General features: G+C 36.2%; 2 protein-coding genes across 2 annotated transcripts; one reads left to right on the forward strand and one right to left on the reverse strand.

The window, feature by feature from the left end:
- Positions 1–667: 667 nt before the first annotated feature.
- LOC128982504 (uncharacterized) lies at positions 668–10,987 on the reverse strand (the record flags this gene model as incomplete). The annotated part of the gene is made up of 6 exons (XM_054401464.1): positions 10,754–10,987; positions 8,560–8,770; positions 2,828–4,133; positions 1,985–2,083; positions 1,360–1,455; positions 668–858 (listed from the first exon to the last, which is right to left on the reverse strand). Coding segments are annotated over exons 1-6 (1,918 nt in total), but the record flags the coding sequence as incomplete, so codon positions are not given.
- A 21,995-nt stretch (positions 10,988–32,982) lies between these two features.
- On the forward strand, positions 32,983–34,050 carry LOC128982505 (uncharacterized). The gene has a single exon (XM_054401465.1). The coding sequence runs from the start codon at positions 32,983–32,985 to the stop codon at positions 34,048–34,050; it is 1,068 nt and encodes a 355-aa protein (XP_054257440.1).
- The last annotated feature ends 38,039 nt before the right edge of the window (positions 34,051–72,089 follow it).

Genomic DNA, 72,089 nt, shown 5'->3' on the forward strand with positions numbered 1-72,089 from the left:
ACATCAACAATCAAAAGTGAAGCTTAATGAAGCGCCATCACTAGGGGGTCGGCATAACTAGAGGGACGGTTCACCACCAAGGTGGGTTTCCGAAAACAACGACATTCACACCACACCTAAGTTCAACATAGGCAATCGCACTTGAAGCTTAATGAAGCGCCATCACTAGGGGGTCGGCATACTTACATGGACGGTTAACAGATACGGTCGCAAGAAAAACTACAAATGTACATACAGTGTCACGGAATGCATTTACTCGCAACGGGTAAATGCCGTAGTGGCTCTAAACCACTCTATTTCACTCCGCAGCGACGTTTTGCACCAAAACGCAAAAGATGAACTTGACGTAGCAGCGTAAATAGGGTGTCGGCTCGTTTCAACCCCAACTATTACATTTTCATTACATTACACCATGAAAAACAATTACACAATCAACGAAAAATTCAAATGTCATATAGTTGTCTGTAAAATGCCATGCTGGCATGAATATTGTTATCTTTACGCCGCAGTGGTATTTTTTTTTTACTTTTTCTATATTCCACCACGGTTAATGCGGAACATAATTGGCAATGGTTTTATCATTATTTGACAATACAAATAGCATTTAAAATGCCATTAGGGCATTTTGTTTCTTTTCTAAACAATGTTACTGGAGAAATAAACTCACCCATCACTGGTTGACGCTGCAGAGCCTGCACGAGTGGTTGCTCTCGTACGACGCGTCTGGGGATGCTGCACTGATGGCTGAGGAGAGTGGGGGGGGAAGCCTGTGGGGAAGGCTGGGGCGAAGGCTGCGGTGAGGTCATCGGCAAAGGCTGCGGAGATGGAAACCCGTGAAACGGGGATGAGGTGTCCGATCTGCAGATAGTTACATTCATTAGCAATGAGTTTTGTACGATATGGCCATATCTGTTAGCCATGTATGCTGTGGGATTAAGCAAGAGACTTATAAATAATTCCAAGTATGTGTTGCTCACAACATACAATATGTAGACGGTTAGGTTAGGTGTGTTGTTACCAAACATATTTGTGAATTCTGTGACATATGTGATTAATATATATTGTTGTATGATATGGCAATATATGTAAGCCATGTATGCTATGGGATTGAACATGCGCACAATTATTACAAGTGTGCGTTGCACACAAAATAAAATATATAGACGGTTAGGTCAGTTGTGTTGTTAGCTAACATTGGGTTGAATTCTGTGAGATGTGTGATCAATGGTTATCATTGTATTATGTGGCCGTATTTGTAGGCAACGTTTGTTGTGGGATTACACATGGTCAAGTATGTATAATGTACGGGAGCTTTGCTACTACTTGTTGTATATTAGTTATATGCTAAACTACTCTTACCGGTTTCCAGGATCCGGAGAGTTCAGCACATGCCGCGGACATTGATCCGCAGACACTTCGCACCTTCCAACGCCCTGGACTGGAGTTGAAGTTGCCCTGGACAAGAAAGTGTAATATTAGAAAAGTATTGAAATGAAAGGGACCATAAGTGGACATGAAATTTAAAGTGTATTACATTAGATGTAGAATAAAGTTATTGGGAAACAGTAATATTTATTACTTGTGTCAGGATGTTGCATTTTATTATTCAAATTCAAGCTCGAATTTTTTCGGGAAAATTGTTGGGTGTAAGGGGTGTAACCAAAAAGCCGTTGTGGCGTTTTTTAAGACTTATTAACAGCACTAACAACTCTGTTATTAATTGCATTATTAACAAAACTCAAATGGGGGTGTGTGTATGTCCTTCCGTTAATGAGCTAAATGGAACTTATCAAAACTATTTAACATTTAACATCTCTCATGACCCGTTAATAAAACAGAACAGATTTTTTATAGAATTTATAACAAAATTTTTAAAAACAGTACAGTCTGTCCTTCGCATAAAGATATATATTTCATATTTAAATTACATTTCCTTAATGGTTCGAATTCAATGGAAACAAAGGTTATGATAACAATCCCTTACCGGCGTGGGGTTGGAGCAGCCTCGCTGTTGATAGAAGTGTGTAGGGTTGTTGCCAGCACCTCGTCTTGTGGCGGGGAAGCCATCCTGGCATAATGGAATCTGTAAAGAGACATATTCATCATACAGGTGGTTTTACTGACATAAAAGCTACTGTTGATTAGGTTATATTGATTATTAATACCCTACTTTATGAATAGCATTGCACACAACATACGAAATATATAGACAGTGAGGTTAGAGCTGTTGCGGTTAGGTTAGGTTGAACTATGTGACAGATGTCAGCAGTAAATGGTAATTCCTGTTGTATAATGGGATACATGTTCGGGTTACACATTGGAATAGCGTCTCTCACTAATGAAACTCCCCCGCCGGACGAGATGTAGACGAATTGGACTGTGGTCGTCTGGGAGCACCAGTCATGTCAACATACATACAACATAATACAACAATCCACGGGTTAGGTTAGGTTTTCTTTGTAGGTTTGGTGTTCTTTTAAATGTTGTGTGGGTTTGATATGTTTGTAAGTAAGTTTGGGTGTTGGGTTTTGTTTTGGTTTTCAATCTTATTCTTTTTGGTTACTATTTGTTTTATCTAATATTAATCAGTTTTTGTGTGTCGTTTCTGGTGTGGTTTGTTTTTTAATTATAGTGTTACAAATTCAGGCAGGCTCTTGTTCTTCCCTCTGCATAGGGCTCTCTGTATCAGAGTAATTCATTCTTGACAACCACCCTACAAGCCTAATTCATTACAACATGTTCTAAATGGTGGGCCTACAGTAATCTATAAGTTATATTGTTGTAGTAGGGTTGTATTGGCAACAATAAATTTTTGATGTAAGCCTACCTTTGTATGTTGACGACTAGGCGGCACACAAAGGACTCCACCTCCAGAACTGCCTCGGCCGGGTTGGGACGGTAACTGTCATCCACTAGTCTGCCGTTGGCGATGAGGAATGTCGACATCTCCAGAATGAGTAGCTGGCGGAGGTCCTCTGGCAGATTCAGGTTCCTCAGACCGTTCCTCGCTCCAGCGGCTGCTTGTAGGTACTGAGGTAGCCACGTGCTTGGCAAGGCCACTGGATGGTTGGGGGGTGGTGGGCCGTAAGATGTTGAGGGCAGGGAGTGGTCAGGTAGGGAGGAACGGGGAGGCTGAGGGGGAGTGACAGGTTTACTATTTGCTGGAGGGGTGCGTTGGGGGGGTGGGCTGTGCTGTGTGGGGGGCGGGCTGTGGTGTGTGGGGGGCGGGCTGAAGTTTTGGCGGGGTAGGGGTCGAGGTTCGGGAGTCGGTCGAGGTGGGGGAGAGGGGGGATCTGAGGTGTCTGAATCTGTGTCATCGGTGTTCTCTAGTCCTAGCCTTGTGTTTGGTTGCGGGTAATGAGACAAAATGACGGTGTTGGGGGTGTCAGGTGAGGGCAGCACCATCACTTTGGGGATAGCAAATTTCTCGAGCCACTCAAGTATTAGCGGAAGTGGCACCTGCAGATTATGCCTACTGAAGGACCGCGGCCTGATGTTAGCTCTCACAAAGGCATAGGAGTTGAAGAGGGCCCCATCTATTTCCTCAATCAGTGACACTTCAGCACCAGTGTAGCTATAGGGACGAAGCCGGTTGTGGGTGGAGTTCCCACGGATGTGGAGGGGGGATAGAAGGTCATTGTTATAGCGTGAGTGGGTCGTACGGAGAAATATTTGAGCTAAGTCACGATTGAAGTTCAAGCCAAGGTTGTAGGTGAATGAGAGGAAAAAGTGCAACAATTGTGTGTCAAATAGGTTAATGGGGAACGGGATTCCATAAACGTATTCCACGTCTTCGGGGTGCGTTCTGATGTAAATTGTGAGAAGGCGGAGGGCGGATGTGTTGCCAAGGCCAGTAATGCAAGCTTGAAATCTGTCCTTCCAAAGTTTACGCACAGGGTTCTCGTACGGGCAGCGGGGGTTGGGACAGCTGCCGTGGGCAAGGTGGGTGCAGCGACAGGGTTCAGGGTCGCTGGGACGAGTTACCAGTGCAAGTACCCCGCCCAGGGTACGAGACGCAGTCATCGAGTTTACTGCAACCCCGATGTGTGTGTATGTGGTCCGCCTTCCCATAATGAACGCTTGGATCAGCGGATGCGTAGCAATATAATCCGTTAGCAGATTCATACGATGACCTGTATTTTGGGAAAAACAATTGTGTTAGAAATTTGTATGTTTATCGTTTATTGTATGTTTTTTTAAATTATAAACTTGTGATGGTTAAACTTGTTAGTGGTTGGTGGGTGCAATTAGTTGTTGTTGTGTTATGAATTTACTACTGGCTGGTGAAACCCTGGGTATAGGTGGTTATGAAATTTGATTGGATTAGGAGTGGCAAGGTGTAGTTGGGATAGATTGGGACAGGGCGTAGATTGATAGGTGCTAAGATGGGCTCGGTGGCATTTGGGTCTTGGGGGGGAGTCCTGACAACACTGGAGGACCGGGAGTACCTAGTGGAAGTGGAGATGGGGGAAAATACTGGACTAATAGGGCAGTAACGACGGGAGTGGCGGGACGAGCGTTGGGGCGTGGTGAAGCTGTAGTGGTGGGAGTGACGGGTGGGCGTGGCATGGGTGTGTGACAGTGAATGGCGGGAAATATTGGAATCGTAGGGGGCGTGGAATAAGTTTCGTCGGGATATTGTGTTACGGGTGTAGTAAACTGGATGTAGGGAGAGTGGGTCTGAAGTTGGCGGGTGATCGGATACAGTATTTTGTGAAGGGCTAGTGAATGTGGAATGGTTTGTATAGATCGTTTGGGAGTAGGTTTGTGAGCCGGTAAGAGATAGGGTTGAATTGGTGAGGCTAGTTGATGGTGAAGGTGGTCGTCGTTGGTTACGGTTCAACGGTGAGCGGGCGGAAAGGCCGTCTAGACGCTGGGACGGTGCATGCGAGTGTGTTGAGATGCGGGGCTGAGAATGTCTCGCAGATGATGGCCGTGCCAACTTTGAGTGTCCACTCAGTGACGCCCTGCCGGAATGCGAACTGCGCTGGGAAGATTGGCGGGGTTGAGAGTGTGATGCAGTATTGGACAGTCTTCTCTGCGAGGGTTCATTCAATGACGCCCTGCCCGATAGACGGTGACTTCGTACAGATATCGATCTTTGAGACGACCTCACGGTACAGACTGAGCGGGACGGAGAACCTGTTGTAGACGAGGTTGTTCTTGTCTGCGAGTGTTGGCTCAATGAAGTCCTGCGATGATGTCTGCTCGAATTGGAGCTTTGGGACGACCTCACAGACCTCACAGCATTGACTGAGCGGGACGGAGATCCTGTTGCAGATGAGGTTATTCCTGGATGCGAGTGTTGGGTCAATGAAGTCCTGCTATGATGACTGCTGGATTTGGAGTTGTCTGTGTCTCCCGACAGCACCTCGATGCCGGAGTCTGTTTCGGGGGGTTCTCCGACAAGTGTTATACGAGTCTCTAATGGTACGTGTCTGAAAAAATACATGTTGTATTCGAAGTACTGGTGGTCAATCGTGGCTATGGGCCTGACGTCATTGATCGAAGAGGGATAGGCAACATCAACGCCCAACTCATTGTTGTATTCCGCAATCAATTCTTGAATAGGCTTGTCGGCCACTATCGACCTCACCCTGGTTTGGAATGTTTCTGGATAGTCTTCAATCGGACAGTTCGAGCAAATGATGATGGGTGACGTCCATCGTACGGATATTGCATATCCACGGCATTTCTGATCGATGCTAACAGTGTTGCCACTGAGAAGAGGGTTCAACATCATTTGATTTTTTCTGTGGAAATCAGGGGTGAATTCATCGAACACTATCAACTTGTGGATGGATGGATCCAAATCGCTCATGAAAAAGTCTGAGCTGTTGCTCGGTACAAACATTCTATGTTGCTGGTCTTCTATTGACAGGGTTCCATACGCAAACGCGGTTTTTCCCATATTGGCTGGTCCGCTCAGATAAAGGTGACGTTTCTTCCGTACATCAGTCTTGGTGTCATTTACGAACAATCTGATGTGGTTAACAGATTCGGCCACCCATCCGTGACTTACTTGGTGGTTCAGCTTATACCCACCAAATTCAGGGAGGCTCTTGTTCTTCACTTCAACATAAGAGTCAGTGTAGTATTTAAGGCTGTGCTTGTTATTGAAAGCAAGAGATGATAACAAAGACGGTCTGGACTGGCGGGCCAACAGGATGAAGGTGCGAGCATATTCGCTCAACTCAGAAGTGTTGCAACTGTAAAGGCAACTGTAGTCTTCTTTGCTACAATAACGGATTAGGGCCTCACGTACCCTCACGCTGGACAGATGCATGGAAGATATGAACAATTTGCCTTTAGCTTGTCCTAGGATGAAGTCCCTGAGAGATACGAAACTGACGTTTTTTGAGGTTTTGACATATGTCTGCAAATGGATTAAGCTGTTGCTGTTGGGACAGGTGTTGTGTTCGAGACCAATAACGTACTCGTCCAGTTTGAATTCTCCGCTGAAGAAATCGAGGTACGTCTTACGTATTTCAGGCGGGGCAAACCATTCTTTACGGAAAGAAACACGGACAGAGAAACGGGAGCTCTTACGGGATTTTTTTGGGACAAAGCATTCTATGCCATCAATTAGTGTGACACGCTCTGGGACTTCGTCTATGCCGGAAGAAATTTCACCCTTCGATTTTGCCGTTATGGTCTTTGGACGGGTATTGACTCGTTTTCGTTTCTTCGTAACCGGCAAACGTTGCGATTCATCAAGGCCTGAGTCAGATGTGTTCAGGGTGACCGATGTGGCGGCAGCACAACTGTTGCTTGAATGGGATGGATCATCAACTATTTCGGATGTGTCTAGGGTTGATATATCTGTAACGACGAAATTACAGTGTAACGGTTTTATAATATAAGTTTTTTTTTTGGGTTTTTTTTTTGGAGTTGGATAATTGAGGATTGTGTTAGGAGAGGTATTGGTTTTTCAATTGTTAAAATTTGTCCTTATATGCATGCTAGTGGAGTATGGTGTTGGGTTAGGTTAGGTTGGGTTAGGTTAGGTTTTTTAAGTTTAGGGTGGTGTTGGGTTAGGTTAAGTTATGTTAGGGCTGGTAACAGTTTCACATAAAAATAACGAAGATGTTGCAAGGGCAAATTTGAGCACCATGAAAGTTCTCTTACATTTGGTACTGTGCGAGATGGAATGAAAATTCCACAAGTAGGCTATTAAACATTGGTGTAATAATTCATGTTCTCATTGTAGGCCTGTATATATGATTAATTGATTAATTGTTGATAACAACAACAAGTAACAGATTATTGCAAACACTTCAATAAATTATAACTAAATTGCCGAGGAGAGGGCCACAACCAGTAGGATGGTGAATATTATATTACATAAATGGAAGCAATACTAAATACCGTAAAAATAATGATTTGTTTAGAGAACCGTAAATGCAGTTTGTTAAAATGTCAGTAGTCTATAGTAGCTGTTAATTGACACAGGCCTGGAATATTTCAAAGTGATTTAACAGACATAAACACACTGGAGTTTTTATTGAGTACAACACTGTTTCGCAAGTTGCCTTACATTCACCTACATACCCACATTAGATACAATTAGCGGGGGTGAACCTAGTGCAATCATAACTTAATTGATGAATGGGAGGAATGTGCAGTTGGATAACAAGCGTTAACATTAATAGTGCATTGTTAGCAAAGCGAGAGGGATTACAAATGTGGATATTATTTAATAAACACAACATTAGACTTACATGATTTTTTGGCTTGGTAGTTGGCGGAGGGAACAGTTTTTTCTTGGTTATTGTTGGTCGACTTTCAGCAGATCCCTAAACCATTATTTACCATTGAATAACCCATATACTGTACAGTTATTAGAAAGTAAAGATTGTTAGGCTGAAGATTTTTCATACCTTGTGGTATTTTTTTGTAGTTTGATAAGTTCATAGTTCTTGAAATTACTAATTATTAGAAGTGAAATGTAAAAAGTTGTTTTTCAAATGACTTTATTTATTCATAAATTTTCGATAACATAATTTGTAGCTAGAAATAATTAGGATAATATACGTTAAGGCATTGATATTGTACTAATTTTATTTAATTTAATATAGTATATTTATTATGCACATATTTAAGGAAACTAGGCTATTTTTGGTTTATTTCATAATTATTTATTTTATACTCACTGTTCATCTATAGCACCCTGGTCCCAGATTGACTGAGAGATGGATGTTGTCGATGCGGTGGGCTTATCATCAAGTTTAGGTTTTTTCAACGGGGGAGCGGGGGACAGAGAAAGTTGGGCTATAGCCTGGTCACTGTACAGATAAATGTGATCTGAGTCGCAGTAACTGACCTGATGGAAAATGGAACCACGCCTACTTTTGCAAACTAACGTGACTGGTGTGGGCAGACGTTCTGAGTCGCAGGTACATGATTTGGAGGTAGTACCATAGAAATTAGGTTGGCTAGGCCAGAGATGTACAGCGGTTTTGTCGCAATACACAACCCTATAACTGGAGTTCCCTCTCACACGGGCGCAAACGATTGAAATGGAGCTATGAACGAGTTGGCAATTGCAATGGGACTCACGGTCTTGACGCAGGACATCCTGGATAGCTTGTTCTGACGCCTCAGCGACCTCGGCAAGCTGCCTGTCATCTATGAAGTCTGCCACAGGTTGGACTACAGCAGGAGCTGGTGGGGGACGAAACTGTGAAGGTGGTGCTACGACAGCAGCGTTGGCACTGCGGGCGGAAGGTTGCACCGCAGGCAAAACGGACTCTGATGAAGAAGAATCATCCTGAAATTGAAAAGTGTTCGGGTTACACAGTGGAATAGCGTCTCTCACTAATAAAACTCCCCCGCCAGAACGAGATGTGGACGAAGTGGACTGTGGTCGTCTGGGAGCACCAGTCATGTCAACATACATCCTCCTAATTAGATCGTATGAAAAATAGTCATTGGTTTGGTTTGCATATTCCCAACATCTGCCGAATTCGAATATTTGACTTGGAGTACAATGGCAATTGCTCAATAACTCTTTGGCAACATGTAGCTGTACACCGTTTACGATAAAGAATGTGGCTACTACGGTTTGACTTTGATGGTTAATGTTGAAAAGGTTTTCATAACGGAGTGCGTTAGCAATATGCTGGGGCCAAAATTCATAGGGTGCGGGGAGGTGATCTTCAATGAATTCAATAACTTGTTGATCAAGTGTTTTTTTAACCTGAAAACATACATTACTACTAATATGAATATTTAAATAGGTAGGCTGCTGCTCTAGTATGTGTGCAACAGGTAATGCATGATTTATCTATTTCTTTGTGAGTAGATAGGGTATACAGGCCTATGTATTCCACAGGCAAACTACAATACGATAGGCTAAGAGCAAAGGATATGTAACATAACCTAAATTTATTAGGCTAGGCGTACAAGTAATCACAATATATCTGTTGTCATAACTGCTGACCTACATCGATGCCATATATAGCACAGGGAAATACGTGGACAACATATAAATTATACAACTCATTAGCCTGCACTTCAACGGAACGATAGTCATACTTGTTCACTTGTCATACGATAGTGACTGTAGATTAATAAATGTCATAGCAATCAATGTAATAGGTTAATTTTTATTTTAAACTGGACCTATCAATATAGGCTATAGGGGTACAGTTTGATAACTGGGCTACGATAATATCGATTGAAACTATCAATTCGATTAGTAAACCTTCATGCGATTTTTTCACCATCAGCAAGTTCGGTTGGTTAGGTTAGGTTAAGATAGTTTAATTTGATAGTAAATATATTTTAAATTATCGATTATTTATCAATATTTTCAATTCGATAGTTTCAATTGATATCAGCATAGCCCAGTTAAGAAACTGTACCCGGCTATAGGTGTATATTGTGGCGATGTATGGCTTATTCTATGTTGAGTATAGGCCTAGTCAACATTCCATTATTTTTTATTATTCAATGGTTGTTTAGTTGATTGATTACGATTATATAAATTTGTTGGATAACGTGTAAAAATGGTTATATGGTTAAAAATCTTTAACCTAGGTCAAAATGTATGCGAGCATAGTCATGCTGTTGATTGTATTGTATGTAAAATGGTGCTATATAACTGTAATATTGCTGTAACTGATTGGGCTTCAACCTAATGCTAATTAGCCTACATAATTTGGTTGGCATTTACCCACAATGTTGTGTTCGTTAGAGCGGGTGTTCAACACACTAGCCTATATCTAAACTGTAACCTGCGCCCTGGGTATACGGGCTAAAGTTATTAACACAATGGGGTACGGTTATGCGAAATGTTATTGATTTCATGTATAGAAACAGACTGTAATTGCAAATGATGGCTGTATTTCTTGTAGGTAATGGAATAAAATGGCATGGCCTTTTGATAACGGAATGTAGTGTTCAAGTACAGTTATTCTATATACATGCAGGCCTGTGCAAATTCTTTATCGTTATATTTTAGACATCAACTACTGTTATTAGATATATATAGTTGTAGGTTCATTTTATTTGTTTTACATCTGAACAGAAAACTGGTCAACCATGTGGTTTGGCCAGGCAATGGGTCTTTTTAAAGTGTATAAGTACTCTACTATGATAAATCACTGGTGAAAATATACACTGTTTATTAGGCAATGGACTGATTTGGTTGTAAATTTGTACTAAATATTTCTTTACACCGTTTTTAAAGATTGAAAACAAGTTTTTGCAATGCAATAGACTAGGCCTAGGGTGACATTGTTGTACTTACATTTGAAGTTGACATATTTATTTCTTCGCACTGGGACTAGCTAATTTAATAATTTACTTTAATAATTGGGTTAAAATTTAGGTGTTGAGGGCCGAATTATACATTTTTTGGAAAATTGAAAAATACAGTTAAAAAACGGTCGGACAAACGCCGAACACGACTGCAATGGTAGCTAGCTAGATCCCAAGAGAAAGAAATAGGCGCGAATCACATCCCTTTATAATTTCGCAAGACAAAGACACAGGGTTGAGGAATAAAAAGTCATTGGAATAAATAATTATATATTAGCATGTTATTAGCATAAGTTGGGAATTGATTATTATTAAAATAATGAAAGTTATATTGTATATAGGGGTAAAATTCATTGCAATTGGTTTAGATGAATATAGTTTAATGTAATAAAATGAGTATTATTAATAAAGATTTGTTGACATACAATTGACTATTAATTTCATCTTCATATATATACATATAGTTGTCATTACAATTATTGTTTCCATACATCAATTAAGTCACATATGAAATTGGTTTGATGAAATGATAACAACAATATAAGAAAGAGTTGTACGCAGGGAGATATTGTAAAGGGGATGGCACGCGCCTAACAAAGGTGGCAGCTAATTGAGGGGTGGCACCCTGCTGGACACCTGTCAAACACTACATTAGTTGTGGGCACGGACAAAAAGGACCACCCGTGGCTCAGGGGGAAAAAATTTTTCAATAACACCTTTTGAACTGGATTGATAAAGCGGGTTTGATAACACCAACAATACTACAGTAGTGGGGGCTATCACCTTGACAGGCGATGGTGTCCGAAATAAGCCGAACACGGCCGAACAACACCAATGCATCGGTGTGAAACTGCATTGTTGTCTATTAATTAAATTATAATTATTTACACTTGCAACGTACTAATGTGTGTTGTTAGGGAATTTTTCTTTAACAGTTCAATTAATGATGAATTCATTTTCATGGTAGTAACCAATAGACGGTATTTAGTATACGATTAATAATTAAGAGAAATGCCACGGTGGCCGTTGGTTACTTGTTGATTTGCGTGGGTGGCTTTGGATATGTTAACAACGACACCGCAAGGTAGGGAATACCGCAAGGGAACATTTTTGAATTACTGCCAGGCATTTATTAGAAGTTTTGACTGTTCTTCCAAAGTAACCTTAAGTATTAACAAGGTTAGAAAGAAAATGCCACAGTGGCACGGTTTAAACTCACAGAAGGACAGGGTGGCATTAAATATAAAAAGCGTATAATACAGAAAAATACGTGTGCGGCAGTGTGAGAAGGTGTTGTTAGGTGTTATTGGTTGTAGTTTGAGTGGAAAATGCCAGTTTGGAAGGTTGCAATACGGATTTTTCAGTTTTATGAAACTTTTGCTTTGATTTGGGGAAAAAATGCAGGTAAGGTATTGATATCTACCTACGGTAGGTGCCCTAAGACAAAAATTTGGTAATTTTTGTAAAAATCGATGTTAAATCCTCAAAAAGCATTTCTTAAGGAAATTTATTAGTTGTAGAAGGTTTTGTAACACTTTTCGAGGCTATTGGGTGTGAAGGGGTGCAGAAATTAGAATATGCCACGATGGCACTTCACCGTCCATGGGGGCCAAGGTGGCCTTTTTCCAAAAATACTTATAAAACAGCTTCTTTCAAGTAATTTTCATAAACATACAGCAGTTTTGACTGTTCTTCCAAAGTTCCTAATGGTATTAACACGGTTAGTAAGAAATGCCACAGTGGCCCGGTTTAAACTCACATAAGGCCAGGGTGGCATTTAACATAAAAAGCGTATAATACAGCAAAATACGTGTGCGGCAGTGTGAGAAGGTGTTGTTAGGTGTTATTGGTTGTAGTTTGAGTGGAAAACGCCAGTTTGGAAGGTTGCAATACGGATTTTTCAGTTTTATAAACTTTTGCTTTGATTTGGGGAAAAAATGCAGGTAAGGTATTGATATCTACCTACGGTAGGTGCCCTAAGACAAAAAATTGGTAATTTTTGTAAAAATCGATGTTAAATCCTCAAAAAGCATTTCTTAAGGAAATTTATTAGTTGTAGAAGGTTTTGTAACACTTTTCGAGGCTATTGGGTGTGAAGGGGTGCAGAAATTAGAATATGCCACGAAGGCACTTCACCCTCCATGGGGGCCAAGGTGGCCTTTTTCCAAAAATACTTATAAAACAGCTTCTTTCAAGTAATTTTCATAAACATACAGCAGTTTTGACTGTACTTCCAAAGTTCCTAATGGTATTAACACGGTTAGTAGATAATGCCACAGTGGCCCGGTTTAAACCCACATAAGGCCAGGGTGGCATTAAACATAAAAAGCGTATAATACAGCAAAATACGTGTGCGGCAGTGTGAGAAGGTGTTGTTAGGTGCTATTGGTTGTAGTTTGAGTGGAAAATGCCAGTTTGAAAGGTTGCAATACGGATTTTTCAGTTTTATAAACTTTTTGCTCGCATTTGGGAAAAAAATGCAGGTAAGGTATTAATATCTACCTACGGTAGGTGCCCTGAGACTGAAATTTGGTAATTTTTTTAAGAATCGATGTTAAATCCTCTAAAACCATCTCTTAAGGAAATTAATTAGTTGTAGAAGGTTTTGTAACACTTTTCGACGCTATTGGGTGTGAAGGGGTGCAGAAATTAGAATATGCCACGATGGCACTTCAACGTCCATGGGGGCCAAGGTGGCCTTTTTCCAAAAATACTTACAAAACAGCTTCTTTCAAGTAATTTTCATAAACATACAGCAGTTTTGACTGTTCTTCCAAAGTTCCTAATGGTATTAACACGGTTAGTAAGAAATGCCACAGTGGCCCGGTTTAAACTCACATAAGGCCAGGGTGGCATTTAACATAAAAAGCGTATAATACAGCAAAATACGTGTGCGGCAGTGTGAGATGGTGTTGTTAGGTGCTATTGGTTGTAGTTTGAGTGGAAAATGCCAGTTTGAAAGGTTGCAATACGGAGTTTTCAGTTTTAGAAAACTTTTTGCTCGGATTTGGGGAAAAAATGCAGGTAAGGTATTAATATCTACCTACGGTAGGTGCCCTGAGACTAAAATTTGGTAATTTTTTTAAGAATCGATGTTAAATCCTCAAAAAGCATTTCTTAAGGAAATTAATTAGTTGTAGAAGGTTTTGTAACACTTTTCGACGCTATTGGGTGTGATGGGGTGAAGAAATTAGAACATGCCACGATGGCACTTCACACTCCATGGGGGCCAAGGTGGGATTTTTCCGTAAATACTTATAAAACAGCTTCTTTCAAGTAATTTTCATAAACATACAGCAGTTTTGACTGTTCTTCCAAAGTTCCTAATGGTATTAACACGGTTAGTAGATAATGCCACAGTGGCACGGTTTAAAATCACAGAAGGCCAGGGTGGCATTAAACATAAAAAGCGTATAATACAGCAAAATACGTGTGCGGCAGTGTGAGAAGGTGTTGTTAGGTGTCATTGGTTGTAGTTTGAGTGGAAAACGCCAGTTAGGAAGGTTGCAATACGGGTTTTTCAGTTTTAGAAAACTTTTTGCTCGGATTTGGGGAAAAAATGCAGGTAAGGTATTGATATCTATCTACGGTAGGTGCCCTGAGACCAAAATTTGGTAATTTTTGTTTAAATCGTCAAAAAGCATTTCTTAAGGAAATTTATTAGTTGTAGAAGGTTTTATAACACTTTTCGAGGCTATTGGGTGTGAAGGGGTGCAGAAATTAGAATATGCCACGATGGCACTTCACCGTCCATGGGGGCCAAGGTGGCCTTTTTCCAAAAATACTTATAAAACAGCTTCTTTCAAGTAATTTTCATAAACATACAGCAGTTTTGACTGTTCTTCCAAAGTTCCTAATGGTATTAACACGGTTAGTAAGAAATGCCACAGTGGCCCGGTTTAAACTCACATAAGGCCAGGGTGGCATTTAACATAAAAAGCGTATAATACAGCAAAATACGTGTGCGGCAGTGTGAGAAGGTGTTGTTAGGTGTTATTGGTTGTAGTTTGAGTGGAAAACGCCAGTTTGGAAGATTGCAATACGGATTTTTCAGTTTTAGAAAACTTTTTGCTTGGATTTGGGGAAAAAATGCAGGTAAGGTATTGATATCTACCTACGGTAGGTGCCCTAAGACAAAAAATTGGTAATTTTTGTAAAAATCGATGTTACATCCTCAAAAAGCATTTCTTAAGGAAATTTATTAGTTGTAGAAGGTTTTGTAACACTTTTCGAGGCTATTGGGTGTGAAGGGGTGCAGAAATTAGAATATGCCACGATGGCACTTCACCGTCCATGGGGGCCAAGGTGGCCTTTTTTCCAAAAATACTTATAAAACAGCTTCTTTCAAGTAATTTTCATAAACATACAGCAGTTTTGACTGTTCTTCCAAAGTTCCTAATGGTATTAACACGGTTAGTAGATAATGCCACAGTGGCCCGGTTTAAACCCACATAAGGCCAGGGTGGCATTAAACATAAAAAGCGTATAATACAGCAAAATACGTGTGCGGCAGTGTGAGAAGGTGTTGTTAGGTGCTATTGGTTGTAGTTTGAGTGGAAAATGCCAGTTTGAAAGGTTGCAATACGGATTTTTCAGTTTTATAAACTTTTTGCTCGCATTTGGGAAAAAAATGCAGGTAAGGTATTAATATCTACCTACGGTAGGTGCCCTGAGACTAAAATTTGGTAATTTTTTTAAGAATCGATGTTAAATCCTCTAAAACCATTTCTTAAGGAAATTAATTAGTTGTAGAAGGTTTTGTAACACTTTTCGACGCTATTGGGTGTGAAGGGGTGCAGAAATTAGAATATGCCACGATGGCACTTCACCGTCCATGAGGGCCAAGGTGGCCTTTTTCCAAAAATACTTACAAAACAGCTTCTTTCAAGTAATTTTCATAAACATACAGCAGTTTTGACTGTTCTTCCAAAGTTCCTAATGGTATTAACACGGTTAGTAAGAAATGCCACAGTGGCCCGGTTTAAACTCACATAAGGCCAGGGTGGCATTTAACATAAAAAGCGTATAATACAGCAAAATACGTGTGCGGCAGTGTGAGATGGTGTTGTTAGGTGCTATTGGTTGTAGTTTGAGTGGAAAATGCCAGTTTGAAAGGTTGCAATACGGATTTTTCAGTTTTAGAAAACTGTTTGCTCGGATTTGGGGAAAAAATGCCGGTAATGTATTGATATCTACCTACGGTAGGTGCCCTTATACTAAAATTTGGTAACTTTTGTTAAAATCGATGTTAAATCGTCAAAAAGCATTTCTTAAGGAAATTTATTAGTTGTAGAAGGTTTTGTAACACTTTTCGAGGCTATTGGGTGTGAAGGGGTGCAGAAATGAGAAAATGCCACGATGGCACTTCACCCTCCATGGGGGCCAAGGTGGCATTTTTCCAAAAATACTTATAAAACAGCTTCTTTCAAGTAATTTTCATAAACATACAGCAGTTTTGACTGTTCTTCGAAATTAACCCTAGGTATTAATACGGTTAGTAAGAAATGCCAAAATGGCACGGTTTAAACCGTCCCTCTAAGTATACCGAACCCCTAGTGATTGCGCTTCATTAAGCTTCTTGTGCGATTGTCGATGTTGAACGTTGGTGTGAGAAGGTGTTGTTAGTAGTAGTAGTGGTTTAAATAACGTGTTGTGTTTTCTGTAAATATCTATGTTAAATATTCAAAACGGTCTAGTTCAATAAACGGGGAAGTTCTAAGACATTTACCAACACTTTTCGAACGTCATTGGTTTGAAGGAGTGGAAATGCCACGGTGGCATCAAGTAAACTCAGAGACGGCCAGGGTGGCCTTTTACAAAATGCAATATACACCATCCAAAACGGTATGTGGGGGGGGGGCATGTAGAAAAACGTAATACTATAAATACATCACGTTGCGGAAGGGGAGTTTCATTAGTGAGAGAATCAATTGCATTGTGTTACGCTACACTTGGACTTGGACGCAAACACTTCTAAAAAAGGTTGAGAAGGTCGCGCTATGGTCGGCGAAACTGAGGCGCACCAAGAACTTTGGGCCGAATGTTAGAGGACGAAGCCAACAGAGTGGAGATGTGATATTTAATTTCCTGGTTGGCAAGTATAAGTTCTGTATAGGGTAGTAGTTTGGAAAGTGCATGGGTAGGATCGTCGGAAGGATGGATACGGGACGAGATCCCGAGTATGCGAAAGTAGCGCTCCGGTCGCCGAAACTAAGGCGCACCGTGAACTTTGGGGCGATTGTTAGAGCATGAAGCCAACAGATTGGAACGGTTATATTTCATTTCCTGGTTGGCAAGTATACGTCCTGTATAGGGTGGAAGTATGGAAAGTGCAGGGGTAGTGAGTGGACGTGTACGCGGTCGCGGGGTAACCCAGTTATTCGACATGTTGGGCCCGGTGGGCTTGACAACTAACCGAAGCTAACAGGTTTGCGCACTTTTTACTGACACACGCCAACAGAAGAACAAGATGATATTTAGTTTGAAATTAGGTAATGGTGTGATGTGTATACTGTAAAAATTTGGAACATGCAAGGCTGTATGGATGTGCGTAGGAAAGTCCGATGGGAACCGTAGAAATCGTAGGCGTGGGCGTTACGAGTAGCGTATTGCTACAGATACTGCAAGGGACGACAACGAACGGCGCCAACAGCGAATTGGCGTGAAATTTATATTTCTTACAGACAACTACATGAGGAATGAAACAAGCCTAATTATACATATGCACGATCGGCGGAAGGGTGGGTACGGGACAAGATCCCGAGTATGAGAAAGTAGCGCTCCGGTCGACGAAACTAAGGGGCACCGTGAACTTTGGGCCGATTGTTAGAGGACGAAGCCAACAGAGTGGAAATGTGATATTTAATTTCCTGGTTGGCAAGTATAAGTTCTGTATAGGGTAGTAGTTTGGAAAGTGCAGGGGTAGGATCGTCGGAAGGATGGATACGGGACGAGAACCTGAGTTTGCGAAAGTAGCGCTGCGGTCGCCGAAACTGAGGCGCACCGAGAACTTTCGGGCGAATGATAGAGGCTGAAGCCAACAGAGTGGAAAGGTGATATACAATTTCCTGGTTGGCTAGTATACGTTCTGTATAGGGTGGAAGTATGGAAAGTGCAGGGGTAGTGAGTGGACGTGTACGCGGTCGCGGGGTAACCCAGTTTTTCGACATGTTGGGCCCGGTGGCCTTGACAAATAACCGAAACTAACAGGTTTGCGCGCTTTTTACTGACACACGCCAACAGAAGAACAAGATGATATTTTGTTTGAAATTAGGTAATGGTGTGATCTGTATACTGTATAAATTTGGAACATGCAGGGCTGTATGGATGTGCGTAGGAAATTCCGATGGGGACCGTAGTAATCGTAGGCGTGGGCGTTACGAGTACCGTATTGCTACAGATACTGCACGGGACGATCACGACCGGCGCCAACAGCGAATTGGTGTGAAATTTATATTTCTCACAGACAACTACATGAGAAATGAAACAAGCCTAATTATACATATGCACGATAGGCGGAAGGGTGGGTACGGGACGTGACCTGAGTATGCGAAAGTAGCGCTCCGGTCGCCGAAACTGAGGCGCACCGAGAACTTTGGGGCGATTGTTAGAGCATGAAGCCAACAGATTGGAACGGTTATATTTCATATCCTGGTTGGCAAGTATACGTTCTGTATATGATAGAAGTATGGAAAGTGCAGGGGTGGTGAGTGGACGTGTACGCGGTCGCAAAGTAACCGAGTCTTTCGACATGTTGGGCCCGGTGGGCTTGACAAATAACAGAAGGTAACAGGTTTGCGCACTTTTTACTGACACACGCCAACAGAAGAACAAGATGATATTTAGTTTGAAATTAGGTAATGGTGTGATGTGTATACTGTAAAAATTTGGAACATGCAGGGCTGTATGGATGTGCGTAGGAAAGTCCGATGGTGACCGTAGAAATCGTAGGCGTGGGCGTTACGAGTAGCGTATTGCTACAGATACTGCAAGGGACGACAACGAACGGCGCCAACATCGAATTGGCGTGAAATTTATATTTCTTACAGACAACTACATGAGGAATGAAACAAGCCTAATTATACATATGCACGATCGGCGGAAGGGTGGGTACTGGGCCAGGATCCCGAGTATGCGAAAGTAGCGCTCCGGTCGACGAAACTAAGGGGCACCGTGAACTTTGGGCCGATTGTTAGAGGACGAAGCCAACAGAGTGGAAATGTGACATTTAATTTCCTGGTTGGCAAGTATAAGTTCTGTATAGGGTAGTAGTTTGGAAAGTGCAGGGGTAGGATCGTCGGAAGGATGGATACGGGACGAGAACCTGAGTTTGCGAAAGTAGCGCTGCGGTGGCCGAAACTGAGGCGCACCGAGAACTTTCGGGCGAATGATAGAGGCTGAAGCCAACAGAGTGGAAAGGTGATATACAATTTCCTGGTTGGCAAGTATACGTTCTGTATAGGGTGGAAGTATGGAAAGTGCAGGGGTAGTGAGTGGACGTGTACGCGGTCGCGGGGTAACCCAGTTATTCGACATGTTGGGCCCGGTGGGCTTGACAACTAACCGAAGCTAACAGATTAGCGCACTTTTTACTGACACACGCCAAAAGAAGAACAAGATGATATTTAGTTTGAAATTAGGTAATGGTGTGATCTGTATACTGTAAAAATTTGGAACATGCAGGGCTGTATGGATGTGCGTAGGAAAGTCCAATGGTGACCGTAGAAATCGTAGGCGTGGGCGTTACGAGTAGCGTATTGCTACAGATACTGCAAGGGACGACAACCAACGGCGCCAACAGCTAATTGGCGTGAAATTTATATTTCTTACAGACAACTACATGAGGAATGAAACAAGCCTAATTATACATATGCACGATCGGCGGAAGGGTGGGTACGGGACAAGATCCCGAGTATGAGAAAGTAGCGCTCCGGTCGACGAAACTAAGGGGCACCGTGAACTTTGGGCCGATTGTTAGAGGACGAAGCCAACAGAGTGGAAATGTGATATTTAATTTCCTGGTTGGCAAGTATAAGTTCTGTATAGGGTAGTAGTTTGGAAAGTGCAGGGGTAGGATCGTCGGAAGGATGGATACGGGACGAGAACCTGAGTTTGCGAAAGTAGCGCTGCGGTGGCCGAAACTGAGGCGCACCGAGAACTTTCGGGCGAATGATAGAGGCTGAAGCCAACAGAGTGGAAAGGTGATATACAATTTCCTGGTTGGCAAGTATACGTTCTGTATAGGGTGGAAGTATGGAAAGTGCAGGGGTAGTGAGTGGACGTGTACGCGGTCGCGGGGTAACCCAGTTATTCGACATGTTGGGCCCGGTGGGCTTGACAACTAACCGAAGCTAACAGATTAGCGCACTTTTTACTGACACACGCCAAAAGAAGAACAAGATGATATTTAGTTTGAAATTAGGTAATGGTGTGATCTGTATACTGCAAAAATTTGGAACATGCAGGGCTGTATGGATGTGCGTAGGAAAGTCCGATGGTGACCGTAGAAATCGTAGGCGTGGGCGTTACGAGTAGCGTATTGCTACAGATACTGCAAGGGACGACAACCAACGGCGCCAACAGCTAATTGGCGTGAAATTTATATTTCTTACAGACAACTACATGAGGAATGAAACAAGCCTAATTATACATATGCACGATCGGCGGAAGGGTGGGTACGGGACAAGATCCCGAGTATGAGAAAGTAGCGCTCCGGTCGACGAAACTAAGGGGCACCGTGAACTTTGGGCCGATTGTTAGAGGACGAAGCCAACAGAGTGGAAATGTGATATTTAATTTCCTGGTTGGCAAGTATAAGTTCTGTATAGGGTAGTAGTTTGGAAAGTGCAGGGGTAGGATCGTCGGAAGGATGGATACGGGACGAGAACCTGAGTTTGCGAAAGTAGCGCTGCGGTGGCCGAAACTGAGGCGCACCGAGAACTTTCGGCCGAATGATAGAGGCTGAAGCCAACAGACTGGAAAGGTGATATACAATTTCCTGGTTGGCAAGTATACGTTCTGTATAGGGTGGAAGTATGGAAAGTGCAGGGGTAGTGAGTGGACGTGTACGCGGTCGCGGGGTAACCCAGTTATTCGACATGTTGGGCCCGGTGGGCTTGACAACTAACCGAAGCTAACAGGTTTGCGCACTTTTTACTGACACACGCCAAAAGAAGAACAAGATGATATTTAGTTTGAAATTAGGTAATGGTGTGATCTGTATACTGTAAAAATTTGGAACATGCAGGGCTGTATGGATGTGCGTAGGAAAGTCCGATGGTGACCGTAGAAATCGTAGGCGTGGGCGTTACGAGTAGCGTATTGCTACAGATACTGCAAGGGACGACCACGACCGGCGCCAACATCGAATTGGCGTGAAATTTATATTTCTTACAGACAACTACATGAGAAATGAAACAAGCCTAATTATACATATGCACGATCGGCGGAAGGGTGGGTACTGGGCCAGGATCCCGAGTATGCGAAAGTAACGCTCCGGTCGACGAAACTAAGGCGCACCGTGAACTTTGGGCCGATCGTTAGAGCATGAAGCCAACAGATTGGAACGGTTATATTTCATTTCCTGGTTGGCAAGTATACGTCCTGTATAGGGTGGAAGTATGGAAAGTGCAGGGGTGGTGAGTGGACGTGTACGCGGTCGCAAAGTAACCGAGTCTTTCGACATGTTGGGCCCATGAAACGGCCATGGCGGCATAACGTAAAAGCCCATCGTGGCAGAAGCCACAATGGCATAATAACAAAAGGCCATCGTGGCATAAGCCACACTGGCATTTCAAAACCGGCCATCGTGGCAAAGCCACCATGGCAAAATAAGAAAAGGCCATAGTGGCATAAGCCACCATGGCATTTCAGAAACGGCCATCGTGTCATAAAGTAAAATGCTATGGTGGCATAAGCCACGACGGCATTTCAGAAACGGCCATTGTGGCAAAAGCTAAAAGGCCATGGTCTACTTGTCAACTATGATATTTAGTTTGAAATTAGGTAATGGTGTGATCTGTATACTGCAAAAATTTGGAACATGCAGGGCTGTATGGATGTGCGTAGGAAAGTCCGATGGTGACCGTAGAAATCGTAGGCGTGGGCGTTACGAGTAGCGTATTGCTACAGATACTGAAAGGGACGACAACCAACGGCGCCAACAGCTAATTGGCGTGAAATTTATATTTCTTACAGACAACTACATGAGGAATGAAACAAGCCTAATTATACATATGCACGATCGGCGGAAGGGTGGGTACGGGACAAGATCCCGAGTATGAGAAAGTAGCGCTCCGGTCGACGAAACTAAGGGGCACCGTGAACTTTGGGCCGATTGTTAGAGGACGAAGCCAACAGAGTGGAAATGTGATATTTAATTTCCTGGTTGGCAAGTATAAGTTCTGTATAGGGTAGTAGTTTGGAAAGTGCAGGGGTAGGATCGTCGGAAGGATGGATACGGGACGAGAACCTGAGTTTGCGAAAGTAGCGCTGCGGTGGCCGAAACTGAGGCGCACCGAGAACTTTCGGCCGAATGATAGAGGCTGAAGCCAACAGACTGGAAAGGTGATATACAATTTCCTGGTTGGCAAGTATACGTTCTGTATAGGGTGGAAGTATGGAAAGTGCAGGGGTAGTGAGTGGACGTGTACGCGGTCGCGGGGTAACCCAGTTATTCGACATGTTGGGCCCGGTGGGCTTGACAACTAACCGAAGCTAACAGGTTTGCGCACTTTTTACTGACACACGCCAAAAGAAGAACAAGATGATATTTAGTTTGAAATTAGGTAATGGTGTGATCTGTATACTGTAAAAATTTGGAACATGCAGGGCTGTATGGATGTGCGTAGGAAAGTCCGATGGTGACCGTAGAAATCGTAGGCGTGGGCGTTACGAGTAGCGTATTGCTACAGATACTGCAAGGGACGACCACGACCGGCGCCAACATCGAATTGGCGTGAAATTTATATTTCTTACAGACAACTACATGAGGAATAAAACAAGCCTAATTATACATATGCACGATCGGCGGAAGGGTGGGTACTGGGCCAGGATCCCGAGTATGCGAAAGTAGCGCTCCGGTCGACGAAACTAAGGCGCACCGTGAACTTTGGGCCGATCGTTAGAGCATGAAGCCAACAGATTGGAACGGTTATATTTCATTTCCTGGTTGGCAAGTATACGTCCTGTATAGGGTGGAAGTATGGAAAGTGCAGGGGTGGTGAGTGGACGTGTACGCGGTCGCAAAGTAACCGAGTCTTTCGACATGTTGGGCCCATGAAACGGCCATGGCGGCATAACGTAAAAGCCCATCGTGGCAGAAGCCACAATGGCATAATAACAAAAGGCCATCGTGGCATAAGCCACCCTGGCATTTCAAAACCGGCCATCGTGGCAAAGCCACCATGGCAAAATAAGAAAAGGCCATAGTGGCATAAGCCACCATGGCATTTCAGAAACGGCCATCGTGTCATAAAGTAAAATGCTATGGTGGCATAAGCCACGACGGCATTTCAGAAACGGCCATTGTGGCAAAAGCTAAAAGGCCATGGTCTACTTGTCAACTATGATATTTAGTTTGAAATTAGGTAATGGTGTGATCTGTATACTGCAAAATATCATCATTCATATCATTCATTCATATAATCATTCATATTGAATAATTGGATACCCACACTGCACCATCATTGTTTAGATGGATTACCAGTAACTACAGATATTTTGCTTTAGCCATGCATAAGAACGTCTTTCTGACAAAATTCTTGTAATCTACTAAACACACAAGAACTGCATAAGCCTGACAATGATATAAGACATTGTCAACAGCTGTTGTCGTGTCTTGTCTTTGTTTTTTCCTTAAGTAGGTAGTGTTTATGACAGGCGGGCTTGTAACAATACATAGCGTCTTTGAGATGGTGAAATGTTGTACGGTACTACATTATGGATTTAATTCGTTTGTTGTGATTAAACATTATGTTTTAATGTCGTTTAACAAATTACTTTTGGTCCCACTGATTTTAAACACTGGTGGGAGGACAGGTTAATAGTGTTTAGGTTTTACTTGTTATTAAATTAATTTGCACACAATGGACATAATTGATACAAATACTATAAGTGAGAATATTTACTCAAGCCATTAACCAAAAGATAATGAGCATAAATAAAAAATAATTTGTTTATTTGATTTTGTTATGCATTTTAATTAATTTATTTATGATTACAGCTTTATTACAACGGTTGACATTTCGGTTTAATATACATGAATTGTATGATTTAGTACAAATTTGAATTTTCATTGGGAAAATTTACAATTGATGATCAGAATGTTTGAGTCATTGTTGTATCCAATGAAATGTCTTGGTTGTTTTAACCAAGGGTAAGAAAACAAGTTTTTAAAATGCAGAAGAGAATTATCCGAATTATTTTCGGACTTAAATGAAAAAAAATCCTGTAATAGTATTTTAAAAATCACAAAGTTCTTAATTTTCCCAGTATATACATATATAGTTTGATTTTGTATATAAGACAAAATTCGTCAAATTTTCAAATACCTCTGCTAATCACAATAATAACAAAATACAAAAGATTAGCCTTATAAACCCTAGACATAGCACTTCAACCATTGAACATTCTTCATATTACTCTGGTATAATAGCCAGATTATAATAGCTATTATTCATAATTGTATAATATCCTGTCTGGCACCATGAAGGGTTTGACAGATTTTAAAAGATTTAAAACGAGTTTATTCAAATTTTTGTCAGATAAAAGCTGCTACAAGATTAAGGACTTCTTCAATTAGCTATTAGTATGTCTAATTAATAGTTAGTTGTAATGGTTGTACCGTAAGTAGTTGTTGGCGAAAAAGCGTATACATATAGATTATAGCTCTTAACTAATTAGTGTTGTAAATATGCCAAATGTATAGTAATGTTTATTCTTGATTTGACACAATTCATGTATACAAATTTACTGTTTCAATAAAGGATTTTTTTATTTGATTTTGATTTTATTTAAATTTTAAATCTCAGATTGTCATTTTTGCTGTTCAATCTGTATTTTATTTGAAATTAATAGTCTCGTCCTCAGATATCGTTTGCATAATGACCCATACTAATTTTGATAGATTATTTTATCAAACCTAATTAACCCCTAAAAATGTGTGCAAATTGACTACTGAAAAAATCTAGTTAGGATCTGAATCTTGTGTCCTACCTAAACCGAATGTATAACGAAATTCATGCTATAGTGACACATATATTATGGACAGGATGGTATTTATTATAGCCTGAGAACCACGGAATGTAAAATCTTCTATGTTGCATAAAACCAGAGTTAGTTAACGCTAGAAGGGTGTGGTGGTTGTGGTTGGGGCGTAAACACATCGATTATCTCAGTAAAACTGCAATAACATGGACGCTTTTCTCTAGATCCTGTTTTGGAGATTTTATGACACCCCTAAAGATAATAACCTTTGTAGGTAAAAGATTCTTTTGCTTCATTAACTAAAAATACTATATCTATGTTTTTTATGATTTTGCTCAAACCACCAAGTGATCATAAAAAGTTTACATATTTAGCCAATTTTTTTAATAATGTGTTTTTAGTAATAAACCCTTATCATATTAGTATTAAAAATATTCTGACAAATGGTAAATCAGGAATTGGATTCATATTCATGTCTTGGCTTTAGCATTTGCTTCTATTTCCTTGTAAAGTTTCTATTACCTTGTAAAAATTAAATTATAATAGTTAAATGTGTTTTAAGTAATATTTCTGTATTAAATTAAAGTTGATTTGTTTAAAGATATTGCAAAAGATCGTAAAACGCGTTTCAAAAGCTATAGTCCGTCAAATTGGAGTTAAGCATTTGAATAGAAATCATCTTAATTAAATTAATTAGATACTAAAATAAAAAGGTTATTATTTTTTGTAATATTTATTTTTTTTTTATCTGAATAGCCCATTATAGCCAAGTATCAAGGATTACTTAAAATACGTTTTCATGCAAGAGAAAACTACATAAATCTTAAGTATTCTACGAAGAGCTTAATCATAAAACGTGTATGAAAATATCATGATCAATATTATTGCATAACTACTTATCATTGTGCAATAATGCAACATTTGCAATTTCTGAATCCCTCACATAATGATTGGAGTTTCCAATCAAAATCGATCACCACTTACCATCTTTTATGTATATTTACCGTATTGTGAGTACGGTAAATATGTTTTAAGTGTTATAAGACGTTTATTTTATTTATTTTCCGTAAATTTAATAACACGTACAACGCTGGATAAGAAGTTATTATTTATTGTTGTTTCGATACCAACGTTTACTTAAAATGTTTGTTTAGTATAAAGCTTGTTAGTTTAAAACATATTAGAAATATTTTTAAGATAATAAAACATAGTGATTCGGTTTCTTTTTTTTAAGATAGAATTTACACACAATTAGTTTTGTATTATAAAGTGACTACTTAATAACTTATATGGCTGATAATATGAAACTAATATTTCGTATGGGACAATTTCCTAATAATTTTCCATTAAAATAAAATTTGCACAAGTAAAAAAATATGAAACCATTACTAAGGTAAATTAGGTTCGATTAAATTGCCTATCAATTAGTATGGGTCATTATGCAAACGATCATCTGAGGACGAGACAATCAACATCAAATCCAATACAGATTGGACAGCCTAAAGGACTATATGAGATTAGAAATGCACCATTGGATAAAATAATTAAATCATTTCATTGGTTACAACAATGACCAAAACATTCTGATCATTTGTAAGTTTTATTGATGAAAATTCAAATATGAGTCTTGTGTTTTACTGTTTTTAATAGTTTTTTTTTTTTTTTTTTTTTTTTTTTTTTTTTTAGAAATAGTTAATCTCAAATAATACAAACTTTGGATCTATATCAAAGACAAAATGTTGAATCATGACCTTGTTGATCAGGAAATAATATAATACTAAAAAAATACCATTATTTCGTATAAAATAAAATTACTGAATATAACAGTTTTGACCTTTTTATAATTGATAATTTTATCTAAGAATATAAAAAATATTAACTTTGTATTTCTTGAGTTGATATGACTCTATAAATTATAGCAATAAGATAAAATGAGAAATTTCAAATCATACGAAATAAAGTAAATTAATTTCGCACTATGGTTGAAAAATATGTTTAGTAATACATATCTGTACAACATAAAATGGGGGTTTTACAGTAATTTTTGAACCCTGGAAACTTCCCAACCCACCGACCTAAGCAATCCGCTGGCGAGAGTAGTTGGTGATGGTTATTCCGCTATCACTAAAGAATCGTTCTATTAATTTGTTAGCGAGAAAAACCATACACCATTTACATTAAAGATGGAGCTATTTGTTAAAATAAGTTAAATAACAATTGTATCAAGTAATGTTAGATTTAACCTATATATATATATATATATATATAATGCCAAATTATTAACATACTGAGATTTACGGGTTCAGTCTCTTTACAAAGTAGACTTATTAAATTGAATTGTTTAGAGTTTAGTGCAAAAGCTGAAATTGAAAGCGGAGAATGTAGTCTAAGGACATACAAAATCCTACTACAGCCATGATAAAATAGTAGTATATCCTCAAGATTTCATGACTGCCTGTATTTAATTTTACGACTATTACCAAACTAATGGACGTCTTTCCTGAACGTTAGTCATAGTTTGAAATTTAAATTTTGATAAATATTAAAGATTTGTGAAATCTTTCTATGTTAAACTATTGGGAATTTATTTAAATCTAAAGGTACATGCCTTATTTTTCTTACTTTGCTACTTTGATAGACCAGATTACTCGTCTAACAACCAAACGTATGAATTATATTTGTTTGCAAATTTATTAAAAAGGAATGGGCTACTTTTGTTGTGTATATACATTTTGAATTTGGTAACGAACTTAATAGAAAAATTAATTTCCAAATGTTTTGTAAACAAATAACGGTAAATTCTCACGGTTATAACAAGACACCATTACTAGTAGCTTTAGGGAGTCTTATTTTTTAAGATTTTAAACTGTAAGTTATTTTTAAAATAGTCTAGTAATATTTTACATAATCTTTTTATTTCTTGATAGATGATCTAGAGTACTACAATTTTGTCTGTTACTATTTTTCATACAAAATAAATCAATGACTTTCACAAAATATGAGTAACTATTAAGTTTATTTTTCATGATGATCTTACAACTATACTAATAAATAGTTATAAATATCTATAACAGTAACACCATAAATTTTATTTATTGAACAAACCCTAGAAAGTAAATTCTGCATGCTTGATGATATGCACACAAAACTTAATTTTACTATCTATAAAATTATACTTATGATTGTTTTACTTGAATTGTAATCATGTTTAGAGTATTTAGTTATAAATATCCACTTGCAGATGTATTTCTATAGACATGTGTAATGCCAATAAAATACATCTATGATATACCAACAAAATAAATGTTATACTATAGTATACTTTGGGACACTATAAATTAAAAGTGTAATTTAAACATAACTTAGTTTACCTTGTATTAAATAATTGCCTCAGAGCGAAATGGCCTATTATTATGATTCTTTCATGTTTGTGGAAACGCTTGGTCAAAATTAACACATGACCACACTTTGTGGTTTAGACATTAAAATGACTGAGCGTTGGTTTTATTACTATGACGTTACTGTGGCAATTTTACTACGGCCTTCATTTATAATCCTTTTAACAATGCAACCTTTGTTGTCAGTGTGATGTGTTACCATTTTTGTGGTTTGGACCGTTCCTTTTCAAACCATAAAAATATAAAAAATATAAAAAAATGTCTTTTTTTATTATAGTATATACATTTTGTTTATGTTTTGTTATGCTATAGTTTTATATTTTACATTTATTAATGTTTTATCCCTCATTGGAAATCTTGTCATTTCTTTCACCATAACAGGAGCATATTTTTGAAGATATTCCAGCAACTTCAATAATCATTTTTGATATTTATACATAATTTTAAAACAAACAAATAGTTAGTCTCTTATGATAAAAAGTATAAAAAAACGTTAGTCATTGGTTCTTGGATCGAGACATTAGTTAGGCTAGTAAATATTTACGACAGCTGCTACCTGATGTTTTAGCGGGATTGTTTTAAAACAAGAAAACATTAACACCACAATTTTCTTTTATTATAAAGCTATTTATTTATGCCTACACTAATAAAGGATTTGTGGAAGAAAACATATTCTGTGAATTTAGTTAATATTATAAAATTATTATTATTTTATTATTAGGTACTTGATTTGTTTTCATTGTTATAGTGATTGTAATCATTTATAAATAAATACCGTACAACAAATAAAAACATTTTTCAAGTTTTTACATAAATTGAAATATCTATGTTTTAAGCTCTATCAAGGTCCATCAAAATATGTTGCATCAAATCTTATTAAAGAAAAGGTTGGTTAAAATGAAGGATGAGAAATTAAATAATTAAAGTCAAAGAAAATACGGCTCATAAAAATATATGGAGTAACTTAGGTTATAAATACAGATATTTTAAATTAGCATTCAAAACATATGAAAGTTTCCAGTAAATATAAAACAAGGCTTTTTGAATATATCCGATATGCTTTATCGTAAAATATTGTTATTGTATAACACGTCTTGTAAAAATAGAGAAACGAGTGTAGAGATTAAATGTTTAACTCAGCCTAGGCAAGATGAGATGTTAGTTGATGACTGGATGAGGAGTTCAAGATACGTGATAACACTTACAATCACAAGATGAGTTATTGTAGCAACAATGCTTACTCGACGATGATATGAAGAGTAGCATACAATATAGCGTTAGTCAGATGGTTTAAATATTAGACTAAAATAATTTTAGGCTGTACAATAAATATCTAGCTTGAGTAAAAATGCCTTCGTAGCAGGATACTTTCAAAATAGGTTTTTTGCGAGAGCTATTCAATTATTTTCTACATAGGTTCATATTAAAATAAATATTAGCGATGTTTAGAGATAAGTAAAATCAATTTCTGATTAGCATTTTACTGATAGTTACATGGACGTATTTGGTTTACAACATAATTAAGGTGAATGAACCTCCATCTATGAATATATGTGATGGAAGATAATGGAGGTTAACTTTTAGATATTACAGAAATTAATATACATCATACATTATACATTATAAATTTGTTCTCCATGTTTCGTAATAGAATGCTATATGAATACTTAAGATGTGGTAATTTTAAGAATATTTCAATATTTATTAATTTTGTAGTTTGACTTAATACATTTAAAATAAATGAAATATTATATGTATTGATAAACTTTGCTTAGTATGTTACTTTTTCCCAAATTGAATATATAAGTTAAAATTAAATAAAGTAATAAAATAAACAAAAACCTAACGTTTAATCAGAAAAATATATACTAGAGGTTTGTTATGTTCAAAATATACTATGAATTTCAACAATTCATTTGTTAACAATTACAAATGTTAGTAGTAGATAGGATTAAGAAAGTGAAATCTGACATCATTTACAAACTAATTCAAACCAAGCTGTAAATAAAAAAGCCATCTCATGGGTTACTTTCGTTTGAGATGAGTGTAATAAGCTTAACTAAATTAACAACCTCTCGCCTTTTCCCTGGAGAGAGGTTTCGACCAACAAATCCTACAGTTTTTATGAGTTTATGTGTTAATATATACTCAGCCTTTCTAGTCACTTTTTTATTATTTATGTTCGTTATTTATGTTATTTAACTCAATTTGATTCATTTTTAACGGAATAAAACAAATGTTTGTAGGAAAATAGTTTTGTGTATTGCAAGTTTACGACTAAAGAATTCAACCATAGATTCTTAAACAGTTTTATCATGTGATAAAGACATAGTCCAACTTTTACGCTAAAACCAAAGTTAATATTGGATACTAAAGATTGTCGTTGATTGGATAGGTCATTTTCATATTATCACTTGGCAGTCTATAAAAAGAAAATATTTAGAAAATTGATTTTTTTCTTAATCTGAAAGTCAAATTTAGTTTGGATAGGCGTACATTATGTTATTTAATGTACAGAACGAAATATAACACTAATCAGTTATGAAATTTAACATTTTAAATTTTATCCCTTTTCAGACACAATGTTTCAATAATTGTATTGAGACATCCCCAATAATGAGAATGCATTATAATACATAGGCTACTAATATATAATGGCTGACTGGCTGTGCGGCTCCGGCGTTAGAATAGACCGCAGTATCCCCTGCTCGTCGTAAGAGTCGACTAAAAGGGGGGGGGGAGCGCAACAATTCTTTTAGCGTCTCCTCTGCAAACCAACATTTCCCGCTTAAAATCAATAAACCAATTTTCTTTTTCTAAATCACCCTGGTCTATTGTTGTGTATGGCTCCGTGTCCTGCGGTCCCCCGATGCGTTGGACGTCCGTTCAGGTAGAGGGTACAGCTTAAAAACTGGGTCTTTCTTGCACATCCCAGGCTGCCGGATAGTACAGGGGCCCGGGTAAGCTTAGCCGGCAATGACCTGGCTGCCCTATCATCCGGCGAAAATCTCTTTGGCCGTAGTAGTGCCGGATGGCGACCGGATAGGGCCCTGCTGCGGTTTTGGGGGGGCTCTGCCGAGGCCACTGCCTTTTCTGGAGCGTTCTGGGTTTCGGGGGGCGAAGGACATGGAGTACAGCCGTGCATGAGGTGAACCAGGGTGACATTCTCACGAGGGCACAGCATAGGGGGGGGGGAAATGTGAAAATATGGCAGACAAGCAAAAAGAAAACGTTCCAATTGTGCAAGAAAACTTCGGGTTCCCTAACCCAAAAAAAGAGGCAGAAACGACACCTGAAGTGGATTTCGACCCGTTCAGGAGGAGCTCACGTTTGAGTCGCTCCCCTGTTCGCGCCCGTCCTTTCACTCCGAGTTCCGATCCATCGCCGCTCTCGGAAACTCTGCCAGAGCAGGGAAGTGAGAAAACGACCTCGCCATACGAGGCCGTTATCGCACTGGCCAGGCAGGAAGATGAGGACCTCCTGACAAAGTGTTTTGACACTCTCAGTCAGATGAAGTCAGCGACACGCAGACAGAGGAATGTGAACCAAGACTTTAAGACTGGGATTACCAAGCTGGAGTCCTATCTTAACCACATCCTTCATCTCCGCAAGTCTTGGAAGTCGTGTGAAAAGACCCTCGTCTCTTAGTCAACGCAGACCTCGCCACGACAACAGACGTCTCAGTCCTCAACTGCGGCCAGCTCTAAGCGAGCCGCCTCAAGCCCAGCTGAGCCTGTGACCGAGAAGAAAAAGAAGGTCGACGGAAACAAACCAGGAGAGTGGGTGACGGTTGCGAAACGGAAGGGCAAGCAGAAGAACCCTCCTCAGCAGTCTGTTGTCCAGCCTGGTGACGAAACGACAAAGAAGCCCAAGAAAAAGAGAGCCTCTAAACAACGCCCTGACGCTCTTCTAATCAAGCCGACAAGCGGAAAGACATACGCTGACGTGCTTGGTGAGATACGTCAAAAGGTGAAGCCCGAAGAGAAGGGAGCTGTTATCAAATCGCTCAGAAAAACTAGAGCTGGTGATCTCCTCGTAGAGCTTGGCCATTCCTCCGGGACGAAGGCAGAATTCGGGGCCGATTTGCAATCCATCCTTGGTGCAAACGCCTCGGTGCGAATTCTTGAGCCGACATTGGAAGTGAGGGATCTTGACGAACTCACGACTGAGGAAGAGGTCTCCACTGCAGTTAAGTCTGTTCTCGGGGAACCCAGTGAGATGAAGATCTTTGTCTCAAAGGCCAACTCTCAAAGGGCAGAAGATGGCGATATTGACGTTGGGAGCTAGAGATGGGAGAAAACTCCTAGCTGAAGGGCTCATAAAGGTCGGATGGGTGAGATGCCGGGTCCGCGAGAAGCTCGTAGCCCCAAGGTGTTATAAATGCCTGGGGTTTAACCACATAGCTAATCGCTGCAAAGGTCCCGACAGAAGCAATATGTGCTACAAGTGCGGCGGCCAAAATCACAGGTAGGGCCAATGTATGCAGTTCCGCTGAATCTTGCGTCCTGTGCACAGAGGCCGGCTTGAAGAACGATGCCATTAAGCACGCTGCGGGATCAAGCCGTTGTGCTGCTTATAAGCAAGCACTGCACAAGATCCGCCAATCCACCCAGAAATGATAAGTGCCCTTCAGCTTAACATGCAAAGGAGCAGGACAGCTGACGGTCTGCTGTACCAATTCGCAACCGAGCAAGGCGCCGATATTTTGCTGCTGAGTGAGCAATATCAGAACCGACGCTCTCCTCAGTGGTTTCCTGATGTTTCTGGGACGGCGGCCATCTGGGTCCTTGACCCCGGGAAGGTACCTATCTTAGATTCCGGTGAGGGAAACGGTTTCGTGTGGCTGCGAAGCAGAGGTTTAACTTTCTTCTCCTGCTACCTTACACCTAACCAGCCCATAGCAGAGTACCGCCAGATGGTCGACTCTCTAGAGGACGGGATCCTGAACGTCGATGGTGGGGTGATTGTTTGCGGAGATTTCAACGCTAGGGCGGTGGAATGGGGTTCACCCCAAACAAACACAAGGGGACGATATGTTTTAGAGATGGCAGCCAGGCTGGGTCTTCATGTTCTGAACGTGGGCAATGTCTCCACTTTCCGTCGCCCTGGATATGGAGAGACCATCCCTGACATCTCACTGGCATCTGAAGGCCTAGCCAATCGGATTTCTGACTGGCGTGTCTCCGAGGACTACTCTGCAAGTGATCACCAGGCAATTGTCTTCGGGGTGCTTCCCGAGCGTAGGCATCCATATGCCAACTCGGCCAACCCGCCTCGACGTTGGAACCTCGGTCGTCTTTGCCGAGACACCTTTCGGGGATGTATCGGGGATCAAACTGTCGGGGACATCGGAAGTGCCGAATTTCGTGCCACGTCGACAATGCGACTCATTTCATTGGCGTGCGACTGTTCCATGCCCAGGATTTCTGCCCGTCGTGGGAAGAAGGCAGTTTACTGGTTGACACCCGAGATTGCGGAACTCCGGCGAAGATGCCTTAGCCTCCGACGAGCAGCGCAGCGTGCCAGAAACCGGCCTGAAGCCAATGCCAGATCGGCAGAGCACAAGGCTGCCAGGCGAGATCTTCGTGGTGCAATCAACCGGAGTAAGGTCGGGTGCTGGAAGCAACTGTGTCAGGACGTCGACAACAACCCCTGGGGGACGGGTTACAAGATAGTAACCTAAAAGCTAGGGACTCGTTCACCACCTGTGGACATGGATCCTGCTGCCATGGCTGCTGTCGTTGACTCGTTGTTTCGAAATACCCAGTGCGACCAACTAGAGAATTTAGGAATCTTGGCACGTTCCCACCCTTTCGGGAAGAGGAACTTACCTCCGCTGTCCGATCCCTCAGGAATCGAAGAGCACCCGGTCCTCATGGCATTCCTGCGGAAATCCTCAAGCTCGTCGTTGAGTACAATCCAAAGCTTATGTTGGATATGTTCAACTCCTGTTTGGCGGACGGCGTTTTCCCGACGGCGTGGAAGGTGGCACGCCTTGTCCTGATCCCCAAGGCGAAGAGTGCACCGGGAACCCCCTCCTCTTACCGCCCACTGTGTATGCTTGACACTGTTGGCAAAGTGATGGAGAAGTTAATTCGTGTCAGACTGACCGAGGCTATCGTCTCTGCTGGTGATTTTTCCCCGCAGCAGCATGGTTTTCGTTCTGGTCACTCGACCATTGACGCCATCCAAAAGGTAGTTGGGGCAGTGCGGAGTGCGGAGAACCACAGTCATTGGTCGCGCCGCTTAGTTCTCTTCGTCACTCTTGACGTGAAGAATGCGTTCCGCCAGGTGGAGTGACATGCTACAGGCGCTCGAGCACACATTCCGCGTCCCTCCTTACATACATCGTTGGAGCTATGATACAGGGGGGAAAAAACTGGAACTGTGTAAAGCAGTTCGTCGAAGCCATACTTCGGGATAAGAAAGTCGACCTCGATCGGCCTTAGTTTTCTGAGGAAACCAGAAGGAAAGCCCTAGGGGCGTAGTATAAAAGGCCTAGCCCGAAGTAATGTGCGAAACAGTTCCAGGCTAGTGTCCTAGGAGACGAGGGGGTTTTTTAGCCGGTAGTCCGGGGACAATGAGCCCGCGGGAGTCCGGCACTACTGAGTGGCCATTGAGCACCTCAGTGTGCGTAAATGCATTTGTACCTCCTCCCCATAAAAAAAAAATATATATATATATATAATGGCTGACTCAAAATATAAATAAGTAGTGCCACGAATGCAGTATAAGATCTAACAAAAATTCAATTTTGTAAATATTGTAATATAGTATCTATATTGATAAAATATCACAAAGACCCTCTACTCCTCGTTAAAGTATATAATGGACCATTTATTTTGGTAGTTTGTAAACTCAAAAAAAAACTCAACATACTCCCTTTACAGTCGTTAAGAGAGTCCATAAAAGCAATATTCTGCTCATAAATAACAACATTTTATTGGATCATACAAGAGTAGCCGAATTGTTTTGTAACATGGTTTGCTATTCTATTATGGTAGTTTATGCAACGCTCGCTACGTTTTACATTAACGTGTACTATTTACACAAGTTGCGTACACTACTTTAACTATGACCGTTTGTAATTACTAACAATCGCTACACATAGATTCTAAGAGAGGTAACAGCATTGTTAAGTAAACCAATGTTTTTTAAGTAAGTAAACAATACTGATAAGTGAATATTATCAATTAATTCTGACAATTGAACTGAAAGGCTAGTTTAGTTTAGACAACTGTTGTAGGTAAAACTAAGTTTATGATTCATAGTAATTGCCCAGTAATAGCTACACAGCACAGTTAATAATTTGGTAACTGTTAAACCAGATGTATACTAGGCAATTATACAAAATTAATTATCCATACTATTATATAACAAATATAATGGTGTCTGTATGTTTGTTACTAATAGGGCCAGGCGCATAAACTACTGAACTGACTGGGCTTAAATTATAGGAAAATATAGCTACCATACCAAGCACCTTTATAGGACTATTCACACTTCAATACTGACCGTGAGCTTTGCTCCTTTGGCTTTAAAAGTTCTGAGGCGAGGATTTTAAAAGTAAATATTGATTGGGCTCCATGGCTGACATGAGAACATACAATGTTTGCAATTTGCTATGCCACCCAAATGTAAACAAGCTGAACCGTCAAACCACATTAATTCACAATTCTACAGGTGGTTTATAAATATAATATTGTCTACAATAATGTCACATGTTTATTTATTCTTATATTTGGTGGTTCATTGATTATTGCTTTTATGAAATAATTAAGATTGTATATCTGTTGCTGTATCTAACCCTAGTTAATTATAAAAATTTTCGCTAATGTAAGTCATTGTATAGAAAGATTTTGATGTAAAAAGTAGTGAAATTACAAAGTTCACATTTACTTGAATCTTTTTAACATTTTTGGACGACTAACATGTGTTTAGAGTAGGGCACACACCTTAAAAATTTTAACTTTTTTCTCAAGGAGATAATGAATTGTATATTTTTGCCATTTTTAGAGAAATATTCTTCACACCATTTGCCTTTTTAAAAAATTTTTAATCATAATTTCATATTACTACCCGTAGATTAGTTATAATTTTTTTAGTCCAGAGGTACCTACTACCTATCTATATTATAACTTTTGACACTTCCTGTAGATTTCACATTCTATTCTAATAATGAATAACTTTTTACGAGCGTTTCATGGTCATTACATGTATATTTTCAACCAAGTTCCTCTTAACTTAACCTACCCTCGACATAAACATTGTTTGAATGACGTTAAATTTCCTAATTCTAAGCTGATATAAAAATATTTCAATTAAAAAAAAAACTATAAAAAAATAAGTTGTTTATACACTTGCCTTTGGTGCATGAATAGTAGGAGCTATAAATAGTAGGGCTAAATATATTTCCGTTTGTTTAAGTAGTTAGAGTGTTAATGTTTTTGTTTGCTCACATAGTATATAATGAGATATTTTTATATTCAATGCTAAGTGAGCAATGCTTTTTGAAGCAAGATCACATTTTTCTTTTCAGTCAACCCGTAATATTAACCAGATGTTGTAAATTATAATTTGCCTATGTATGATTTTATAATTATAAAGTAAGTAAAAGCTTTGAATTTTTTTATTTGTTTTATTGTTTGAAAATGTTTCTTTTTATATTGAATTGTGGAATTGAATCTTATTTAACACTGTTTTTAATTTCAGATTTCAAAAAGCACTTTTTAAACATACATCAACCCCGGACGAAGGACAGGTACTCTGCTAGTTACACATACACGCAAAACTACAGTATCAATTCATGCTATGTAAGATAGGTACCCAATTTAATTACGTAATAATATGAATCAATGTTTAGTGCTACGTTATGAGTTCCATTTTCAAATAAACCCATTGTAATCTTACAAAAATTATAAATGTGAAAGATTGTGTATTTGTTTGTTTGTTTGTTTGTATGTTTGTTTGTTTGTATGTTTGTTTGTTTGTTCGAAGTTCAATCACACATTAATTACTTGTCAGATTGAACTGAAACGTTATATCATGATAGCTTACGTTCCCGATTAACATATATACTTACTGTTATCTCAAAGATCCTTTTGGGCTTCGCCCTAGTGGCTATGCAGATTCCCATGTTAACAATTTAAAATGAATTAAAGCAGTTTGCCAGCTGTTTTAACTACACAACTTCGTTCTATGATATTCGATATCATTAAAAGGTTGTAAGGTTTTCCAACAGGGTGCAGCACTATTAATTTTTAATTTCTCCCCCTATACATAGTATATGGAGAAAGTATATATGGAGAAGTTTTTGTTTTCGTAACAAATTTTGAGCTTTGAGTGGATATGTGAGGCGGAAATGAAACTGGGACCTCTTCGCGGCAATTTACGATTTTGAGTTACTGTTATTTTAGAATTCCTCATTTAAATCCTATTAATTTGGTGCAAGTCCCATGAGTCTAAGATTTTTTTTTTGTGCTAAAGTTATAGATATTTCAAATTCCATGAAAGAAAGGGCCTATTTCTTAAAAAAAATCTATTTGAAAATTTCCAATCAGCATAAAACGTATATTTTTCATATTTAAGCAACGACTTTGGTTTTAAAAGAAATCCCTAAATGTCTCTTGTGATGGGAATACCCATTTGTGTCTTAACTAACAGTAACTTTTAAGAAAATCATGTTTTTATTGAAGCATGTCGTAAAAAGTTATATTTCAGAAAAGGGACCTCTTCACGGCCCTATGTTATTTCTCCATAATAAATCCCAAAACTACAGAAAGCGACCTCTTGGCGGCATTTTCCAGTTTTTAATAAAACAGTTTTTTAAATCATATTTAAAAAAGAAACATTTTTTAAGTAAAAAAAAATATTTCTATGTTTACACTGAGCGCTTGCGGCGCTTCTTTGACGGTCCTTGACACGCCGTCGAAGTCCCCGGAACAGGTTCATCAGGATCTTCAGGCTGGACAGATGGGTCTTGATGAGGGCACAAAACATCTTTGAACTCGTCTTTGCAATATTCCCTAATGTTTTTGTACAGATACCCCTTCCTCTTTGGAGTCATTCTTTGTGGAACTATTTGTTTGGGGAAACCGCTAGGTCCATTCTCGGTGTCGAATACCTGATGAACATACACGTTGTCTTCAAGATCAGTTTTGCAGTGCACTTTTCCTTTTAACTCTGTAATGAACTCAACATGGTTATACCGTGTAATGAGTGGTACTTTTTGGCACCATAAGTCTGGAAAAACATTAGCCAATCATGGATTTTGATTAGTACTTCACCTTGTTTATTAGCCACCATATCTGCAGTATTTACTTTAGAAGTTGGGGTTAAGTCATTGATGCAGTCAACTAACTCTGATAACATCGATACATACGTAACTCTGAACTTCTTTTTTAGAAGGCCGAAGGCCCAGTCACAGGTAAATTTTGTGTGGCCTACTGGCATGAACGACAAAATTATTTTTTGTTTCTATCTTGACAAACCCTCCATGATTAAATTGATCAAAATTTATGGTATTGATTAAATTTGGTATATAGGTCCTAATCTTTAGTATCTCCAAGGTTTTTCATTTTTTAACGTTTATTTTAATGGCGATTTCCCCATAAAACCCATAAAATAACGGAAAAATCAGATTTTCTCAAAAATGGCCTGAATGATTTTGAAAAAAAAATAGTATAATTTTAGCACTTCAAATTATTAACAATACCCCCGCCGCAGCAAACCTGCCGTCTAAGCGAATTTCCATTTGGCTGAATTGATTTTCAATTGATCTATTTAAATAACATTAGGTTTAACGAGTACCTAGGTTTGCTGCTACAAGGAAACTAATAAAGTTCACGAGTGTTTTAAGTAAAAAAAATATTGCTTAGTATAAAATTAATATATTTGTCAAGTTTGATCAAAATATATCCATAAACAAGCAAACTACAACATTTTACAATATTCTCCATAAGAATAACATGGGAATTTTAAATTTACCATTTTTTTAGTTTTCTCCGTAACCAATAACTGTACAAAAACACTTTGATATACTGAATTGTTTGTTTTTTAAAGCTCTTTAAGAAGGTTTAGAGAAAAATTGGGAAATTTTGTGTATTGAGGGTCAAAAGTGAGAAAACCCTATTTTTACCCCATAAAACCCCCCATAAAACCCTGTTCCCATGATCCGATCATGCTGGATCGCGAACTCCTTCAAGTTTATCCCGCCTTACACCTTCAAACCAAATTTCATCAAAATCGGATAAAAATTACTCAAGTTATCGTGTTCACGGACACATATATATATATATATAAATCTATATATATATATATATACCTATATATATGTACATATATAAAAATTTTAACGAATGGTGTTTTTGGCCTCTGGGGACACCAAAATGAAAAAGTAAATCGGTCCCGGGCCTAAGTGTTACCATGAGACCTACGGTAATAGCTACTTCCCTATAGGGAAATTCACTAAAACCCATGAAAAACAAAAAAGTGATTTTTCAGAAAAAACCCGACTCTGATCGAACATTTTCTCTACTTGTCCTTATAACTCTCAGCAAAATTGTACAATTCCTCATTCCTGTAAAAGTTAAGGTTCAAAAAATAATGCATATTTTGTGATTTTGCCTTTTAAAAATCATAGTTAGTTAAATTTATCGCTTACCCATGATAGACGTTGTTGACAAGCTAATGGTAGAAAGTATGTGTCAGATTGCTGATACCGTTTATTTTGTTTAGGTGTAGTGGAAGAACATAATGGATATGGAACCTATGTTGTACTATAGCATAGACTACCGTAAATTAAAAGAACCAAATTTCCTCAAACCGTGTGTTCTCCCATTGCAAACGTATAGCACGAGTATAACTTTCTATAAACATTTTATACTTAAAAGCCGACCCCATACGGACAGGTATTTTGCTAGTTGGTTAGTAAAAACAACTACAGTCATTTCAAACTCGTTGTTTTTGAAAAAAAAAGACTCCACTCATTTAGTTTTAATAAAAGATTATATGAATTAATTATTGTACCTCGACGACGATTAGTAAGGGCCCAAGTATGTATGGATATTATAATCAGAAAATAAATTCTGCTCCCCCTTCTATCCCTTCAATTTGACCTTACTGATCCGTTACAGAAACCCATTTGCTTTGGACACGCTTCATCGCATTGGACATCTCATCTTGGACGGACACACAAATGTACCTCCAGACTAAATTTGTTATACTTGTAAAACTCTTTAAGTCCAGACGGGTTAGGATAAATTTGAGTAAAATCTGATGTTATATTATATTATTCTGATGATATAATAATAATGTTTTAGATTAATTCACCATTTCTCTTTTATTTTGTATGTGTTTTAATTAGCACTATTTAGTGTAGAAATGTGATAAAAAACTGTAAATTAGAATTGTTAATTAAATAAATAAATAATCTGTCATGCTTAGAATTTTTAAATATAATTAATTTAAACACATTTTTTCTACGTATGGAATGAGGCCTATTTATTTATTTATTTGGTTATTTTGATATACGATGTGAATGAACAACATTATAATTACTGTTATACAACATTATTCAACTGTGTACATTTTGGTGTGTACTCAAAATGTTTGCTCATTACTTTTGATTGTGCCTAATTTTTAAACCGTTCCTAATAGAAACATGAACAATTAATTGAACTTTTAACACACAAAACACTAGTGAATCTCAACAACGTCAAGGTGTGTTTAGATAATTCGGGAAGCTGGAAGCTTTTGTCAATAAAATTCAGCAACTCTTGTCAACAAATTATGTCTACATTTTAAAGGTTTGATGAGTATGAAACAAAGCTGCTAAGTCTTACCCTTTGAAGAAAAGTCAAGTGTTAATAAGACATTTCATTTTGGCTAGTGACACTTTATCTACTAACCTGCATAGTGTTTTTTTTTTATGTCACATAAAAGAGTGTTTATAGATAAATGATGATGCACAACAGTTTGCCATGGTTCTGAGAGAAAATATTGTTTTACTCGTATAAAACCTTACTAACGAGTCATTTGCACTCTTTGAATATAAAGTGATCATAACACGTTTAATCATAATACACAGTTAGATTTTTTCTTCAATTAATTTGGATTTAAGTTTAATTCTTATGTTTTCTTTTACATTGTTTATCTAAAAACAAATTGTCTATAATATTTTATGTTTATTTCTAAAAGAGAATGTACAAACCCAAATACAGTAAAAAATCCAATAATTCTTACACCACCATAGAAATGTATAAGTGACCAAAATATTATTCAGATATGATAAAAGTCGTCTATACCCAAGCCGTACTGGAGTCTTAAATTTTATGCCTAATGATGAAACTGCTTTGACTGGTCTTAAAACACTTAGTGAATAATTCTTAATTGGCATATTCACTTTAGCTTTTATTTACTGACATTATCTTATTGGTATATTTGAAAATTTAGGTACAGGTGCAAAACTTATAAAGCTAATATTTGGATTCTTAATTCAATACGGTTTTTATGTTACAATCTGCAAGTTGACTCTCCATATTAAGGCTTGTCCCATGAGGAAATTTAAATTTTAAAGTGGACTTTATAAGGTATTATAAAAACAATTACGTAAAAGGTATTTGGTTTTCACTAAATAAAGTAGTGTTAATAGAGTACATCTGTTTTATATTTGACCTGACCTTTATGTAACTGAGTAAAAATGTATACTTGCAGTTTTTATGGATCCATCAGTTTTGTCTTTCCTTAAAAACAAGCAATAACAACAACTTAAAAAATATGCCTAAAACAACACTTAGATGAGTGTACCATTAAAGTAACGTGGGTGTAGATTTTCCTTTATTTAGGTATACCTTTTACATTTACACTTATCTATTTAGGGTAAGTAAAGGTAAACAGTATAGGTTAAAAAAATCAGAGATAAATGAAATATTGGAAATGTATTACAGGGGACAAATGACATTCGACAAGTTGATTCAATCGACAAATAACTCACTCAGTTTACGTAATTCACTTTATATTGACGACACGTTTGATGTATTCTAGTCATAGTTTGCAGGCTTTGTTGTAATTAACACACATTATTTATTGTTGATGTGGAACAATGTGTGTGGTTAAGACAAATGAACAATGTATCTGACGTCATCATTTATCAACCTCGCTTCTACTGAGTAGTTTGACAACAAATAAATAGTAAAAAACAAACATAAAATAATAAAAACTGTTAGTTAATATTTAAATGTATAAAAGCACACTTGGAATACAAATATCAATACCAAAGTGGTTCTTAATAACTATTCAATCTCTTTTAAAATTAACATACATTATAAAACAATAATATTGATACACGGATTTTAACATTAGTTTAACTTCTTATTTTTTATAAATTTCTAAAATATCCATGGTTTTTTGAATTCTACCACTTCACCTTATTTATTTTAGTTTTAACAATATATTTGTGATGAAAGGATTTAGTGTTTACTTTTAACATTTTTGTGCCTAATATGGTGGTTATCTTACACACCGTATCTTTTATATAGCATACACTTTTAAGTGTCTATTAATTCACGATAATACTATAACCTAAAGCAGTTAGGTAACAATAGTAAAAATAGTTTGAAATATGATAAAATGTAACGGCCGAAATTCTGCAGGTGGTAGAAATGCTAGCACGAGTTTGATATATCCGGGGGGAAAAAACAGACCCGGCGTAATGGGGTGAATGAATCAGATTTCTCGCTGAACCTAAAATACGTTTGTTTCTGATCCATAAAATATTTGCAGAAGGAAACAATGTATTAAATATTTTGGATGAATGTATTTTTTACTTAAATATCTTTGAGATTGTAGGGTTAAAAATATCTTTTAGTGTTCCTGTCGTTCTATGACACTCATAAACTAATATTTATAAATAATTTACAAATAAAAGTAACTCAAACAACTACAAAGTCAACTACAAACAAGGACATGCCTCAGGTATAAAAAATGTCAGTAATGTCACTAAAGTTAGCAACAAATACAACACAAATTATTTAAAATGTATAAAAGATTTATTTTAAGTTTTTTTTTTTTTACTTAAAACTAGTTGCAGAGGTCCATAAATAGTAAATAAGTGAAAATAATAGAGATTCTTGATGTATGCTGTATGTAGTTTTCATTTGTTGACCATGCTTATAACAGTAGTACTGTAGTTGAACGAAATGCTAAGAACGCTAAGAATGCTAAGAGCAGTTTTGAATCAAACATTTACGCATGTTAAAAATACGGAGAAAGACATAATATTCTATGAGGAGTTTTATTGATAGAAAAATATTGGAAGAGATATTTTCGTCATACTGCAGCAAAAACAGCCGTTTTTAATGCATGCGTTGCGGGTGTAAAGTAGCATTTTTACTCCCTTCATTTTTAGTTTCACCAGGAGTAAAAATTAGCTGTTGTAAACAGTTGTAAATTTCGATTGTGGCAATCGTATTGATCAAACTTATTTATCGATTGATTTATTAGGTAAGGTGTTTCTAGTGGGGCCTTGTAGTATAATGTACTGTGACACAATTTAAATAGACGAAATTATTGAATCCCTTAATAAACAGCTGCTTATTTGCATTAGCAGAATTGAAAACAAGCTGGAAGTCGTTTTGATAGGTCATCTATATTGATTTTTCTAGCTTTAATTGTTAATGATGCAATATAACGAAAAATAAAGTTCACCATACGGGCAAAAAGTGACTTTTTAACCCTCACTCATTTTCCGACCTGGCCTTCAACTTGATCGTAAAACTTGACCTTGGGCCAAAAAGAATCACTTTAGTCCCTAGTGATGAAATATAAAATTTTCCATTTCCTGGCACATATATATATATATATATATATTTTTCTCATAAAGTCTGCTTAATCACAATGATGGAATCAACATTAAAGAAATAAAATGGTAAAAGTAGGCCATTACATACATCAAACATTCCTCAAGTGATTTATGTTAAAATAATATAACTGTAAGAAAAACAAAAAAAAACGTTTAGGAGTAATGGTAGAAGTGTGAACTTGTTCATTAATCGGGCATTTGTTTCCTTTTTGTGATTTTATTTGCATTATACCGGTATCAATTGGACGAATAATTTAATTTAATGAACTACAATTGATGCAAAGTGGATTTTAGAGCTAAACGACTTATGGAAAAAGTCATGATATTATAAAATAAAAAATCTATGTTCAAAAATAAATTATTGAATTATATATAGGCCCCTAACTCTTAGATAAGGAATTTAGAGGTTGTTATTATAGAATTCCACTCAAACTCTAAATTGCGAATGATAATTCAATTTAAGCCTTTGGGTAATTCAAAAGCTTCCTTATCTCCAAAGTTTTACCGTGACTTTACAAACAACCGTCAACATAGTTTGCATGGTTGTTTTTCCAAACTTGTTAAGCACTTTTGAGCTTGTAGTATTCGCGAACTATTAAAAGACAAATTTTAAAGTCACTATTTAAAGTTAAGTCTAAGAATAGGTTTACCTTTGTCAACTGTATAATCAGTTTTAACCTGCGTTACAGCCGTTTCGACATTACAATAACATCACCAGACGTATCAAAGATTCAGCTGAAGCAACGTTATCAATATCTAAGCACATCACACGAACTACAAAAAAAAAATAAATAAATAAATATAACACTGAAAAGGTTTGTCGCACACAGGTTACCACGTCTGATGATGGAATGTAATATTGATTGTAATGCCTAAACGATCGTAACGCAAATTGCTATTAAGCTGTTAGCAAAGGTAAATCTATTTTCATTTATTTGTTTGTACTAGAACGACTCAAGAGCTAAACCTTTGACTATTGAAAGGCTAAACCAAGGATTTTTATAAATTAACGTATTATTTAATAGAATTTAACAAGACAAAAGTTATGCTTCGTCATACAAAAATGAATTCCAGTCGTTAAAGTTGTAATAATTTTTCAACATTTTATTCTAACTAAAAATCCAAAATGGCATCGTTTTGTAGCTTTATGTTTTTTTAGTAACTATAAAAACTTGGCCTAATCGTTTTACTTTATTTTATTATAATATATTACTAAATGTACGATTTCAAACTAAATAAGACTGTAGTTAGCAATGAAGTCGGAATAAAATATATGTTTATCAAATTTATTATACAGTTTTGGTAACTTGATAAAATGATTTTAGCACTAAAATATGATATTCTAATTGATAGTTTTTACGCTCTAAATTACTTAGTATGTACCAATATCAAAGGAATGCATAAGTGTATACATCTCCATAGCATCATCAACTTTACCAACATTTTAAAAACCTTTAGAAATTAAATGTATAATCTCCTATAACGTATATCATAGGTAAGTAGAGATATTGATCACATGATAACAGGAGTCATAATACATACTATGTACTAGGGTCCACTGAAAATTGTTATTTTATTTCCACCTATACCATTTCCCCCATTAACAGATTTCCTATACGAGAACTTTCAATGTTATATTCTCTGAATGTATTTTGTAGCTAGCCAGAAGCAATAGGGTGCCTCAGGGACTCGTTATTTCCCCCACCTAAGACAACTCTTGGGGGAGGTAGCCTCGTGTTTCAGTATAGACCGAGAGAGAAAACTATTTTGAAAAACAAAATGAGAGTGTTTTTATTTTAGATGTGAAGGCCTCTTTTAACCTTGCATTTGCATGTCCACATAGATTAAGTGCTCGCGCGTGGAACGTATCGAGCATAGCAAGGGGTGAGCCAGTACAGAACGAAGGTAAACTGTACTGATAAAATGTGTGCGGCAGTGACCAGGATCCGAACCCACGGCATCTCTGCCTTGGGCCCGAAGTCCGTGTCGCTACGCAAAAGATTTATTCAAGCCACCTACTCACCTGAAATATATTGTTCATTTTAAACTATATTGAATTTTTTTATAATATTTATTCATCTACGAATAATTTACTTTGCCAATATGCACCTTTATAATGTTGAAACCAATTTTAAGACAAGTATATAATTTTATCTACGCAAACACCATACTTCCATTGTGTAAGGAGATTGATTCCTATTTCCCTAAGTTCCATAAGCTGACTAAAGCTAATGTCCTTTGGACCGATGGAATAGACGAGAATGTGATTGTTATTGTTAACATATTTCTTACCGCTTGAAAACATGTATATAGCAATATTACATAGGTCAAATTTAAAGAATACAAACGGTAGTTTTTGATTTGGTGTTATTAGAATTAAAGCATAGATTAATGAAAATAGACCACTTACTTTACATGTCCGTCTCAACGTATAGTGCAATTCAAATATTTCAACTGAGTAAAATAGATATGACAAATAAAATAGTCAATCATTGTCCTTCAGTATCATTGCTTACACTATTGTTATAACATGAAGGATAATTTAAATGTCATGAGAGGATTCAAATAATTCACACAAGGTTCAGAATCATGGTTATCTTGTATTAAGCCTCTCTGTGCTCAATTGTTATCTAAAACAATGGATTCTATGTGGTAGGGAAACTCATTTTTCAAGTACAGATCTCTTAACGAATCAACTAAAAATTGCAATACTCATTGGTTCTAAGTGTTTATGTTTTTAGTTTTGTATGGTAACGTGCACGTATGACTATTTAAACATGGTAACATAGTGGGTGGTATGGATGTAAAAAAAGTATAATTGTGAAAGTTTTTTTTGAAAATGAAACTTCATACATTTAAAAAATAATCCCGTCGAAGCGAACCTGCAGGCTAAGAGAATTTCATTTTCCCTGATTGCACTTTTGCTTAAATACAGGGTGGGGCAGCATATCTTCCTTTTTTTAATGTGCGCCATTTTGTTTGTTCATGTCATAGCGAAGAGCTAGCAGGCTCGACTTCCGGCAACAATGGCTACTAGGAAGCGCGCGCAGTGTGGAGTGTGCTCCAAAAATGTTAATAAAAACGATAAAGGACTCTGTTGTGAGGGTTTTTGTGAGGTGTGGTTTCACTCGAAGTGTTTAATGATCTCATCTAATGAATACGACATGATTTTGGCCTTAGGTGATAAAGTGAAGTGGTTTTGTGATAACTGCCATGATACACTGAAAGTTCACGTAAGTAGATTCAATGCTGACATTATGACCAAGGATATTCTGGGTTTGATGAAAGAGTTAGTTTCGAGCAACTCTCAAATAGCAAAGAAAATTGACAATGTTTTGGGCTACCAAAATGTATCTTATGATTCTTCTCATATTGACAAAGTGAGGTTAGACACAAGTTGCTCTAAATAGGAAACACATGTACTTGACGAAAGTAGTGATTTGTCGTCTGCATTGACAGTGACACAGACATCCAAATCGGATGGAAAAGATGAAAATGTCATTCATACTACTCACTGACATGTCTGCAAATACCGCCCGTTCCTCAACTCAGATTGCCTCTGATACTCTTCCTGAAAGACTGGGTATAGCCTCTGTCACTAATGGGACTGTGACTCCTCCTAATGGTCTGTGCTTAACGCCTGATGTTGGGATTGGGGATGAACTACTGACTGAACTCAGTAAAATTTCTGGCGGAACTCAACAACAACATGGCCGCTCTAAAGTTTCTCACCCCACTTCTTCTGTAGATGTCAGCTCTAAATTTGTAAATAGAGATCTGAGTGTTAGTTTTGCGGATAAACTTAAAGCCCTACCGAAAAATCTACAAACTACAAGTGATACCACGGGACCTTCACAGACTCCCAAATCTAGAACCTCCAAAAACATCACCGTCTGCACTGGAAACGGAGGTAGGCCCTCAAAACTGCTAAACCTGTAAATAGTTCTCCAACCGAAAGAAATTATATATTTTTGACTAGAATTTCAGTAAATGATCTTGCGACTCAGTTTCTAAGTATCTTTCTGACAGGCAGGTAACAGTCAGTGATTGTATAGAACTCAAAACGAAATCCAATAGTTACAAATCGTTCAAGATAGGGGTAACCTCAGTTTCTGAATCTAAGTTGCTGAGCGCTGAATTTTGGCCTGCTGGTGCACTTGTGCGAAAATTTCACATTCGAAGTAGGCATAATGTTCAATCTAGAGTTTTTTTAGGGAGAGCAAGCTGAACAACTGGCAAACATAACTAAAGACATATTCAACCACTAGGCCTAATGACACCTTACTTCTGGGTCACTGGAATGTCCAGAGTGTTAGGCCTAAGCAAGCCCTTTTGACTCTATTTGCTGAAAATGAGAAGCTAGACATCTTGTGTTTGTGTGAACATTTTTAACTCAAAATGAAACTGACTTTTATAGCAAAATATCTGACCTCAATGCTGCCAGTTTTTTCTGTAGGTCTGAAATTCGGTGCGGTGGGTCTGCAATTTACGTCCGTAGCGACATCGATTTTAATGTCTTGAATGTAAATAGTTTCTGTAAAGAACTTGATTGCGAACTTGTTGCTGTTTCTTTTACCTGCTCAAAACACCATCTGTGTATCCGTTTATCGTTCCCCTAGCGGAAGTTTTGAAAGTTTTTGTGAACTTTTTGAACAGTGCTTGTCTTTCTGAACAGAAAATCATCTGTTAAAATTGCTATAGCTGGAGATTTCAATGTAAACTTCGTTGGAGTGACCATAGAGCGAGGACTGTTGTGGAGCTCTGAAATCATATGGCCTGTACATTACCTGCTTTGAGCCAACCAGAGGAAGATCCTGCCTCGACAACGTTGCTGTTAAACTTCCAACCCTCCGACTGTGACACAAGGGTGGTGGAGCTGCATGGGATGATCACGCAGCCTTGGTAACCTCTCTCAATGTGGCAAACTGCAGCCTGGTAAGCAATACTTCTTTATCCTGGCGTGTGAATTATACTTTTAGTTCTAGGCTAGTTGATGATGCTGATCTTGTGCGTTTCAGGGAGGCACTTGCCAGCACCCCTTGGGATGAAATCTTAAAAGATGCTGGAGTTAGCAATAAGTTGTATGTTTTCTTTAAAAAATTTCAGGAGATTTTTGATATGTTTTTCCCTGAAAAAATCAGACCTTACGACCCCAGAAGACCAAAAAGGTTAAACGTTTAGTTAGCCACAAGGAATGGTATACGGATGAGTTGGCTAGGATTAAAGCTGTGATGTGATCTAGCTCTTAAAGATAGGTCTGCTGGCGGTGAAAATGACAGGTACCTTTTAAGGTATAGACAGGCCAAGGCTTATTATAAGGGACAAATTGAGATGGCGAAGAAGAAGGCTACTGAGTCACAAATCGAACACGCCCCAAATCGCTGTAAGGCTGCATGGGATGTCATCAACTCGCACAGGTCTTGCACTAGACGGCCTGTTGAATTTGCAAGCCTGATACCTTCAATGGATATTTCATTGATTCTGTAAGAGCTATCACTGAGGCCTTACCTGATGTAGATGTGGACCCCATCCAGCTTCTGGAATCTAGAGTGAATCCTCCACCTGATACTCTAACAGTTTTCCAACCTACAACTCTCACAACCTTAGAAGCTGGTTCTGTCTTTCAAGCCATCTAGGAGCCCTGATGTGTTTAGTATGTCTACCTACATACTTCAAAAAACTATTGATGCCATCGCCATTCCACTTGCTGCTGCTGTCAACGACTGCCTTAGTTGTGGCGTCTTCCCGGACTTTCTGAAGACCTCGAAAACTGTCCCTATTTACAAGAAGGGTGTCCACCAGAGGCTTAATAGCTATCGGCCATCTCCATAACTCCTGTCTTCGGAAAGGTGTAGAAGCCACCATAAAACCCCAGCTTGAAGCATTTTTTGAGGGACTTGACCTCTTCTCGAATATGCAGTTTGGCTTCCGTAAGGGCAGGTCAACCGTTGATGCTGTTGCAAAAGTTGCTGCAAGCGTGGAAAATGCATTTGAAAACCACCAAGCTCTCTCTCTGACTCTCTGTGATATCAGTAGAGCATTTGATTGTGTCTCCCACTCCATCTTGAAAAGGAAACTCCACTTCTATGGGATCAGGGATGCCGCTCTTGCCATCCTGAGTACTTACCTCGAACGGCGCTCGCAGGTCGTTGCAGTTGGTGGAGCCGTCTCCAGCACTTTGCCAGTTGATTTTGGTGTCCCCCAGGGTTCAGTGCCTGGGCCTACCCTTTTTCTCATCATGATCAACGATCTCGACAACCTTGGCACCCCCCCTTGGCTATCATGTTTGCAGACGACACTTCTCTCCTGTCAGCTGGTACGAACATCGATCAAGCTTTGGCCATCTCCAGACAGCGTCTTGAAGATACAACTGCCTGGTTTCTGGCAAACCGCTTCCAACTAAACGAGGATAAGACGCAGCACATCATCTGCAGCCTCTCCAGAGATCAGCCTGGTGTTCAAGATCCAGTTAAATTGCTTGGATTTGTTCTTGATGGGAAGTTCAGCTGGATACATCACATTGACCAGACCACCAACAGACTCTCACGGATCTGTTTCCTCCTCTTCAAGCTGAAATTTTGTGTAACGGAGGCATATTTGGTGATGGTGTACCATGCCCTCTTTCACTGCCATGTCAGCTATGGTCTTCTTCTCTGGGGACACTCGCCAAAGGTTGTTGAAGTGCTTAGGCTCCAGAAGCGTGCATTAAGGATTATTACTGGGAGTGAGTATCGTGCTCATTGCAAACCCCTCTTTGCACAACTTGGTGTGCTTACTGTAGTTGGCCACTACATACTTCTCTGTCTGGTGCACGTTAGGGCTAATATAACAACCTTCACCACTCGTGTTGACGTCCACCAGTATAACACCAGGCAGCGCCATCAGCTTGATGTACCAAGGGTGCGACTATCTAGGACCCAGGCTAGTTATAGTGTGTCAGCCATAAGACTGTTCAATAAGCTGCCACGACATATCCAGTTGTTGGACTTGAGAACATTTGAGGCAGTGTTAACCACTTTCATCAAGAGCCGGGCCTATTACGATATTTCAGAGTATTTAGGGGATGATTTAAGAAGCCTGTAGCCTGCCGGAAGTATGTAAATAGTTGTAAATATTGTTTTTTGTATTAGTAATCGTGTTAAAGTGACGCTGTCAATCCCACATTGTGGGTAAAAGACGAAGAAGGAGGTATATAGGTATTGAGGTAAGCTTTAAAGTTTTGTCCTTGTACAGTTTAGTCGTCATTATGAGTTGGAACAGTGAAGACCGTGTGTTGGCCGTTAAGGCCTACTTTTCGGATGTTCAGTGATCGCAACCCAGCGCGCCTTTCAGAATAGGTTTAATTTAGCCCCGTTGGCCCTTGTACCGGACCGCAAATCAATTGTTATGTGGTTCAATACGTTTAAACAAACTGCAAATTCAACAAAACGAAAAACTAGAGTCCCATTAGTTCACCTGAGAACATTGAGGCAGTGACAGCTTCAATGGTGCAAACACCAAGACACGCGCTCAAACAGAAGCGTGTTTTTGTCTTGTGCGCTCAAACATGAGTCTCCACTTGGACTTTCCAATCGTTCTGTAACGAGAATTCTCCATGATGACCTACATTTCCATCCATAAAAGATGGTGATTGAGCAGGAACTGTCAAAACGCCTTATTTCAATCAGGGGCGATTTGCAATGGCCGGCTCAATCTCCCGATTTGTCCTCTTGCGACTTTTTCTATGGGGTTTTTTGAAGTCCCGCGTTTATGTTGACAGCCCAGGGACCCTTCAAGATTAAAAAAAAAAACAAGATCCAGGAAGAAATTGCCAACATAACGCCTGCTATGCTTGAAAGGGTAATGGCAAACACTAGAAATCGCCAAAAATAGGTATACTCAATGTAATGGGGGACAACACCTGCATGATTTACTCTTCAAAACTACGTAAAACAAAACTTTAGGAATGTACTTACATTGTAAAAACCAAATAAAGTTTGTTTGACCCATACAATGCGTTATGTTGCCCCACCCTGTATTTCCTTATGTAAGATTTAATTAATAGGCTATTTATATAACATAATGTTTTCTCGTGTACTTGGGTTTGCTGCTACAGGCAGGATGGTAAATTATCTTTAGGTAAAATGTTTATAGCCTAGTATAAAATACGTAGAGTTTGATAACAAAATATCCACAAACCAGCAAACTATAACAGGTTATTTATCCACCATAAGAATAACGTGTGCATTTTAACAGGAGTTTTGGCAGAAAATTTCTCGCAACTCTTAAAATTCAACAGACTTGGAAAGTAGGGCAACAATGATATCCAACTCTATACATTTTTTATGGGCTTAAAGCTTTATCATAACTTTCTTGATTTTCCATAATTTCTTGTAAATGGTGAGTCATTTTAAAGTTTTCCTTTAAGCAGTAACGTTAAATGATCTTACAAGTAACCTGTGATCAAACAATATACAAATTATATAAAATTTATTTCCCAACTATATTTTAGTACCATGAGAGTAATTTTTATGCCTCATATTTTTTAGGGTTTTTTAGGAAACGTCAAAAGAAAAGTCATTTTCATAAACCTCAGGTGTATTTTTAAGGGTTTCTTATTCTAAACAAGGAAATGTTTTTTTTTTCAAGCTAGAAAATTAATTGGTCTTCCTGTGCTAAAGAAAAATTTCCTCCTTGAATTTAGTATATCTTTGAGCAAGAAGTTATTTTAGTAGTGCTCTGAGCAAGAGAGGATCAACTGTTGACATTTCTTAGTAACTTCAACTTATAACCAATCCCTTGCAGCCTACGAAACTTTCTTTAAGCCTCTTTGAGTTTGGGCCTAATAACACGATATTTTTCCAAAAGTAAATTTGACGATCCTTACCTATGTTATAACCATTTTAATTATTAGATATATTTGGATTTGGATTTAGTTAAGTTTTAGTTCAGGCAATGGCCTAACAAATCTCAAATAAGCCAAGTCCTTATTGTGTTGTGTATTTTCAAACGAGTTCCTTCACTTGTTTTTTAGTATTATCTCTTCAAATTTTCCTAAATATTATTAACTTGTAATGTTCACTTTCATCAAAGTTATAACTGAAAATCTCCCTAACTAATAAATAGCCCTACAAAGAGATCATTGCCCTTAAGGGTTTTATAAAAGAATAATGCTGGGATAGTAAATTTATATATACTATAAACAAAATATGTTTGCCAACGAAGATACAGGTATGGTTTAATAAACAAAGTTATTATTGCACTCTTTTTAGCTATTCTGTTGTTTATGCATCCTTTAGTAACAGTAGCTTTGCACTTGCATGGTGATGAGCAAAAGTAAACTTTTAATACGTTGATGCTAATCATATTAACCTAGAATTATACAAAAACTTTTTATAATCTGTTATTATAAATTAGCAAAATAAATGTATCGCCTGCCTAAAACTGGTTTCTACACAAACGAACAAACCGTGATATGCAATGAAAAAAGTCGGGACCACGTAAATTTGCAGTTGGTGGCAGCCAATCACAAGACAAGGCTAGTGCGACGTTGCCACGTCGCCCGTAGACAACACTAATTAAAACATACTAAGCAATATTTTCAAATCAGCTGGTATTATTAGATTTGGCAACACCGCACGTTTCTCATTGGTTCATTCAAAACCATATGGCAAATAGGCTCCTCCCTCAACTGCAAACTTACGTAAAGTAAAACAATACGTAAGTACGTATTAATAATACGTAAAGTAATAAAAAACGTAAGTGTGCCTCCTGAAAACTTATCTAGCTTAACAAAATATTAAATAAGCGTCGTAACGAAGCATTTTCCTTTCATAATGTCTTATATACTAAATAGGGTGGATACAAATTATTGTCTTTTATTTTTAAACCACATAAAAGGCGTTTGTTCTTTAAGTATAGTGACCGGTCTGCATAACATAAAAAGGGTGGGTAAGAAAGCAGCGTTCTCTAATTCGTTTAAAGGCTACCGGTATATAAATATATGTACGTACTATAAATATGTATTTAAGCTTAAACAAGAAACTGTTTTACAGTACGAATAATTATAATTTACCAATTATGCTACAGGTAACACAAATGTGAGGAATTACAAAATAAGTTAAAGATAAACACAGCATCACCCTTTAATTACTTTGAAGATTATAAATTAAAGATCAATGATATCACAGCGTTAGATGAGATTGCAACATAGATCCTGCCACACTAGACCCCATGGCTCGTAGCTACAATTATAGCATGGGAGATTGATCATGTCACTACGTGCTGTTTTATCGTTTGCTATTTAATTTGTGTGTTCAGAATTTAAACTGTCATTGACTTAGTGCAAGCCGACAAAGCACCTTCAAGGGTAATACCTTTAAAATCTACATTCAGTAACCGAACTAAAATATATGACTACATATTTATATTAAAGAAATGCTATACAATGTCTCTGAATGTTATTGAAATGTTTTGTTTTTTTATTTAAATAATATTGAAGAATATTTATAATCTCGAAAGTTTAAGTCTTCATTTACAAAAGGGATTTCTACTACGGGATTGACGACGATTTAATCAAATCAGTTTATTCTAATAAAATATAATTTAGTTTTTATCAGCTCAATTGAAATTTTTTATATGATTAATAATTATGTATGAATTATTATTTCTCTTTAGACGTACTTGGTTAAATATTTAAAATAAATAACTATTTGTAAAAGGAAACAAAAAAAGTTATTTAACGTAAACTTGCTCCTTTGTTTACGAAATGGTCAAAAGAACTCTTTTGTGAAGACTACGTCAAACTTTGTGACTTCAAAGAGACTGACCTTGATGCTGTTTATAATTTAGTAACTCTGGCCATAGGGAAATCTCGTACAAGCTCGTATAATGTCTGTCAGTGGTCCAATGTTAAAACACGAGTCTCTTGTATACTATGGAATAACACAAACACACGGTCCTTGAATATTGTTTATCATATAAACAAACTGCATATTCTTTAGAAATCGTTTTTAAATCTCCATAGAATTTTTTTTTAATGTATTGATTTTATTTTTTACTCGCCATAACTAATAACGAAATGTATTTGGTTAAGTGGGCAAGATTTTCTTTTTCTTGTTCTCTCAGTCATTGCCTATATTTTCTCTCCTTCTTATTGACATTTCCAATAATCCTGATAAACGTATCTCATAACATGGCTATTGGGACAAAAATTGGATGGCGAAAACGTCATAAATAATAATATTGAAATCTTTATTGGATGACGTGGAAAGTTTTAAAATATTTTCATAAGAGTTTATGAGTATTTCAGAAAGCAAGTATGCCATAATCTTACTAATATTATACATGTGAAAGTTTGTGTGTTTGATGGTTGGTATGTTTGTTTGTTTGTTTGAAGTTCAATCATGCATTAACTACTGGTCTGATTGAGCTGAAATTTGGTATCATGATTGCTTGCGTTCCCGATTAACATATAGACATACTCGTATCTCAAAGATCCTTTTGGGCTCCACCCCAGTAGCTCTGGAGATTCTCATGTTAACCTTATTATTATATTTAAAATTAATTAAAACATTTTGCCAGCTGTTTCAATTACACAAGTTAGTGCTATGATAGGCAAAATGTTTTAATTCATTTTAAATATAATAATAAGGTTAAAACATTTTGCCAGCTGTTTCAATTACACAAGTTAGTGCTATGATATTCAATATCATTAACAATTTATAAGATTTACCAACAGGGTGCAGCACTATTAATTTTTACTTTTTCCCTCTATACATAGTAAATGGAGAAAGTATATATGGAGAAGTTTTGTTTTCGTCAAAATTTTCGAGTTTTGAGTTTAGCGTGGATATATCCGATTGTCCGAGCGTGGACTAAAAAAGTGGTTTTCGAAGTGATTGCTGTATGGTGTGTGTGGATGTGCACAGAGCTACAGACTACACCTGTGGTACGATATTGATGAAATTTGTTATGTAGGTCCTAATCTTTAGTATCTCCAAATTTTTTCATGTTTTTGAAATGTGTATTTGTAATGGTAATTTCCCTATAAAAACCCATAAAATTGCGGGAAAATCTTATTTTCTAGTAAATGGCTAGAATGATTTTGATAACAATTTAGTATGTTTTAGCCCTTTAAATTCTTAACGAAATTGTAGGACTCCCATAACTGTAAATTATGTTATTTTCACATAAAAACCAATGAAAAACTGAAAAATAATTTTTTTTCTAAAAAAACCGACCCTGATGGAAAATTATCCGTTATTATCTTTATAATTCTAAGCAAAACTGTACAACCCCTCATTTCTGTACAAATTAAAGTTGTAAAGTTAATTCATCTTTTGTTATTTCACCTTTTAAATATCATAGTTATTACTTTCATCGCTTACCCATGATAGAGGTTGTTGACAAGCTGATGGGAGAAAGTATGTGTCAGATTGCTGATACTGTTTATTTTCATTTATGACAACAGCTTAATAATTTAAACCAAGCAACAACAAAAAGCTGCGATACACAATGAGAACTGTCAAAGTATGATTGTTTACAGTTAAGTTTATGTACTTGTTTTTATATTGTGTTACTTTTTTTGTTTTGGTGTAGTGGTAGAACATAATTGCTCGGCTATTAAAGATGTGTTATAGTATAGCATACCGTAAATTAAAAGAACCTAATTTCCTCAAACCGTGTCCTCTCCCATTGCAAACGCAAAGAACGAGTATAACTTTTATAAGCAATTTATACTTAAACGCTAACCCCGTACGACGGACGGGTATTCTGCTAGTACTCAAAGTACATTACAAAGTGTGGGTAGTAACCTAAAAAGTGAAATTTTTTTGCAAGGTTTTAAATCAATAACCGAAAGCGTGTAAGTATGTACTCCCGAGTGTGAGAGCAATCTTATAACTGCCCAAGTGCCCCTCTAACTAGATGGACTTTGTGATCCATGTGTTAGATTTTTATTGCATCTTCTTTGAAGCCTCTAAATGTTCCACTAAGCACGTGATTGTTTTTAACGAATGTTAATCGAATGTATATTACAATTATACGAAAGAATTGTTTATATGTCAGGGCATGAATGTTTTAGAATAAATTACATATCCTTCCTAATGAACGAACGCTTTAGAAAGCGTGTGTATGTGCATGTAGATATAGTTGTGTGGTGGAACCAATTTCACTAAAAGCCTACAACTGTCACCATTAGTTACCGAGGCAATGTCTTAGTTAGAAACTCTCGAGTTGTCTAAGATAAACCTTAAAATCAATGAGTTTAGATACAGAACGTAAAATCTTTCCGAAGTGATATTATAAATATACAAATTTAATAGTGGGTTGGTTTGTACTTTGTTTTCAAAACTCAGCTTTTTACTATAATTGTCTGAAACATTAAACAATAATTTATGTTTTTAACACATATTTGGGTGTATTCTGGTATATTTTACCTCATAAGGACTTGAAAGTGATGTGTGTTGTGTATTAAACTCAAATGTTGATATGAAGTTAATAGACTAAATTATGACAAAGAAAAAAATAAAGTTTTATGCTTTTAAAATGGCGTTGGACTTTTACTAAAAAAACAAACATTTATACATTTTTGTGGCAAGACAACATCATGTTAGTTGTTTCCCGCTACATTCGTCCACAACTAGCGTATCTTACCACAGGCGAGGTTGACACGGAGAAATTGCTTTTTCTAACACAATTCACTTCCCAGCCTCCACAGGACCAAATGTATCCTTACTCGGGGGTTGGATTTCACACACTATAATATACTTATACTGTACTTGTGTGTGTCATTGAAACTTATATCGTATTTGGGTATATCTAATAAATACACTATATCTACCAAAATTAAATATGGAATTTAGTATTTTTATATGGTACTTCAATTTCATACAAATGTACTTCTCGAATACAATTGGGAAGAATAAAGAACACTTCTAATTCTAAGTAATCATCATTAATCCTTAATGAATATTTACAAGAACTGACTTCAGTAGACAACGATTAGACAGGGTTGAGCAGTTAGTTGCCAAATGTAGTAGAAATTGTACCGTACTATCAATAGTGCTAAGATACTGTTTATAGTTAAATTTATAGTAAAGCTCTATTAATTATTACAAGTATCTTTAGAAAACGTGTATTGTCTTGATACATCTGACTTTGTTGTTAAAAAACTTAAACGCTTCATATAATTTTCATAAAAAAATATGAACAAATTATAGAATAAAAGTACAATTTTGTTATACTTAAATATAAACAAGATTTTTGAGGATTTAAAGGATCTCCCTTATATTTTATTTCTATTAAATTGTTTATTTATTAAAATGTTTATATTATTGTTAGTTTAAAAATCTGCAAATATTTCGGATACATATTTTTCTAAAATTCTAATACATCGCACATGACTTTAATAACATTTTTTTTATTACGTAAATGTTATATATTGGCTACCGCCTGATAAACGAAAGGGTTTTCAAAAACATTCTACAAAGGCAACTGAATACCAGCATTACTTTCAAACAATCTGTGGATTTCAAATAACATTATTTGCTTTGTAATACAACTCCTTTGTAACGTAGGACGTCTACGATATTCTATACTTTCTGACTTGGTTCATCGTAAAAGAAATTTCAAACTTCAAACCTTTAGTTGAGCTTCACATGTACTAGAAAATGTTTGACATTATTATAACGTTTGAAGAAACTGTATGAGCTTAAAAGTTGCTTTGTTGTTATTTTTAGTGCATCTAGATAGAAAACTATTTATGAAACGTAATATTGACATTAAACCAAAAGACAGTGTATATACTTGTGGTAAAATATTTACCTAATACAAATAATCTAAACATGTAATGATTTTTTTACTACATTGCTTGATAGCTTATAGCCAGGCTCTTTTTACAAAAACCTCTCTTAAAGCTAAGGATGATAATATAACTATCAAACTTTGATAATATATCGTAGAGCTAGTGGCAATCTGTACAAATGATAACTGTTATTTAAAAGTGTTTTTACAACTGGCATTATATTATAAACTGTTTACGGCAATCTAGGAGTAAGTACTGAAACATATAAACACAGTACGTACATTAACAAAAAATGTTCATGTTTTTAAAAAGAATAACAATCAAAACAAAGGGGATGTTAAATGTTGGACTTACTTTTGAAATGTTTCATTTTTGCAGAAGTTTTGTCAAAGAAAAAAAGTTTTTTCGTCAGTTCATTAAGTGTTCTTTGATGTTAAACAAGAGCTTTTTAATAAAACAACTTTCTTACTACGAAAAACATACTGTATTTTATGAGAAATAAAAAAGAAATTATTTCCTAAACTCGTGTACATTTTGGCAACTAACTTTAATGTCCATATTAGACAATAGTAATAAAATACCCATTGAGTCATCCAGCTTGCTTAAACATGTGCTTAGCCACTTATAGACAATAGGTCATAAGCCTCAAGAGAAGTTGTTTGATAAAATTTTGGTTGCTCGGGTAGCATTGTAAAAAGATAATTTGAAGTGGTTTTGAAAATAAAAAACTTTACGAAAACGTTATTTTGTTAGTTTACCAGTGTATGCAGATTTTATTTGTAATAAAATGGACTCTGTAGTGTGTTATTTATATGTACGTGATTGTTGTAGTTATAGTGTTTTCGATGCGTCTGTTATATTGATTCAGAAAGCAGCCTCTTCTTGGAAACTATATAAAAATAGCCCTACGGGTTTTTTCAGCACAGCTAGAAATATTTTATTTTTATTTTATAGACGATGGACTTCGCTGATCCAGCGACCGCATAGAATTTACATCTACAGTAAGTTTAAGCTATGTAGAAACTTGAACCACAAGTTACTTAGTTAGTGGACGACAATCTGGTCTTTGTTACGTAAAGTTTGTTGAAGGTTTCAGGGCTTCATCTAGTTACTCTCCTAGTTTTAGTGGCGGGTCCAAAGGGGGCGATACCCTTCCCCCTCAGAAATACATATGTAATTTTTTTACTGCATGTAATACAGTAGTGCATACACGCTGCGTGAAAAATTGTTCACACTAACTTTGGACAAAGAAATTGTATAACACTGCCATTTTGGAGACTTAGTTTACACCAATTAATTATTCGGGGGGGGGGGGGTACCCCTGGTTTGCCCCACCCCTTTTGTGACTGTTCTAAATCCGCCACTGCCTAGTCTGGTTACATTAAACTGGTCTATTTAGGCAAGTTAGTTACACAGGGGTCAAGAACCGAGCTGGGGTTTTACTCCAATCAGCTGATTATGTTTTTTACCCTTAATAGAGCGTGAATATATACAATGTATTTCATTGTAGGCATATGCATAGGTTATGCATTATTTCATATTGAACTTTCAGTTTACTAAGACATCACAGCCACAAAACAAAATGCAAACTAAATTATATTAATATTGTTTTAAACAATGAATAACTCTGCTTTTTTTCGTAAAACTGATGCTAACAGTTAAAATATCGCCTACGTTTGATGTATCTGCTGGTTGTTTGTCTTCGGTATTGTTTGTGTCAGCATATCATATCCTAAACAAGACCTAAAACAACATTGTTGTATCATGTTATGTAAACATGTGTATGTGCATGTGTAACATGTGTTATCATGTGTATGTTAGTGAGTCGGTGGCTCAGTTGGTAGCGTCGCGGACTTTGGGCCCAAGGCAGCGATGTCGTGGGTTCGGATCCTGGTCACTGCCACTAAAAGTTATCAGTACAGTTCACCTTTGTACTGTACCGGCTCACTCCTTGCTTTGCTGTAAACGATCCACGCACGGGCGCTTAGTCTATGTGGACGGGCAAATGCAAGGTTAAAAGTGGCCGCCAACCTCTTTAAAAAAAAAAAAAAAACAGCTGGTTGTATATTTATAAAACACATAAGTTATAGGGTATTTTTGTTACAATGTTAAATGCAATGTCTTGTCTTTTCTATAGTATAGATATTTTCTTAACATTTTTATTATTTCACATTTTGTAATACTATTTGTACAATTTATATGTATCTATTTTGATAACAAATTGCAATGTCCTATCAAGTGACTTCCATTAGTAATATTCAAAGTTTTTGAAACTAACAAATAAATACTTCAAATAAACACTTCAAAATACAATTTAACTGTTATTTTTAGACCTGTTAAACTATACATAGTTTTACTGACAGTATCTTTCTTTAAACAATAATTAGGTTGTTGAGTAATTATTGACAACTCATGAACTTTTGGTTTACTTATTAATTCCATAGTATCATGAAAAATACGATTTAACAATTTAAATTACATTTTGAAGTTTTGATATTGAAAGAAAATTGATGTTCATATTTTAAAGATAACAACATTTTAAAGAACAATTTCAATCTGGTAACAAAATTAAGAGCACTAATGTTTATCCACTAATCTGCAATAGGATTATATTAAAAAAGTAAAGTAAGCTTTAAGATTGAACTCATGTTTAACTATGAACAAAAGGCACATTTAGAACATTTTTTAATGAAGCATTCATGGAATTAATTTAATCAAAAATGCTATAGGTCAACATATGGGTAACCTATTTAGAAATCCGTTTAATACCATGCAAAATAGAAACGCATTTAAATAACTTTTTATTAACGAATACAAACACATAATATGAGTGCTAATTTGAAATAATAACTTCGCCAATATATCTGATTTTTTTAATTTTTATGAGGCCTTTCGCCACCTATGGTACCACATCATCAGACACATCACAAAATATTATTATATATATTATAACCACAAAATCATAAAATAAAGTATATAATAGATAAAACACATAATATGAGATTTACCAAGCAATTCAGCGTTTGAACATCGTGTTAAAGCAAAGACAAATTTATATTATTTAATTAATATGTAGTAAATAAATCCCGGGTGATAACGAAAATTGTATTGCTGTTGTATTGTAGTATTGTTGTTGTATGAGTGTCCCAAAGTGTTTTAATCAATAATGGGGTAATATTTATTAATTCATTTTTTTATAATTTTTGTGATTTATTTGATTTAAAATGCATACCATTATAGATGTAATAAAATGAAAGGTCACGTGATATTTGTTTGAATAGTGACTCTTCATATTAAAACTGCCAGATCTTGACGAAAATAAACTAATTATGTAAACCAACTGTTCTGAAATATGTACCGTTTGAATTTACTAATTTATTCCCGTGAGTAAGACGGCCCACAGCTAGTAAATATGATCAGTTTAAAAGTGTTAGAGGTATATGGAAATTCGAATGGTTTAGCTTGATTTTTTATGAAAAATATTTCTAAAATAATCAATTTCAGTAACTGATCATAGTTAATTATAAATCACCCCAATGAAAACAATAATTTAACAAATCATTCTAGTTCAATTGGGTTTTCTTGAGTGGAAACGTTATATATATCCTAAATAATATATTAGACAAATGTGTAAGTTAATGGGGAATTATAACAGATAATTTAGGAAAAAAATTTAAATAATTATACTCAGTTATGATAAGCACATCAACATTTAAAAATGAATAAATAAGTACATGTATACAGACACATTTTCTTTTAACATATCATTAATACAAAACAAAATCTTGTCAGTAGTATTTTAATTATGAATTTATCTTACTTGATATTTATAGATATTCAAGTCCCACAAGATTATTAAAAAAATATATATGAAAAGAATAAACCTGTAATGATGGTAATACAAATATTTCAATTTCAGTACCTTTCTTTCGTTTTGAATGACAGATTCAATTTCAAAGGATTGATATTCGTTAAAGATAGAAGGAAATCTTTTTACGACGACAGATCGAATAATTATATGGCAAATGCAAATGGCGATTTTGCCGTCAATAAGTAAATAAATAAATAGTAAAAGATGATTTGTGTTTTAATAAATGTAAGTTTTAATTAAAGTCTTCTATAGAAATCTATAGAAAACAACTTCTGATGTCATTGTTATGTGGTACCAAATGGTTAAATGACATTTAGCAATCCATACATAGTTGTCATAAGAAACTAACTGTTTCCAATCACTTTTAGGAGTGAAACGAAGAATTCATTTAATTTATTCAAATGATTGATGTTGTTTCTAAACTTAAACATTCTAGCCATGTAGGCAATAGTACCAAAGCACTCCAAAGACAGTTTAGTGGCATTTAGATCAAATTTTCTCTCTTATAAGGGTAAATACTAAACTCCACCCATTCCGTAGTGATTTTTGAATAAAAAATTAAATTCAGACTACACCAGAACCTCCTCTTTTGATAAAAACCCGTGCCTGGAAAAAGTGGCAACATTGTTGTCCCGGCAAACCAAAACAGCTGTTGCGTTAATTTATAAATGAGGCAATAAACAACATTGATGTTAACGTGTTTGTTATTTCTGTTAAGACCAAGGCAATTGGGCCAGTCAGTGCTATGTAGCCACACACTGATGTTGCAGCCTTGTGTTGGATTGGGTTTTGACTATACACATTGCAGGTTAATTATTATAAGCCAAGCAATTGATGCTTTTTTTCAAATTTAATGGATTTGAAACTATTTTTATTTATGAAATCTCTTCAATCCGTTGATAACAATTTAAGTATTTTTTTTTTTTTTTTTCAGGGAAAAGTATATACTAGAAAGCATTTCTTTACTTCTTTGGTTGAAGGCAAGTTCGTCTAGAAACGATTTCTCTTGATTGAAACAAATGATCCCTTAGAGTTTTACTATTTACTACAAAATTTCGAGTGCCTTTACGATCTTCATGTTTCTTCTTTAATATTGATATATAGTTTGAATTAAAAACTTGAAGATTTTGAAGTTCTACAAGAATTAGAATGATTAGCGTAAATATTAAAGTTATTTGGTTTGACCTAATTGTTATTTATCGATTGGTTCGTCTTTAAATCAGAATAATGAGCAAACCTGTCGTAGTAGACCTTCGATTACCTGAACCCTGAAACAATTTTCACTTTTTATTACCCCCATATTTCTTATCTTATTATAACTAAATGATAAAAAAATACAAATTTCCTAACTTAAAATTATTTCTTATCTACTAACTTCTTTTAAGACAAATCAATAGTCAAAAACACAAACTAAACTGCAGTTATGTTGTTGATGCTTAGAAATATAGCACAACACGTGCATTTTAAGGTTAACTAGCATTACATTTACAATACAACGATTAACAAATTAGGTACTTTTTTTACTTTCGATGATGCTGGCTTGTAATGTGTGACATATGTCAACTATTTGTTGATATATGGTCTCTCGTGTGCTTTATATTGTGCAGTTACCAATGGTCATTTGTCTTTTTGTGTAGTTGCCTTGTTGTGTTGAAATGAATGTGCCTTTTCCCAATTGTTCTACATTTATAGTCCTATGTTTTGAACATCGATGTAATATAATATTTTATATAATGATATCAAACGAATACAGCAATAACATTTGACAAAAACATTGATAATTTCACTCATACGTTCTTTAATAAAATTGAAAAAGTACTGCACTGATACCAAATAAGTATATAATAGCTAAGCGTAAAACACAATCTGTTTATTATACGTATTAATTAATTCACTATAGAACACTTAAACACAATTATTAATAAAAGGTTTTTAAAAAATGCCTTCTAGTTGTATCAGAAAGTGATTCATAACGATTAAATACGGGTACACAATATAGAAGCTAGAGGGCTAGATATATATTTATCTTTACACAAACAAATAGTATAATTCAATGTGTCGTACTAAACAAATGTTCATCAATAATTGATCATTTAAAAATTTTACATTCAAACATCATTCAAACATTTAATAAAATTAAATAAATATAATAGATACTTTTTATACCTAGGATTACAAACTAATTATTGTCGGTACATTTTGACCAATTTTCAGCTTATTAAAATTTGTACTTATTTATTACAGTCTAGAATGGATAATTTATAAAATTACTGTAAATCACTTTAACCATGATGTCTAATAGCTACAAATCAATCCTAGTTTTGTACAAAAATGCATAGTAATTATTTCATTCTAGCCAAATGACAGTAAAAAAGTACATCTAAACTTTAAACCAGCTTTTATTCCAAAAGAGAAACTGAATTTTGTTTGGTCACTATTCATCAGGTCACTATCAATAAAATAAGGGGCTTTGAAAAACTTAAGTCTGTTAAGTCCGTTTGGTTTGCATACTTGAGCAATGTATGCAGTTTTCTAATGATAAAAAAAATATTATAGAAATTAAAACTAAACAGAAAATATTCAACATGATGCATCCATTAATCCAATAATTTTATTTGACTATCCTTCAGCTCAATCTTGACTAATTTATTAATTTTAAATTAGCTTGGAGTGCAATTTGAGGAAGCTGCATATCCAAATGTTCCGAACATAGACCACATACTTGACATCAAACCTAACCTCCAGCCAATCACATGCCTGGTATGTCTTATCGCATTATTAATCACATTGTTGTCGGTGTAGTTAGAAACCTCTTACCTACTTTGACACATCATTTCTTGACTGACATACAGTGCATATACTTAACTGATACTCTCTGTAGCGTATTCCAGCTTAGGTAAGTTTTTCATGAAAACCCATGGCCCCATATTGAATTAATTCAGGATACCCATTAGATGTTAAGAAAATTTATCTTAGGCACTATAAATTACAAGGGTAGTTAAAACGTATTTTAATATAGTTAACATAGTTTTCCGGAAAGTAAACATACTTTTTTACCTTCGTAACAAAATCATTGTGCCATGGCCAAATGATCTTTTTTATGATTCTCCTTTGCTTATGAAAATGCATGGTGCAATGAAAATTACTTAACTTCCGTTTCCTAACTATGACAATATTATAGCAACCTGGTTATTATGTCCTGGATTTATAATCTTCGTTGCATTGCAAAATTTAGTCTCGGTGGGCAGTTAGGTAATACGAATAATGTAAATTAAATTTGTTTCCTTTAATTCTATCGACATGTTTAGTCCGTTTCGCTTAAGAAGCACACTTGAACAAGTGGTATATATAGTTTTTAAATATCTCATCGTAAAATAATACAAGGTCCCTGAGATAAAGATGGTAACAAATTAAAGAAGTATTCTTTAATCTGTTCATTACAATTTATTTTTTACTCCAATCTATAATATAATGTTCGAAAAACAGTCATTTGTATATTATTGCTTCAAGAAAAAATACAAGTAGAAATCTGGCAACAACATTCATTCTTTAGTATAACTTCATTTTTATTAGGCACTCAATAGTCATTCTTACAGTTAATAATTTTTCAATTTATATTACAATTCACTAATCATATTGAAATTATGTTGTTTTTTTTATTGTTTTTTACTTAGCAAAAGCTACAGAAACATGTTAGCACTTATTCAAAACATTTATATAATCAACCAAATGCGTTAATATGACGCCATAAACGAATAGTTCTAAGAAACGTGACATTTTTGTTTCCAATATACCATGTTTCCGGAAATTTCAACTTACTGGCCGATATATCACTACTCCGTATGCCTTTGCTTAAAAAAATAAAACAAAACTTCCATTATTTCTATGGAATAATAGATTTCCTAATTAGCTTATTGTAGTTAAAAATAAACGATCTCAAAGTAGTCCAAGACACAAAGTTTCATTACAGTTAACGTTTTCAGAGCAAGTTGGATGTCACGTAACAATTCATGTATCACCCATTTGGGATTGTAGTTTAAACATTAAGTACAGAGAAAAAATGCATTATTAATGTAACCATTACCCTGAGAAATTATTCTACGTATTTAAACCCCAAAGTATTTTTTTATTCATTCAAATTCCTTACTCGCAAACTATCGTAAAGAAAAATGTGCGAATCACGTGTAAAATTAAATATTTATCATCAGGACAGCTTAAGATTCTTTATTCATTTAGCAGAAGAGTAAAATAGGTGATCTGGAGGTAAAAGAGAGTAACAAATTGTTGGTCATTAGCGCTCAGCTCATTGGTTCTCGGACCGAGACATTAGTTAGGAAAATAATGACGACAGCTGCGACCGCTTTTAGCGGGATTGCTTTAAAACAGAAAAGCATTAACACCACCATCTGTTTACAAGGTTTTGTTCACGCTGAACTCTCCTAATATATAATTTTGGATAGACACAATTTTGGATAGACAATTTTGGATAGTGACACCTCTAGTTTTCAACATTCTTTAAGTTTTTGTAAACCCTTCAAAATGATGTGTCACTTGTAGGGGGTTTACATTTAAAATATTGCCCCCCAAATCCCCCCTTTTGGGGGGACACTCTAAAATTTCAAAATCATAAAATGAAACTCCCTGCAAAGATTGCGCGACCACCAAAAGGATATCTCTCTATATTTATTTGGAAAAATATTAGATGGGGGGTCTTGACTTTTTATTCACGTATCTAACGACTAGGTACAGATAATATAATAACTATTTAAGTCTTTGTTTGAAGTTCATTGTTTGTGATAGTGAGTTAATGTTGTTCAAAGGTTTATTGCGGACATTTACCATCACGATGGTAAAAAAAAAAACACGTTTTGAGATCAGATTCTAGATCCCGAAACTTTGTGTATTGTTTTTTACCATCGTGATGGAAAATGTCCGCAATAATCCTTTTAACAACAACTATTTAAGATTTTTAACACCACCAAACAGGGGTTTTGTGTGATTTAATATATTACTCCCACCGCTAAGGTAAGAAATTATTCGAATCATTACGAATCTACTCTTTTCGATAATGTTAAGGGCCTAAAACCGCTTGTATGTTGTAGGAAGCAAATTGTCCTCCCATACTTCTAATAGCATTCTTATTGAGTTAGGAATAGCATTTTTGTATGCAACTCAGGTGTAAGTATAGCACACTTTCGTCAGCCTCATTCAACACAAAATGGCAAATTTTTGAATAAAAAAATGTAGGACTAACAATCGTATATTTAGGTAGACAGATAATTGTTGTTATTCATTCGACGTGAAAAATGAAATATTGGAAATGCATCACGATAGATTAGTGATACACAACGAGTTAATCCATTTTACAGCTCAGTTTATATAGTGTTTTCGTTGTAACATGCTGATATGTTTGTCATTTATTCAATGTAATTTTTCATTGATTATGATTTAAATATTTTTCTTTATATTACTTAGAACATTTATACAAGTTTCAATTTATCAATGAAAGAAGTTCTGGATTTTCTATTTTATTCCAATGCCTTTTTGTGTGATGGAACATTCTCTATGCACATAACAAAATACATTGAATATTATATAAACCACTACAACTGATAAATTTAATTTTAAATTTTTTCTGTTCAAAGCATAGATGATGTTTTTAGAGAAATTTGGGATAAAGGAAGTATCATCACAGTCAGTTTTAAACTTGAACAAAGAAAGATAATGGACAGAAAGCAGTAAACCTCTTTGTGAAATCTTAAATAAGTGTAAAATAAAGTATTTTGTTATATCGTAAGTCTCTAAACTGGGTTTTTATACATATTGGTAGTCATCTATTGCATCATGTTGTTGAAGTATGCGTAATTGTGATTCTGTATCAATCATTTTTTTCTTGTCCATTGAAATTACATCATACTATTCGTACCAATGTATATATTTATTTGTAATCATTTATATAATATGTTTTCATGTGATGCAACTATAATAAAAACAAAATAGTTTAAACCGGTTGCATTTGAAGCTAATATAGTAACGTAAATGGAATATTCAACACAACTGAATCTAGTTTTCATTTTCATTAGAGCATGTGGAGTCTTGCTTGTAGCCTACTCACAGCATTTCCAGGCGTATATGTTGAACAATACATAAATAATGTTCGTTTCTGACAAACAATGGAGATGACGTCATCAGTTGCCATTCACGCCTCTATGCGTCATCTGACGATGCGTTTAAAAATAATTATTACAAATTTTGAAAAATGTTAAACAAATTTCAAATTTTTAAATTCGAAATCCTAATACGATATTTCAATTACCAAGTGGCTTTGGATAAATGATAGTAGATTTATAAGACTGCAACATATATTCCGGAAAACTTTCAACTTAATAAAAGACAGAAAACATTAATGTTATTTATTCTCTTTTCCATGTTCAGCAATAACCTTAACCATGTTGTTAAAAAAAATGGTTTAGTTAAAGGATTTAGAAGTTATATCAATAGTAAATTAAGATATATTTTTCCTAGAACCAAACGGATTTTATTACTTTAACCTGAACGTTAAAAAAATATATCTTTTAATACATTGGGGTCTTTTCAGAGGGGAATGTATTTGTTACTTTTATATTGAGATTGTTTTGTTAAAAATAAGTATTTTCTTATTATTGGTAAATGACACAAACGTCTCCAATATAATTACAGTCTACGAATGGCTTGAAAGTTTTACCATGCGCTTAAAACGTAAGCATTTAAATTAAGATAAATATGTAACTATTAGGTCATATATTTAGTTATAACATTCACACAATTTATAAATTCATAGGTAGATGACACAAAAGGGCAGATAATTACTTGGTTTTGTGTTCGGTACAATATAGCCTGCGAATTGTGCTTGAATACAACTACAAACATAATTCGGGTATCCTGAAACATTCACTTATATAACTTTTCGTCATAATTTTATTCAATCATTCATAACAATTATACTATATAATTTTCTATACGTAGGCAAAAGTTTCATACAGCAACAAAATGAATCATATTTTTAATTGTCCACTGGTTATAAAATATCATTACTCTTTAAATTTTTATGATAATTGCAATTAATTATTCCAAGTTTTAAGCATAAAAAATGTAAACTTAGTTTATTCACCAAACAAATTTCGTTGTGGTGTTTTTGTAAGGTTTACGCTACAAACCGCACTAAAGTAGTTTTTTAAGTGTTATTGTACTAGGCGTCACTTCTAATTAGGCCTCATTAATTAGGCTGACACACAAACATGTAATTATTCGTGATTAGATTCTAGAGTCGAAGAGACACATAAACAATCTGACAGTGTTTTTTTAGGGTAGCAGTTGTTATGCATCATGCATTCACTTTTAATTATTGACTTGGTAAATATATCAAAGTCTTACACTTCTTTTGCATGAACTGTTTTTCTAAACACTATTTACAAGCAACAATAGCTTTGGGAATTTGATAATTTTTATTATAAATTCTTACAACAGTTACCTATTTACATTATATTTATTCAAATAAATGTTTACATTACTACTCGTACTGATCTAATTACACAGTGGTAGAGCACGGGACCTCGGTACCTGAGGTCGCGGGTTTAAATCCCGCCAAATCACTAATGGATTTTATCCGGATAAAAATGCCGTAACCCTTAGGTCTACGCTGTAATGTGAAAATCAATTCCATGCACGTGCATAGCGTCTTCCTAAAAAAACCTAACTGTGCAACATAAGTTACAAAAGTTACTGAAATATTATTTCTAAAGAATTATTTTAACCAATTACATAATATCCTAATTTTATTTAGTTTTTTTATTTTTTTTATTATTAACTACATTTATTCTGTTAATTTACTTTATATCGTTATACCTTAGTAGTTCATGGTGGACCTTCCTATTAAAATGGATTCACCCATAATTTTTTTTAACGGAAAAAACAGGCATTCTTAAGCAAAGTAAAGTCTTAAGTATTGTGTAAATTAATTTCTTCCCTTCTATCATGCATTCAATAAAAGTAATTATTGATTTGTTTGATGTTAAATTGCCTATTACGAACATTCACCTTTTCACCGTTCCAAGTAATTTAAATTAAAGAAAGATACAATTACTAAAAAACATATATTATAAAAAAATTTAAAAAAATTATGGAATTCTTATACAATTTACCACAGGAATGTCCATGAGAATCATCCTGTTTTGTATATTATTCATCAAAGTGTACACAGTATATAAAGTGTAAATCAAAATATAAGAATAAAATGATTTACAATCGTATTCCAGTTAGTATGAATAATAAACCGACCGTTTAAAAACCCCCAAATAATGTCGAAATATTCAGAAACAGTAGTTCTATTCAATTATTCACTTCTATTCAATTCACCATAGTTCAGGTTGGATTTTAGTTCTGACTACAGTAGACTCCCTCTCATCCGGACTCCTCGGGACCGAGGCCAGTCCAGATAACGGGTTTTTCGGTTAAAACCGACGTCCCCAAAACTCGTTACAACGGACCATTTACTGTGATATTCAACTTAAATTTAAGAGAGCATTGTATTTAGACACGTGATCACTGGTCTCAAATCTTTCCCACGTGAAGAGTCGTTTCAGTACTCTCCACTTCCTGCTGATCTAGTCCGGTTAAACCAATGTGCTGATAAAAATTGTCCGGTTAAAGAGATGTCATTTCCGCCGAGTGTAGTTCGGTTAAACCGATGTCCGGTTAAACGTGTCCGGATAAGAGGGAGTCTACTAGTATAACACTGTGTTACGTTCTAAAATCTGAATGTAAATCTAGTCTGAATTATGTTAATGGACAGAACGACTAAAATTCCTGAGGGTTCAAATTGAACAACGAATACCGAGAAGTGCATTCATATTCAAATCACAATAGCTGGAAATTGCATTCGAAATGTAAGCCCTGAGTTTTCCCTTATGAATGTAAAACAAGTTTGATAGCATAATTTTCTACATGCCGTATTACTACGTCAAAACAGAAATCAACTAAAAAATTATTTTTTTTGTTTTTAACAAATTATTATAATATCAGGGAGGATTAATTGATTCATGTGTGGTTATTATAAATTTAAGGACAATTATAGAATACAAAGGTCCATTTAAACGTTTAGATAATAACATTAAATAGCATTCATCATTACATCGTATTGGTGAAACTAAAGAGTAATATTTTTCAATT

Source organism: Macrosteles quadrilineatus, unplaced genomic scaffold (assembly GCF_028750875.1).
Source record: "Macrosteles quadrilineatus isolate MER2022 unplaced genomic scaffold, UCM_ALF_1.0 Scaffold_408__1_contigs__length_74776, whole genome shotgun sequence".
NCBI classification, from domain to species: Eukaryota; Metazoa; Arthropoda; class Insecta; order Hemiptera; family Cicadellidae; genus Macrosteles; species Macrosteles quadrilineatus.

What these genes read in the sequence shown, in the direction of transcription:
- LOC128982505 (XM_054401465.1), top strand. Translation starts at nt 32,983, where the DNA reads ATGATAAGTGCCCTTCAGCTTAACATGCAAAGGAGCAGGACAGCTGAC.